Below are 72,089 nucleotides of genomic sequence, written 5' to 3'. Positions count from 1 at the left end.
CAAGGAATGTTTTAAAGTTAAAAGTGCATAAACCCTTTTGAATTGTCACCAAGGTGGGCTTTAAGGAATGTTTTAATGTCAAAACTGAATACATCCCCTTAAACCCATTTAAAGTGTCACTATAGTAGGCTTTTAAGGAATGTTTCAATGTTAAAATTGCATAAACCCCCTAAACCCATTTAAAGTGTCAAAAAAGTGGGCTTTAAGGAATGTTTTGAAATTGTTACTCATTATCTTTCCTTACGCCAAACATGATATGACTTTTATATAAAGTGATCATGATTAAAGAGTGTCATTGTGTCAAGTTACAATCGTCACAGTATATATATTTTGGGATTACGTACCGACATAAAACTAAAAGGTGGAAAATAACAAGCCAGAGAGAGAGAACACGAATATCTCTCGGTTATCCGAATCAAGTAAAAGTGTATAATATTCCCACGAGACACCTAAAGATACTCACTCTTGCACGGTAGAATAGATATTTCGTTAGGGTGATTGCGACATGTTAGGTCTTTCATTTATGCAAAATCATACATAGACAAATTCACTATGTATGCTTTTTTTTTTTGCTGAAACACTTCACTTTGTATGTTGCAATGAAGTCTACTATTAATCCCTCTTTTCCCTTCAAATACTCAAAGAAAGCATTGCATGATGCCATGATTAGTTGTTGATTTCATGTAGTTGATAATTTCGTGCCAAATACCGTAACTTATTTTATAAATTATAAAATCTCCAGAGAGAGAGGAAAAAAAAACAGTATTGTACGAGTTGTTTGTTAATCGAATTCGATGTTTTCCAAATTCCTCGTACGGCAAAACGTAGAAATTAAATTGCTTTGGACCAGACTAAAACAAACAGAAACTAAAAGGGCCCTACGGTAATATGCAAACAAAAACAAAACTAGTGGTCCAAATTTGAAAAGAAATAAAAATATCGTCAAACCAGAAATATAATAATAGCTTTGTGGTTTCAGAGCTTCCATCGTCGTCTCGTCTTCATCCATCTTTCTCGTTTTCTCGCCTAACAGAATCTCTCTCTTTCTCTCTTCAAAATCTATTTTTATTTACTTTCATTCTTTCTCTCTCTTCTCTTGCTCGTGGTGATCAAAAGATTTCTCTCTCGCCGCGAAATCGAAGAACCACGCTTCTGGATTCAGGTAAATCTTCTTCTTCTAATTCCTTCTCTCAATTTCCTTAAAGCCCTTTCTATATTAAAGCTTCTTTCAATCAAAAGCTCGATCCTTTCGCTTCTGAATCAGCTCAATCTCCACATTTTAACTCCTATTTCTTCGGAAAGTTCAAGATTTTAGCATAAAGCATTCATCTTTGAATTAGATTTACATCTGTTTTGTTGAATTCGTCTATATTAGAGGACAATGGGTGGCGAGGCAGAGATCAAGCAACGTTTACAACCCAATGCGAAAGGGAAGAGACTCTGGCAGAAGGTGAAGTACCAACTCGTGGAGTATCACGCATTGCCTGCTTACCTCAGAGACAACGAGTACATCCTCGGCCACTACCGTTCCGAGTGGCCCATCAAACAGATCCTCCTCAGCATCTTCACTATCCACAACGAGACCTTGAACGTCTGGACGTAAGTATTGGATCAAAGCTTTCTTGTCTTTAAAACGTTGAGAATCTTGAAATTTTTGGGGGATCTTTTGCAGGCACTTGATTGGGTTTTTCCTGTTTCTGGCGCTTACTATATACACAGCTACCAAAGTCCCCAGCGTTGTTGATCTTCACTCGCTTCAGCATCGTTTACCTGATGTCCCGAGGAAGACGGATCTTCACAAACTTCACTCTGATTTAATGTCTCGTCTTCCTTCTAGTCCTTCTAAGTGGCATGTCATGGAGCTGCTCTATAACTGTCTCCCTGAACGATTCTCTCATGGCAACAACACTGACATGTGTGTCCTGGTAATCAAAATAATTAAAAAAAAACACAATCTCTCTTGTTTATTGCAAATGATATCATCAGTGTTCTAAAATGTGGTGTAAGCGTCCGCTTAGCTGGTGTTTTCGTGTTATATAGTGTTTTATGTGAACTTATATAGTTCAGACACATAATAATGTTTTTAGGGTAGTTGACGGTACTGTTTTTTATGTTATATAATGTTTTATGCGAATTTATATAGTTTGGACTAGTGTTGAGTGAAACGATTTTTTAACTGTCTTTTAAAAAAAATCAGCGTAGATTCCTTGTTTAAACAATAATCCTCTATACGACAGCTAACCACGGCCTAGCGACTTTTAAAACATTGGTCCGTACGTATAATAATAGCGTTTAAACGAACATTATACTGATACGAATTTTAAATATTAGTATTCAAAAAGTTAAACTATTAATATCCTTTCTTTGTAAATTGCATTTGCAGCATTCTGTGAAGGAAGATCTTGCAAACATGATAGCTCCTTTGATCTTCAGGCCAATCACTCGCTGGCCCTTTTACGCTTTCCTAGGGGGTGCTATGTTCTGTCTATTAGCAAGCAGCACCTGCCACCTCCTCTCCTGTCACTCAGAGCGTGTCTCTTACATAATGCTAAGGCTTGACTACGCTGGAATCGCAGCTCTGATCTCCACTTCCTTCTACCCACCTGTCTACTACTCCTTCATGTGTGATCCATTCTTCTGCAACCTCTACTTAGGATTCATAACAATCTTAGGCATCTCCACGGTGCTCGTCTCGCTCTTACCAGTCTTCCAAAGCCCTGAGTTTCGCGTTGTGAGGGCCTCTCTTTTCTTTGGAATGGGATTCTCTGGAGCTGCTCCGATACTTCACAAGCTGATCATCTTTTGGGACCAGCCTGAGGCGCTTCACACAACGGGTTATGAGGTTTTGATGGGGTTGCTTTATGGGTTGGGAGCTTTGGTTTATGCGACTAGGATTCCTGAGAGGTGGATGCCTGGTAAGTTTGATATAGCTGGACATAGTCATCAGTTGTTTCATGTTTTGGTGGTTGCTGGTGCGTTTACACATTATAGAGCTGGGCTTGTGTATCTCAAGTGGAGAGACATTGAAGGATGTTGAAGATTTGATGATTTGAATCTTTCTTTTTGTAGCTTCACGAAAAAAAAGTTGGATTGTGTAAAGTCTATGTGTAACCAAATGCTTTTTTTTTTTTAATTTGCCCTTGATCCTAACCCCAACACAAAGGGTCGGGTCATGTTCAAAACCAGATGAAATTGCATAGACATAGTTCTCGAAATTTGTAAAAAGAAAAAATATTTATTGATATGTTACTAAATCATCTAGAACCATATGGTTCAGATAACTCTTACTAAATTGCATAGCCGTGCTAACACATAACTCTTAACACTAGATGGTTCACTTCAATGCTTTGCACCATATAGAACCTTAATGAATCGCAATAAGAAGAAATAGATTTAAGTCCATGAGGGAGGATCTTGGAGAGTTTTGAAGGGTCTGAAAAAATGTCTAAACAACACGGGGTTTTAATCGTGTTAGATTGGCGGGTTGTCGTGAGATATCGCTGGAAAGGCCCAAAATGTTAATGTGTTACGTGAGGTTAAAGCTAACCTTGGGTTTTATTTTGGGTCAAAGTTGCCAATATAAAGGCCCTATGCAATACAGGCCACACCATGAAGAACTCGAACATCACAGATTCACAGGTGGTGGTCTATTTCATTTTGTTTGTTCTCGGCCAATGATGGAACTACACATGAAAAAAAAATCTCAAACGATCTCACGAGAAACCGGCCGACCTTAAAGTTGCAAAGCAAAAAAAACAGTAGACACGTAACAATATGCATAAATAATATTTGACCATATGCATGCATGGACATACACGAAACACATTGTCCGTATAAAATAAACGAGCTATAATCAAGGAGAACCCTAATGACGTACCAAATGACGAGACGCGCAAAATCTCAACGAACAACCCACCACAGTCATAGAAAGCAAAAAGACATTTCTAAAAAGCCATAATTAGTGGATTCATTACGTTGCTTTGCATCCATTAACTCATACGTAAACACGCACACACATAAAATAAAAATATGTGTTCTGGATATAAAGCTGACGTTGGAAGGCGACAAAAACCTACAACATTAAAAACAGAAATAGTTGCTGTTACAACTTCTCATAGTAATGTAGAAACAATTTGTTGCAATAGAGCGACCCGTAAGATTGATTTAAGCAAAAATAAAATAAAAAAATTGATTGATATATATTTAAAATTTATAAACGTAATATATTTACAACTAACTTTTTTTTAGAAAGAATAGATGTTGTCAAATACTCCAATTTAAAGGGAAAGAGTGTTGCATGTTAACATCCATTTCCAAATATGACTTAGCGACACATCAAGTTTTGTACCAATTTACAAAGTTGTCGTTATATTGCTCATTTTCAGTAGTGGTGAATAACTTTCTATGCGTAAATTTTGATATAATTCTATAAAAGATAGATCTTACTTTAATAAGTGTTTGCCTGCCCCTCGACTTTAATAAAAGATTTAATTAAACTTTATATAAAATATGACCTAACCTGTATCCGTCGGCTTATAACATATATAGACAAGCGGTGTACGTATCCAGACTATATACGCATCGAAACTGATAAATCTTTTCCTCGAGCAAAAGAGAAGTTCGTTGATTAACGAAAGGGTAACGAATAATGTATTCTGAATGATTCGCAATATCGCATGTACATTATTTGAATTATATCCAAGAAACTACTTATAAAATTTTCCAGATGCCAATAATATATAAAGAAATATCGATGGGAGTATATAGTTTTCTAGTATTATTGTAGATGGGAGGTTTTAAGTTTAGAGGTTTGTATTAAATAACCCCATTTCTCAACATAATAGCCGACATATGTATATGTGCAATGTAATTAATGTTGATTCATACTATAAAAAATGAAATTGGGATATTGTTGAAAAAGCTAATCTCTAAAGCTTTATTATTTGAAAAAGCTAATATGTGAAAAATCAAATTGGGACATTAAAGTTTGATTTTACATGAGACCGAACTAAAGACTTATATAATGTACAGATTCACATAATCGTATATCGATATATATTTATATTTTTGCACTCGAACATCGATCTCGATATAAATTAAATTAAAAAAAAAATAAATTGGAATTATTAAAAAGCCATTATATGAAGCTCTTTTTACTGGACACTAAAGTTTGATTTCACATGAACCTAACATGAGACTGGCTAATTAGAAAAGTATATTTGTATTTGTTGTCTTTTATACTTTATTATATACGTATGAAATGCATGTGGCTGTTGCTCCACATATACTTTTGAATCCTAAATGAGCTAATTAAAGTTAGTCAGTTTTCTGATGTAATTATAATAAATGGTTATAGTTCAACAATTAAAAACATATGTTGATCATAAATTTGTAAATGATTTTTTTCTTAAATTTTTCTAAAAACTTATTGTGTGATCTAATAAGCACAAATTTCCATCCTCGTTAATTATTTTTGCCTTACAACAAACAACAGAAATTAGAACGTTCTTAAATAAAAGCTACTGCAATATATATAAATATATATACATGTGTGTGACATTATGAAATGATATGCAGCATTTTAACCATAAAACAATTCAGCGTTAAAATTATTGATTCTCTTTATGTATTATCTTGGTTTTCTTGGGTTCTCAATATTTCTATTGAATCAACTAAACCTAATAATCTAGCTCTAAATTTTCTATATACATTGGTAGATTGTTAACTTCTCACATTTCTCTGTTCTCAATATTTCTTCTGAATTACCAACTAAACTTAAAAATCTCGAAATTTCTATATACTTTGAATCGGCATATTGATGGTTTATCATTCAATGTTACCTTATAGCAAGCAACTATATACTTTTGTGTCGTAGGTTATATAGCCTTATAGGGTTCTTTACATAAAGTATTGGTCTCATATCTCATGCAAAGCACCATGTTGGGTTCAGTTTATGTGAAAGTGTTCCTTAGATTCTCTATTTCTTTTCGGTTAATTAATTTTACTCCACTCTTTGTCTACTTTTTTTCTTTCTTTTGTAGATTGAAATGATGATTCTAGTCCCTCTTCGGTGTCCATCCCGTGTAAAAAGAAATCTAGAAGATTTTTTTTTCTTTTTCTTTAAGAAAGATGACTAAACAAACAGGGAACACCAAAGAACCAACTCTATCGTGGCTGTCAGTATCATAACAAGTATACGTTCACAAAACAAATATAAGGGGGTTTCTGGATTTGAAGAAAGAAAAAAAGTTGATTGTGATAATATCTTGTATATAAATATTCCTTTTATGTTGAAGTAATTATAAACCCATGGATGCAGTGAAAAACTGTTCATTAGAGAGAGAAATCAAAATGAATTATGATCAAATAAATGGATTGAACTACTTGTGTAATGTTTTCATTAATGAATATATATTTTAAATTAAAGTGTTTGTTCAACATTTTTTCCTGCCGACCACTGGAGCCACAATAATCAATCCCAAATAAATTCAGACGAAGTATTCAATTTCAATTTGAAAGGTACACCTTTTCTAGAAATGAAACAAAGAATGTCATTTACAATTAGGTCTGTGTAGATATTAAAACGTGTAAAATGTGGATTGTTATCTTCATCACCAAGCTATTACATATATTTGGTTTATTTGAAAATTCAAAATTTCTATAAAACAAATAATTGCTATATGGACCTCAAACGAGCAATGGTGCCCCACAAAATATTTTATGCTTTTACAAAAGTTGGCTCCAAAAATTAAAATTGCAAGTTTTTAACCCCACCATAGTGCAAGATGACTCAAAAGCTGTTAATACGGTTGGTATACGGTCATATACAGTATTTGCATATGACTAAAATACCCTTCTTTGTTTGCCCATAAATATCAGCCTCCAACAATGCAATTCTTCCCTTTTCCCCCGCTAATCACTCATCTCTCTATTAGAAAAAAAATAAGCAATTATGTTGTCCACTGTACCGGCAATTTCCTTCCTGGAACCGGGTACGGTTAATCACTTTTCAGGTTTCCAAACCGGATTCACTCCTTGGGAGGGGGACTGCTTTGATCTCCTTTCCATGAACCAATTTTTGATTGAACCGGCCGTTCCCAGCCCTTGTTATGGTGAATCCGACTCTGGTCTCGTTAGAACTAATTCTGGTTTTGATGATATTAAAACCGGTTCTGACGAATCTTGTGCCGGTTTCATCAAACCCGGTTTTGAGGACACCGTCAGTTCACAGGGCCTACTGTGCACTCAAGGAGACAAACCGGACCCGGATGACCCAAAACAATGGACAGCCCTCGCGAATTTTGAACCGGGCGAGAAGAAGCATAACCGGAATAAGCTGATTCAACCGGAGATGACCGACGAGAGGAAAAGAAAGAGAATGGAGTCAAACCGGGAATCAGCGAGACGGTCAAGAATGCGTAGACAGAGTCACATTGATAACTTAAGGAACCAAGTAAATCAGCTCGATCTGGAAAACCGTGAGCTCGGGAACCGGCTCCGGTTAGTTATATACCACCTTCAACAAGTGAACACGGACAATAACAGGCTCGTGACGGAACAAGAGATGCTCCGGTTAAGATTCTCGGAGTTGAGGCGGATTCTGATTCTCAGACAACTTCAACAACAACAACAGTGGGAACTCAATAACAGGAGAATGATCATGTATGAACAAAACCCATCTACGATCATATGATTTAAGTAAATAAAAGCTTTGAACATCTAGAACATTAAGATCAAAGAAAAAAATATCTCTCTATGTATATGAAAGGTTAGGAAGAGAAAATGATATTTTTCGAATTTTCCTTTCTATTTTGCAACTCTGAGAGAAGAATGAAAAAAACTTTTTTTTCGTTGCACTATCATAGGAATATATAGTGGTCGTGGTATTGTAAATAACTCAAAGAGTTATCAAATTATTGCAATGATATAATATTATTCGTACTTAGTGGACATCTTTTGTGCGCACTAACATGACATCAATACCAATGAGGCTCACGATGTTAAAGTAATCATTTACTAGTATTTGTTTTATTAAGTTAAAGCGCTAAAGTATTGAACCAGCCAACATAAAAATATAAAAGGTTTTTTTTTGTCAACACTAGGGATTAACCCGGGCTACGCCCGGGATTTTTATTTTTGCTAATTTAAGTTGTTAAATTATTTATATTTAGGCTATGATATATATTTATATAAATGTTAAATGCATGTCATAATTAAAATTTATTTTTAAATTTTAACACGTTAAATTAACATATTTTTTACTATTTAAATATTTTTTTTGTAATTTTATTGGCTATCTAGTTATCATATTTAGCAAAACTATCTTTTGAGTGTTGGAATAAATGTTTTAGAGATTTTATTAAACTGCAGTGTATTTTCGGATCGACCACATGCTCAACATTCGATCGATCCGTAAAAAGATGGTCGATCTCCTTGGCCAGGTAAGTACAATTTTAGCAAAAATATCTTTTATTTTCAAATATTAAGTATATAACTATTCTTTTTAATATTTTTTTAATTGTATTTTTTGATTAAATTATTATATTATAATGGTTATGTAAATATTTTTTGTGATGTTTGAATTTGTGTTGTTCGTATACTTAACTTAGATGATATTGATGTTTAATAATTTATTGTTTTCTGGAAATAGAAAATAATGATATTTCAAAACGTATCTAATACTTGTTAAATGATAGTATAATGTAAATTACATCCATTATTTGAAAATAACCATTTGTTGTTTTTATTTTTATTTTAAATCAGAAATTATTTTTATTTAAAAACATTATTCATATATAATATAATAGTTTAAGTTTGGAAGATTAATATATATATATAAATTATGTATATTTAAAAAAAAAAATTTAAGATATTATATATTGAGTATCTAAATAAAAGCTGAATTTCTTATCTTGAAATCAGATATTTATATTTTTTGTCTTCATGTTATACTCACCAATCCATCATTGATATTTATAACTCAGTATGTTTTAAAAAAACTTAGTTTTAAGTAATAAACGAATTTAATAAATTAAATTCATCACCTATAATGTTCTGTAAACTATATTTGAAAACTCTCTAAAATTATATTTTAAGCATAATATTATTATTATTTAATTTAAGTTATTTTAAAGCATAATATATTTAATCTTAATGTAATTTCCCATTTTTAAAATTTAGTATTTACTTATATTATATATTTACTTATTATTTACTTTTCTTTATATTGTGTATTTCTATTTCTTATACTTTCTATTTGCTAATAATTTTATATTTTAAGATTTATTTACATTTTAAGATAGATGTTTAAATACTAATGTACTTTTTCCATTTTTTTTAAATTGAGTATTTCCTTTTCTTATACTTTCTATTTACTTAATATCTATATTTTACATTTTAAGATAGATGTTTAATATTTAATGTACTATTTCCATTTCTTAAAAATTGTGCATTTACTTATTATTGTATATATAATTCGTATATTTATATATTTATAATATTTACTTATTGTTTATTTTTCTATATATTTAGTATTTCTCTTTCTTATACTTTGTATTTAGTTAATGTCTATATTTTATATTTTAAGATATATGTTTAAATCTTTACATATTTTTCCATTTTTAATGTAAAACGGCAATGTTTAATAGAAGAACTTGGACAAATAGTCAAATAGTTATATTTATGTTTTTTTTTTTTTTTTTTTATAAAATGGTAATGTTACATTATGAAGATAACCCGTTTTTTTAGTGAACAATGGTAATCTTACATATGTTTAATGTAGTTTTTCCATTTTTATGTTGTATGTTTACATATTATTGTTATTTTTAAATGTAAAATGGTAATTTTGCATATGTTTAATGTAGTATTTCCATTTTTTATGTTGTATGTTTACATATTATTTATTATTTTAGAAATTATATATAATTTGTTTTTTACAAAATAGTAATGTTACATTATGGAGATAAACCGTCTTTTTTTTTAGTGAAAAATGGTAATCTTACATATGTTTAATGTAGTTTTTCCATTTTTTACTTTGTATGTTTACATATTATTTTCTTAAAATAAAAATGTAAAATGGTAATCTTACATATGTTTAATGTAGTATTTCTATATTTATGTTGTATGTTTTACATATATTTATTATTTTCGAAATTATATATAATGTTTTTTGTTTTTTTATAAAACGGTAATGTTACATTATGGAGATAAGCCGTTTTTTTTTTTTAAATTTAAAAATAGTAATCTTACATATGTTTAATGTAGTTTTTCCATTTTTTTATGCTGTATGTTTACATATTTTTTATAATTTTCGAAAATAATAAAATTAAAATATAAAACTATATTTTATGCCACGTGTCATCTTTCGAGATTATATTATATATTTACTTATTATTTATTTTTCTTTATATTGTGTATTTCTATTTCTTATACTTTCTATTTACTAATAATTTTATATTTTAACATTGATTTACATTTTAAGATAGATGTTTAAATATTAATGTACTTTTTCCATTTTTTTAAATTGTGTATTTCCTTTTCTTATACTTTCTATTTGCGTAATATCTATGTTTTACATTTTAAGATAGATGTTTAAATCTTAATATACTTTTTCCATTGTTTTTAAGTTGTGTATTTCTTTTTCTTATATTTTCTATTTATTTAATATCTATATTTTACATTTTAAGATAGATGTTTAATATTTAATGTACTCTTTCCATTTTTTAAAAATTGTGCATTTACTTATTATTGTATATATAATTCTTATATTTATATATTTAGAATATTTACTTATTATTTATTTTTTATATATTGAGTATTTCTCTTTCTTATACTTTATATTGAGTTAATGTCTATATTTTATATTTTAAGATAGATGTTTAAATCTTTACGTATTTTTCTATTTTTAATGTAAAACGGCAATGTTTAATAGAAAAACTTGGACAAATAGTCAAATAGTTATATTTATGTTTTTTTTTTTTTTATAAAATGGTAATGTTACATTATGAAGATAAACCGTTTTTTTAGTGAACAATGGTAATCTTACATATGTTTAATGTAGTTTTTCCATTTTTTTATATTGTATGTTTACATATTATTGTTATTTTTAAATGTAAAATGGTAATTTTACATATGTTTAATGTAGTATTTCCATTTTTTATGTTGCATGTTTACATATTATTTATTATTTTCGAAATTATATATAATTTGTTTTTTACAAAATAGTAATGTTACATTATGGAGATAAGCCGTCTTTTTTGTTTAGTGAAAAATTGTAATCTTACATATGTTTAATGTAGTGTTTCCATTTTTTTATGTTGTATGTTTACATATTATTTTCTTAAATTAAAAATGTAAAATGTTAATCTTACATATGTTTAATGTAGTATTTCCATTTTTATGTTGTATGTTTTACATATATTTATTATTTTCGAAATTATATATAATGTTTTTTTGTTTTTTTTATAAAACGGTAATGTTACATTATGGAGATAGGCCGTCTTTTTTTTTTGAAGTGAAAAATAGTAATCTTACATATGTTTAATGTAGTTTTTCCATTTTTTATGCTGTATGTTTACATATTTTTTATAATTTTCGAAAATAAGTAATATTAAAATGTAAAACTATATTTTATGTCACGTGTCATCTTTCGGGATTATATTATATATTTACTTATTATTTATTTTTCTTTATATTGTGTATTTCTATTTCTTATACTTTCTATTTACTAATAATTTTATATTTTAAGATTGATTTACATTTTAAGATAGATGTTTAAATACCAATGTACTTTTTCCATTTTTTAGTGAACAATGGTAATCTTACATATGTTTAATGTAAATTTTCCATTTTTTTATGTTGTATGTTTACATATTATTGTTATTTTTAAATGTAAAATAGTAATCTTACATATGTTCAATGTAGTATTTCCATTTTTATGTTGTATGTTTTACATATATTTATTATTTTCGAAATTATATATAATGTTTTTTGTTTTTTTTTTTATAAAACGGTAATGTTATATTTTGGAGATAAGCCGTCTTTTTTTTTATGTGAAAAATAGTAATCTTACATATGTTTTATGTAGTTTTTCCATTTTTTATGCTGTATGTTTACATATTTTTTACAATTTTCGAAAATAAGTAATATTAAAATGTAAAACTATATTTTATGCCACGTGTCATCTTTCGGGAGAAATTTTTTCCGCTGATGTGGACGCCCTATGGAGCCTCAAAAGTTCCCTTTTATTAGTAGAGATTTAAAAGTTAAAACAAGCCATCTCAAATTCCCAATGCTAATTAAATTTTATCACCACTAAATAGATATCAATCAATCTGCCAATAGTTCACTACTCATATCGGCCCAAAGACTGCTGGATCTGTAAGCTCGGCCCAAGCCAACTATTGGCACTCAGCCCTAACCATTCTTCTTCTAGGCTTTGGGCCTTTGCCTTTGAATGGTCTTGTTGGTTTCACTGGTTGTCACAATTACATAGCAAGAAAACCCTAGTATGGATCTGACCTAAAGAATCAAAGGTATTAACTTAAGAATCAAGACGGTTATTATATTAGGTTATCATGAAACTATTCAAGATTTAAGAAATCCAAAACGCAGTACAAAAAGAAGAGCAATGCACCAAGAAACAAATTAAAAAAAAAAAAAGGAAAAAAAGACAAAGCCCGCTCATGACCAGTTTCAGGTTGTGTAATGAAAGTAGTCAACATTGTTGTTTCTGTTGTTGTCCGCAACGGGGCTGGTTACAGAGCTGCTGTTAGAGAGTGAGCAGAACGTGGACTTTTGCAAAACACCTGTAGGAGAAGATCCCAACGTGGGACTACTCGTCGTGCTGTTTAGCACTTCCCCTAACGGACCTCCTAATGAGTTTCCCCATGAGATTGGTATCCACGTATTCACCTTTCTCACAGCCTCCAGCGTCTCCTGCTGGCTTTGGATCGGTAGGTCTAGCCTGAGAGGCGAGAGCGTGGTTTTGTCTTGAGCGGTGGAGGAAGGAGACGATGATGCTACTGGAATTGACATTGAAAGCTGCGTCCAATCCGATTTCAGCTCTTCAGGCTTGTTTTGGTTGCTGCTAAAGTCTAGGTACGACGATGTGAGCAATGAAGGAGAGGTTACGTGACCAAACCCAAAAGAGCTGTTGTTGTTGTTTCTCTGTTCCTTGGGTGGCAAGTTGACGGTGGATGGATATATCACATTCTGGACTCTGTTTTTGCAATAATAATATGTAAGCAAGCTATTAACAACATGCAAAAGCATTGAAAAGATATATATACCTGTTGTTAGGTATTTGAGATGCAGTGTTACGCGATGCAACCGCAGCCGCTTTGGACGCAGCGGTTTGGCCAGGTTGGACTTCCACAGGCTTTCTTGAACGGTGACGGCCTCTGTTGATGTGTCTTTCACAGTACTTCTGATCAGGAACAGCGTCTTTTGAGCACCGCCATTTCTTACCGTCTGTTCTACGGCATCTCCCTGGCTCAGGATCCATTTTACCTCCTGCGAAACCTAGATGGAATGTTCCCCATCCAACTGCACAACAGCCAGAGATAAAAAAACATTTTTTTAAACTCACTAACCAAAGTTTTAAAAGACTTTTCAACCAAAATGACATTAGAGAATGCATCCTAAGGGCAGTGTTATGAAAGACACAAGCATTGGCCAAAAATATTGAGAGGAGTAAAGAGCTTACAGGAACTGGGAGGAAATGATCTATAAGGGTAAAAGGACTTTTGGATAGAGATGAGCAAACTAGAAGGAACAGGGACATTGGCTGTGATATACTTATAGATCAAGGCCTGTTGCTCTAGCTCAGCCCATTGAGTCAATGTAAAAGGTCCTTTCCCTTGCATGCTCATCATCATTCCACCAGAACCATATCCTCCTGCCAGCATTCCACACAAATGTGATTTTTAAAGTAAAAAATCAAAACTCTTAACAATTTTACATAAACCCATTTCACCAAATCTAGTCTAAGCCTAATCCCATGTTTTTGTTTTCCAAAAAAGTAATAATAATAACAATAATGATAATAATAATACCTCCTGGGGTTCTACAATAAGGAGGTGGAAGCTGGTGAAGAAACGGCGAGAGAGAGTTCTTGTTGTTATCCAAACCGACATATTTACTGAAGTCGAAAGCTTCTGGTTTATCTGAGAAGCTAAGCATGTGTTCTTGCCGGCGAGAGTCAGAGGAGAGAAGAGAAGCAGATCTTGCAAGAGGAATGCCTTGATGAAACGACATTGGTCTGCTATAAGCAGCTGCGTAAGAGGAAGGCAAGTGTTTGTCTTCTGCTATTGTTCTAGCTAGCTTCGAGCTTTGTTGCAAGCAATCCTCACCGTCGAATCCGGATCTGTCTTGTTTGGATTCTCTAAGCTCTTTTAGACTTGGTGACCCGTTAACATTGCCAGTTACCGACCCAAGATCCATTTAAAAAGCTATAAGAACTAATAAAAAAGAAGCTAGATAATGACTTGAGAGGGACTTGCCATAGGAAGTTGAGCAAAGCTCAAGAAGATGAGAGATGGGGAGAAGAACGAGGCGGAAGTGTAACGTTTGTGTATACTATTAGAGATTTTTTAATGTGAAAGAGATATTATTATTTTTTATAAATGAAAAAAAATTATAATACTTAAAGATAATTGGTTGAGGGAGATGAAGCTTTGGGAGGAGACAAGAATGGTGTACCTAAAAACACATTCCGGATCTCGGACATGTTACAACATATATATCCATGCTTTTTATTATTAACCTTGCTTTATACTATTCTTCTTCTTTGTTTAGTTATTTTGCTTTAAGGGTACAAAAAACTTTAGCTTATAATTTCCTCCGTTGGGACTGGGAGTATTATTACAAGTAATTTATATGGAGTATATATATCGAAGTTGGTTAAATATTTAATATCCGAGTTGAAGTCTTAAGTTTTGTACAACATGGTCCCAAATCTCATCATTTAAGTATGGTCGTAGTTTCTCTGTTAGAACGTAAGATGTTCAACAATGTAGGCTATTTGAAGTATTGGGACATTTTTCCCAATTTGTATGCGAATTATTAATTGGGTTTTTATTTTGTTTTTTACTTAATTTTCTTCACTTGTGATCTATCTATATGCATGCTAGCTGTAACGGTGTTGAAAAAAGGAAAAAGTAACTGTAACCTGTGAATTTATTAGATAGTTTTGGTAACATTCTTAGGAAGTTATTTATGATTTATAAAATAAAGTAACATTGTCTATGTGATGTATACTTAGAGTGTTGTAATTCTTTTTTTTTTTTTGGTAAAAGAGTGTTGTAAGTCTGAACGTAAATTTGTAACGGAGCTTCACTAGAATTTGCAGAAGGAAACAAAGGGTATACTTTGAGTGAGATTTACTGATTTACAATACATATGTATAATGTGTATCTAATACACTTTAAGAGAGATTTTTTGCCATCTGTGAGATTTTTTAATCTATGAAAACAAATAATAGAATTGTCCTATTCAAGTAATGAATAATAGAATTGAGTGGAGTACCAAATATTTACCAAGAATCACGTGGTTCCAATGATATTTTTGGACCATCTTTGTCTTCGCCTTGATGATTTTGGTTATATGGAGTGGGCCACTTTATTCTTGATACAATGTATTGAGTGATTTTAAACATCAACTGTGACTGACTACTACGTGTTCGGACATTTATGTGTAATTAAGCAAAAAAGTATAACCTTGTTTGATTAATGTGGCTAGTACGATAACGTTACAAATTATCGAAGTTTACGTATAGCTAAAATAATTTATTTACTACTTTAGCAATATAATATTACGAGACGTTGTGTCCAAGCTTTGCATAAGCAATTTGAACAGCATACTTCTTTAACTTATATCTCGTTAACACGAATACAAGTGCTATCTACGTATACTTTTATTTTTGATCAATGCTATTGTAATCGTATGTTTGCTGAAGTAATGATTATTTACATCATCGATGCATGCGCACCACTCGTGACTTTATTGTGAGGAGTTAGTTTCCTTTTAGGACATTCAAGCAAAGCGTTAACTAACAGTCTAACATCGTTAAGCTTAACGATAAAAGGTGCAATCCCAGCTTTATTGTGACATCGTTAAGCTTTAACTAAAATCTCTAATCGAGTTTATGTTAACCATAAAATTCTGCGACATCGTTATTTGCATTAGTCCATTTTCATACTCCTATTTAATTTGTAAGATTAACGATAAAAGGTGCAATCCCAGCTTTCTAATACTTACGTTGCAGATTTCACAAATATTAAACAAATATTTAATTTTAATTAGAAATATAATATTTTCAGGATTAGCTATTTCCCAAAATTTTAATCGAATCAAAATTTAATAGACACAATTAAATTTCTTTAAAATTTATAATTTATCATTATTATTTAATTAAATTAAATTACATTTGAAATGTAAACAAGTATATCAGGGTTTAATAATTTTACGGTTCCGTATCAAATTACGGTTACATTAATTTTTTGCGGGCTACCTTTTTGTACGTTTCTTAGCCTCCTCCGCTTGGGTTTCGACCTATATCCTCTGCTTCCAAAACCAAGATAATAAACAAAACAAAAGATGATAAAGCCAATTCTTTATGCAACCAAGGCATTTTGGGAGAATGGATGCAGACTTTTAAAATCATAAAATACCCTAATAGCTACACTTCTTGATAGTCTACAAAGGCAACAGATGTTTCAAATAACGACACGAAATTGAGCAAAAAAAAAGAAGGAAAATAGTTTAAAATACAATTTCACACACACACACACACACATATATATATATAGATATTTGTGCGAATTTTACATTGATCAAGTATGTTCTTATGGATGTGCTTCTTTTTTTTGTTCACAGGATGTGCTTCTTTTAAATCGATCTTCAAACTGCAATTAATATTCAGTCTTTACTGTTATATAAATTAATTCTATAAACACTAACTAAACCTCTTAAAGTTATCTCAATTCTCAACTAAAGTATATGCGCTGACGATATGGATGTGTTACGTTTTCAGTGACAACAATACAGTATTTTATTGGGTAACTAGATTTTGATCCGCACTTTAAAGGGCGGGTATAATTTTTATTTTATTTTTTGAAAATTTTAATTTTTATATTTATATTATTTTTTTTAAAAAAATTGATTTTTATATTTATTTTATTTTTTGTAATCATATTTACGTTTAATATTTATTTAATTTAATATAGTTTTGGTAACTATATTAAATATGTCAAGTTGTATAACTTTTCACTTATGCCATATGTATTTCAGAAATTATTTTTAAAATTTATTCCTAAAGTTTGTAACATATTATATTTTTGTAATAGTTACCTAACACAATTAGCCAAGAATATTCGTATCCAGAAAAACCCAATTCGAAATCGACCCGAGAATCAAAGTCGATTACTCTATTAGGTCTGGCCTATATACTCTAACGGTTCTTAGAGTGTTATATCCGAAACCAAGATCAAATTTAACCCGCATCGAAAACCAAACAAGTTTTTTGAAAAAATATTGAATTTTTTTTTTAATATATTATGTTATATATTTGTAAATTGGGTTAATATGATCTTCACTAACTTTAAGTAAAATCACATTGAATAATTTTTTTTAATCAAATAACCTATTTAAAACCCATTAAACTAAAATCCATAGAATATATTAAAATAAATAATACTTCCATAATAATATCAGATACACATTAAAACTATATTCAGAATTTAAATTAGATATTAGCCATATAATTAGGTATCAAATAGAAGCTGGTTAACATTATATATTTAAATGCTATATCTTCTAGGGAATTTAGATGCAATTTTAAAATATGTTGATTGAAGTAATAATCAACTAACGATTTTGATGCTATCATGCACTTTTCTCATCTTTATTTAATTTCAGTTTTTGTTTGATTAAATAAGATTTATAGATGTAAACAGAAAAAGTGGATCCCGATTATTATGTTCAAGTGGTGATTACATCCACAATATATAATTAGATGCAGTTAGTACTTTTTTAAGTATAGATTGTTGAAAATAATTAGTTGGACTAAACATATATCAATAGGTCATGTTCCTAATTTAATAGTATCGATTAATTAAAATCGGAGAGATAATAATAAGCAGGAGGAGCGTGATGTTGTCAGTAGTATTTATATTTGTGGAATAAATGTTAAAAGAAAAACCCTAACTAAGGAAAACAAAACGTTTAACCGTATATACATATATAAATATGCATGCGAATATTATGAATTTTTAGCGCTAAAATACTCCACAAACAACAACGATTAAAACATTAGCGCTAAAACCATATATAAATTTTAGCAAAAAAAATAAAATAAAACCATATATAAATTGAATAAGTTTTTTTTTCTTAACTGTATTTCGACAAGAAAAGTTTTCATCCGAGAAACAGAAGTTGGTTTAGAGTTTTGACGTCTCAATTATTGATTTCAGAATGATAATATATTTTATTTCCCCAAAAAAGCAATTGACAAATTAATAATTAGCCAAAAAAGAAACAAAACATTGGGAACAAGGAAAAAATAGTGGTTAAAAAGGTAAATTTGGGTAAGATGTGGTGAATAAATGAAGTCGAGCATTGATTATCGTGTAGGAGAAGAGGGACCCATTGAGAGTGTCGACGTGATAGGTGAGACATATGATAGGCTCTCTAGTCTTCTTAGGGGTTAGACTTTTAGATTAGTAGACAGCTAAGTGGTTTTGTCGTCAAATCTGTTTTAAAGACTTTGGTTTTTGGTTTTGTTTATAGTCAAAGCCTAAAAGGCAAAAGCTCATGCGCTACTCTACTAGTACTATGCATGTGCATTTTACGCCTAGAGATTATACTCGTATCTCTTGTTATTCTTTGATTTCAAATAATTTCATATACATATGTGGCTAAAAACATTTGAGATTTTAGATCTGATGCGAGATTAGATTTAATCAGCTATAGGATATCCATATTTGTTTTTCATATACCATTATCTACAAATGCTTTACTCTGTATGTAATTTGCATCTGTTGTACTAAAGATATGAATATGTCGTAATAACTAAAAAAGTCTGGTCTAATGGTATATGCATTTGTAGTATACGAGTAATTATTTGGGTGGTAAGGTGAATCAATATGGTTTGTGTTTGTTGTTAGGAAGCATAGTCGTATAAACATGCATGGGTCCAAATCGTATCTTCAAACAAGTTTTTTTCGCTAAAGAAACAAATTTTATTAACGAGAGACCAAAATGAACGTATGCTTTACATTAAAATGGAAGGTTCGTAGAGATAAGGCGGAGGGAGACATGGGCACAAATAAGACATCAAAGCATGGGCTCCATTCTATAATATTTTCATATGCCCCTTCTCTTTATTGTTATTCTTAATAATTATTCCATATAAATCGTATAATTATGGGTCTCCATTTCAATTTCATCCATTGTGTCCAGATTACACTCATTCAACGTACATGTCGCTCTTTCCCGTTCTCTCTTCTTTTTCTATGTTTCCATACTCGTGGTGATTTTTGTTCATGCATATACTAGAAAAGTATCCTTTATCCGCGACAAAAGAACAAGATAAATATACTAAGATATTACGAAAGATCTATAGTAACATTATATTGTCAATTGTGCATTATGGTTCTGGCTAGACTTTTCATTTTGCAAACTATAAAGTAAGAGTGGACCACTAAAGACCATTTAAATCAAGTACCAATACATATTCTAATAAATTAAGTTTAATTTTAAAGGGCTTTTAAGCATTCTTCTCGATATAAAATAAACAACAGGTTGTAAGAAAAGTAAGCGCCAAAGCATTAATGGGCTCAATTGATCAAAGTAAATAACTAAATAGAGGCCCATTTGCAAAATGGGTCCAAAATGATTTACTACTATTTCTGAATATAATTTTTTGACGCTGAAACAAAATTTTATAAACGAAACTGCAATCGATCCGTAAATATTCCTTTTTTTTTCCAACAACAATTTTATTTATATAAAATGTAAGATTACACATAAGTAATAAACATACAACCAAATGTAAATCTAAAATAAAAGATAAAATCACAATAAGTTTTCTTCTGAATCTTCTTAGTGCAATCTTCATGGTTGGATCCGTAAATATCCCTTATGTAATCTATAACAATAATACGTAGATCTCGACAAAAAAAAACAATAATACGTAGATATAAAAAATAGTTTTCCTTGGTATCTTACTCTAATTTTAGTTTGTAAATTTAAAATTAACAAAGAAGTTCATCTCTGTAATTAATTTATTTAACCTCACACGCAAAAAAAAAACCTGCTATATAAATGAACCAAAAACATGGATCCAGAATTTGAAGACCAGGTCTGTTTGTGGATATAATTTAACAAATGATTCAACCTGTCCACCATAAATTAAAATAACAATTGACAAAATTTAAAAATTTAATAAACGAGAGTGGAAGAAAATTAATGGCTGTCATATTCAATACATTCCAATTCTAACTATTGGGTATTTTTAATTTGTTTTGTTATAAACTAAATATATATAAAGGGTAAAACCAGGCACAAAGCCCTCTCTTTGGTCTCATTCTTATTGCTTTTCTCATGAAAAGCCAAAGCCAATAAACAGTGTAAAGAAAAAATATTAGGAAGACAATTCAAAAGGGATCTTGCAGAACTCGTGAGAGGCATGTATCAGTAAAAGAGGCACCTTCCTAAATTATTAGTTTTCTTGGAGTTTTCTTTGTTATACAAATTTTCTTCTGGATGACTTTTGTGACTATAATCAGAAGCATGATATATGAAAGGAAATTCAAAATTCGCATACTTTGATATGTGATAATCAAAGCTTCTTCTAAAATTTTGGAGTAAGATTCATAACAACTTGGACGTAGACTTTTTATTAACATAAACGGTTGATCCGGTCGTTCCGGAAAAGAATACATTTAATGCTATAGAGTGGATTAGCTGAAAGTATACCATACTACTACTTGACTCGAGTTTGGAATACCTTTCGACTAATGTCAAGGGTGGACTGATCATCTGTTACGGTCCACCATATAAATCACTTGGGCCGAAACTCAAGTCCACATTGGCCAAGTAACAATAAACATTTTGCAATCCAACTTATTACAAGTTTAATCTTATAGACTTCTGTCCTTGCAAGTTTGAGGAAGCATTATATATTCTCTATTTGATTTACGTATTATTAATAACCAGTGCATACAATAAATATGTATAGATGACCCTGAATCAATGGTAAATTATTTGAATCATGAATCTAGAAAAAAGATACTAAAATTAATAAAAAAAAATGGAAGATCATGGATTGCTCCTATTCTACTATGCATGGTTTTTATTCCATTAGGATTGAACAAAAAAAAATTCCATTAGTTTTTTTTTCTTTGCAAATCAAATCACAATTTTGTTACCCTTTAGACAAAGGAGACGGACTTCGCCAACTTTACATATCTCCAGTGGCTTTTTGTCAATTTTTGCGAAAGAATATCTAACTAATAAACAACATTTTAACAAAACAAGAATCTTTGATTACAGAGTTTATTTTCAACGGAGTGGAATAGCTATGACCTTTTTACATGTATAGAATACGTAGGTGTACTTCTTACAGAAAATACACCATTCCTTTATTCATTAATAATAAATGTGAATGAATCTAATAACTAATAGGAATAGTTTTTTTTGTATACCAGACGCGATGACGCCAAAGGATGGATCCAATCCATGGGTAATGGATATGCAGAATAAAGAGAGAATGACATAAGGATTCAGATGTGACATGACATATTGGCCTCGATTACTTGGACTATGACATTTCAGACCTACCGATTTTTGCAGTTCTTAAATAGTCGGATAACATTTTTGTCATTAAAATACTTACAATGTTAAAAGAGATCATTACAATTTTGTTTTATAAATAACCCTGTCCATTTTTGTTTACTTTACAGTATCCTACCTGTTTTTTGTTGCATTAATATAGTTAGATTTGTGTAATTCTATATAGTGATGAATTTTCACGATTAGCCGTTAGAAACAAGGTTCTAAAACGCAGCCGAGTTATCCGATTAAGCGGTGCCGGAGCACTTGGCTGAGGTCCACCGTGGCGATTTCATCATAGGCAGCCCAGAAATCGGATTCATCAAAAAGTTCATCCTTTAGAAGTTTCAAATGTTTTAAATTTCATGTTGGATGACAGATCCATGAATTTTATGCATAAACAACAAAAAAAGCTTATAAAATTTGTTGATTTTGATAAAAATATACATTGAAGGCGAAAAACAAGTTGCAGAAACCCTTAGCAAAACGCGTAGAAGAAGATGATAAAATTATAATTATGCCATTTATTTAAGAAGCATACAAAAATAATAAAAAACGTCATTTGGATTTCGAACTTGACATGGAATGAGAAAATTCAAGCTTATTTACCACCAGACAACATTAAAAACTAAAAAACAACATTAAAAACTAAAAAAAATAATTAAAATTACTCTTCGTTAAATTCCCATTTATTCTCCGAGTTATTGATAAATTGCTAGGCGTAAACCGATCTACCAAGCTTGCAGGTTTTGGGATTAGTGTTGTGCCAAAAAGCTAAGTAAAAAAATGTTGCTAGTGGCTTAAAGCTATAATATAATTAAAATCTTGATTAGACAGGAAAAAGAAAGAAAGAGTTAAATTAATAGTATCAGTCCTTTCGGGAACATCTGATTAAAATCAATAGTACTGTTTTGTGATAAGTAATTAAATACATATGAAAAAGGCCTCCAATGGAGTTTATTTTATTTTATTTTCAAGCATGCGAATCGTAATAAAACTCAGAAAAAAAGAAAAAATAAAAGTAGAAGACATGCTCTGTTAAGTGGTCGCTGTCTTCACTCTCTAATCTTCTCTGTGTATTTGGCAGTTGAATTTCTCTGCATGCAAAATCTAATTTTAGATTTCGTGTTGGATTCTCAATACCTTCACAAACCCCCAATCTACCCCTGGCATCAAACGTCAACGTTGATATCTCTCTTACATTTCCCTTATTTATTTATATATTTAAATATAATGTACGATAGAGTGTTCCTTGCCTATTATTACTTTCTACTCTGCTATAGAGTGTTCCTTGCCATTGTTATCTTATCCTTCTCTGTGTGGTAATTTCCATCCAACTATTGATTTCCTTACGATAGTTGAGCCCATCCTCTACTCTGCTATAGAGTGTTCCTTGCCTATTATTACTTTCTACTCTGCTATAGAGTGTCCGTTGCCTATTACTTCCTGGTTTCAGATCTGTTTAACTTCCTCTAGAATGGAATACTCAATGTTAAATTGCAGATTTATAGCTTGGTTGTGGTTTCAGATCTTGTTTATCAACACTCTTTTGAAACCAACTTCAACCTTCCTATTACCATGGTTTTTGTATCGTTGCTGCTCATGTGTTGCAAGGTCAACCTTTGGTTTGGAAGATTGCTCTACAGATGATTTGTTCTCTGTACTGTTCAAAGGCTCAGCATTTTGGTGTTACACCGCCTCTGCTATTGTAGCCAGCGTTAAGATTGTTATTCCTGCACTAATTGCAGAACCAATCACAAGCATTAGATCACTGATTGTGTTCTTTGTTTCCCACGGCTTCATTCCACTGCTTAAGCCTAGTGTTGGCGAGATACGAGGACGTCTCTGCAATGTTAGTTGTTTATGTATAATGATTGCTTCTATCTTTGTGTTTTTGCTTGCCTTTTGTTGCAGCAAAATTGTTAGCCAGTATGGCTTTGTTATCATCTTTGTAAACAATTTCTCCTCTAATGGAGACTAGTTATCTATAAAATCTTGTTTGACCAAAAAAAAAAAAAAAAAATATAATGTACGATATAATTTAATTTTCTCGCGATTTTAATGATTTGTCTATAATTGTGTTTCTCCTTTCTCTGTCACCATACATGCAAAATCTCCTGCATTCTGTCTCGTTCGGGTAATTATGTAAATAATAGTGGTCCTAATAAACATCTTAAAATTTGATCCGTTTGAGTAAAAAAAGTTTTTTTTTATGTACGTGTGTTTAATTTCAGTAACTATCCACATGTGAGATATATATTTTTTGTTTCAAAAAAAAAGAAAAAAAAGAGACATATATTTTTATATTGGAAGTATTCAATTAAATGAGTTTGGCATTAATGTTTATACGCTGACATTACCAACCAAATGTTTCTGCTTTTATGGATAGTTCTATATGTTGCACTTGATTATAGATACTATATAAAACTGGGCTTATTATAATCTGTACCCTGAAAAGTTGGACCAGAATGATATTCGTGGATTTGTTTTGCTTTCTTTAACCAACTAATGTGATTATGAGGGAGTAAACCTGTTTATTGGTGTTTTATACACGTGTATTGACCTAGTACAATTCTACAAATCTCAGTGAAACTCTAAAACTCAATATATGGAAGAATCTATTGAAAAGCACAGTTAGATATATCTTCTTTCTTTACCGCTAGGATTAGATAGCTTGATAAAATAAATTGAAAGTAGTTTTCATAATCAACCCAATAAATACGCACACTTCAAGGGTATAATGGGCATTGCATAGTCAGCATGAAACCAAAGAGTCATCTCTGTCCTAAAGAACCTACAGCTCATTCGCTCGTGAACGTAGAGAAAATTGAATAATGCGATATATCACTATGCGTTTACCGTTAGCGTTTTCTATCTAATTTTTGGAGGTTGTTAACATTTTGTGCTATGTCGTCGTTTGATAAATGCTTTGAGAGAGAAAAAATAATCAAGAAAACTGTTGGAGAGAAGACAAAAACAAAAAAATAATTGGATACACAAATGGTACTATTTAAATTTGATATTTGGTGGAAAATTGTTGATCATTACCAAAATCAAAGGAAGGGACCAAGGACCTCTTCGTGCATATGATTTCCCTCCAAAACAACTGCTCCCACTATCCTTTTTTTATCTTTCCAACAAAATCATTCGCACTAGAAAATCTGTCTCTTGATCACTCTCATGCAAAATAATTTAACTCTCTTAGGTTATTTCTTTCGTAATCTCATAATATTGCTGTTTCCGGTTTATTATGTGACGATACTGTATCTGGATAAACACCTTCGTTCATATATATCTATTCATTTTTGTTTAAGGATATTAATATTCATAATTGATCGTTAGAGCCGTGCTCACCTTATCAATTTTGGGGCATTGGTCCGAAGCCTCCTCTCACATTAATACATTTTAGGGTCTCCATATTCATCATAATTATCCCTTAATACATTTCAATAATATGACCATTTCTGCTTAGTTGTTGTGAATATTAATTTCATTGTATATTTTTTATTTTGAATGTCAAAAACATTTTTCTACATATAATTTAAGTTTGTATATACAATTTTCAGTTGTAACCAAAATATAACTTTTGCCATTAATTTTCATAAGATTAATTTTTCTTAAAAAAAAATTTAAAATATAAGATAAGAAAACAATTTATTTTCTGGTTCGTATTAAAAAAAATTAATACGCATATTTGATATAAAATAAATTATTTTACCCTAGGTCCCTAATAGCCTTCGCACGGCACTGTTGATCGTATGTGATATCAAGTACTCATTCCGTTCCTAAAAGATCATTGTTTTAGAATTTTAACACTTTTTAATAAAACATATTAAAACTTAGCTATAAATGCATAGTTTTTTGTAATTTTATATTTCTTATATATTTAAACCAATAAGATTTTAAAAAATGCAATTAATGTTTTTGAACTTCATAATTTCTCATTATTAGTTGACAAAAGTTATATTGTAAATATAAAATCTGTATCTTTTTAAAACAAAAGCTTTTTCTAGAATATGAATCTTTTAGGAACGGATGGAGTATCAATTAAGAGCATCTCCAAAAGAAACTCTATAACTCCAAATATAGAGTTTTTTGCTCTCCAAAAAGAAACTTCGAAACTTCAAATTTGAAGTTTTGAAGAGTGAAACTCCAAATATAGAGTTTCACTTTTTAAAACTTCAAATTTGAAGTTTCATATTTTTATTTGCATTTTGGTCCTTACAATTATAGATCATATTTATAATTCTTAAATATTTTTTTGTTTATTGTTTTAATCCTTAAAACTTTTATATCTCATAAATATTTTAAATTTGTTTTATAAATTTAAGTTTTTTACATGAAATTAAATAAAATTTTAAAACAAGATTTGTAATATTTTAAAACTAGAATTAAACAACAAGAATATTACAAAAAATCATAATAAAAACTTATTAAAAAGACACATGAAGACATAATTATTACTCAAATTTAAATATTATAACAACACTAATAGTCTGGTAAATTTGCTCCAAAACCTCCCAAATCTTTAAAATATTGCCCAAACAAATTTTGTGTAACCGAAGATGATTGTTATTGTTGCTCTTGACGCCTTTTTCGTACGATTTTTTCTTGTTCAGATCGAATGTATTCACGAATATTAACATCATCGATAGAAGCTAAGTTTTTTAGAAATATTTTATTTTCCTCTTTTACTTCTTTAAAAGCTAATTTTTTTTGCTTCATTTTGCAGTCGTAATTCAATCATCTCATGATCTTTTTCCCTGCTTGTTGTACTTTCTTTTTAAAGATCAATGATTTTTTCGTTTGATGATATCAAACTATCAGCGGATATATTATGAGGAGCATTACGAAAATAATTTTATGGAATAATGTAGTATTTGCTTGCAGTTTAATATTTAATTATGTACTTTTATTTATAATTTTATATTTTAGTGTAAGATTTTTTTAATTAATATTTCTGTAATATTTATATATATGTACTAGTTATTTATAGAAGTTTTATGAATTTACATCAACTAAGATAAATATAAAGACTATAGTGTAAAATATAAATAATTTTGAAGTTAGGTTTGAAGTTTTGTTTTTGGAGAAGAATACATTGAAACTTCAAATATAGAGTTTTGAAAACTTTAAAATAGAGTTCCTTTTTGGAGATGCTCTAAAGTATAGTTGTCTCTTGAACAATTAATTACTTTGTTTTAATGCTACTTTTTTGTCACCGAAAATTATGAGTGGCAACCCAAACGAACAAGTAACAAAGAGAAAAACTTATATAAGCTGTTAGAATGTCGAGTTTTTGATTAATTTGGTAACGAAAGTAAAAATGTATTGAGAAAAGAAAATATAGAACGGCCGGGATATAGAGTCGTCGAGGCCTTCTAGTCGAAGGAAAATTTTGATATGAAATCCCTCGTCCGAAAACAAGCCTCGTATGCTGCTCATTAAAGGATAATCCAATTTAATGCTTTGATCATTAAAATAAAAGTTTTCGCTTTTAAAGGCTAACGACCGTTTAATCCATCATTAGGAGAATATTAACTTTGATTAAAATTCTTTATCCAAAAGTAACCCTTTTTACACAGAATGAAATTTGAGCATTATTAAATAAATTTACGGCTTCCGATAATTATATGTTCAGCGTAACTTATAGGAAAATATTAACTTTTTAATTCTTATTTAAATCCAGAAATAATATTAATTTGATTCTTATTTAAATTTCCTCTGCTGCATACTGCAGGTATTTGACCAACGACTATACATTAAAAGCAAATCATCCAGCAGAAAAAACGTTTTCATGTGGTCAGAATCATATAAGTCTTAAATTTTTTTTTTGCAGGGAAAACTCTTAAGAAAGTTTGATAAAATAATGTAAAAACTTAAAATCACAAGTTTTTTTTGTTTGAGCAACAATCACAAGGTTTAAACTAAGATATAATCAACGGCTCGGACGATTTTATACATAAGTTTATGTTTTATTTAGCTACTGCTTTATTATTCACAATAATGCAACACGAATATTGATTTAAGTATTGACTAAACTATTTCCATTATAAAATTGGAAAAGAGTGATAATTAAGTCAAAGTGATTAAAGATGGATGGGTAGTCCTTCCGCAAAACGGCGCCGTAGAGGTGTCTTATCCCACAGTACAGCTGGTTGTGGCAGACATCATAGGGCCTACGTATATTTGAGCTTTACTGTACGTATAGTTAGTTCTCACTGTTCACAAAAGTTTAGTTCGTAACGTATATAATTAATATATGCATGTAACAGTTTTAGTTTAAACCACTTTATTTGTTTCATGCATCGGGATCTAGTTCGTCTTTTTCCAAAAAAAATATCTCCTTAATCCAACCTGTTAAACTCTTGAATACAATGTGTTGCTGGGGGTACAAACATGTCACAAATATAGAGACAGTATTGTGTAGACGTATTATTGTTTGATGTATTGCGAAATCAAATACTATAAATACAAGTAGCGACCACTCGGTTTAAAATCTTGGAAGGTTACAAAATAAGAAGATGAATTCAAAGGATGCAGAGCTATATATGTCGGGTCATTTAGAGCCGTGACCCAAAGGTTCGTCGTAATTTCGACGGTCGATCATGAGGAATTTTGGAGTTTTCTTCACCCTTTTGTGGACTTCTGTATAGTTTTTGTCGGTTTATAGGTTTGTATTCGTATCCACTTTGTTTTTTGTTCCTGTAACGATACGTACTCTAACGATTAGAATAACGTTTCAATTCCAATTTTATGATTATTTTTCCATTTAAAAAGTGATTTGTGCTACACAAGAAATACTATAAAAACAAAAAGAACAAAAATAAATAAGTAGAATCATTTTACTACGATTTTTCAGGAGTTAATCTTTTTGTAAGAGATATTTGTTATTATAATATATTTGAGACAAAAATATCCTCTCTAATATTTTGTTAGAAGAATCTTGTTATCCGTAGCAAAGAGTGTTTTAGTCAGTACGTAGTTGTTCATTTACGCATCTCATAGCCATAACCATAACAGTGTAGTATTAACTTTGAAATGTTACCAAAGACTTTAGCAAAACATTATATAATGATAAGGTGGAAGATGAGGAATATGTAGGGCTAAAAGCGAAAAAATGAAACTAAAAGCAAAGAAACGTCTTTCTCAATAAGAACACAGATCCCAACGGATTCAAATAACAAATCTTTGAGCGTTGCTCTTCGCTCCATATAATAATAACCTCTCATAAACCCTTATCTTAAATCCTAAAGCCCCTTCCTTCCTTTCACTTCTCCTCCGAAACAAATAGAGAATAAAGATTGTGTGTTCGTTCTTTAGTCAATGATTGCGATTTAGCTTACCACTTCAAGAGATTTAAAAAAAAAAGTGTGAGAGAGGGCATAGATATATATTGAAGAAAGAAAAGAAATGAAGTCTTTCTGTGATAATGATGATAGTAATACGACTAATTTGCTAGGGTTCTCGTTGTCTTCAAATATGTTGAAAATGGGTGGTGGAGAAGCTCTTTACTCATCTTCGTCGTCTTCAGTTGCAACTTCTTCTGTTCCACCACAGCTTGTTGTTGGCGACAACAGTAGCAACTATGGAGTTTGCTACGGTTCTAACTTAGCAGCTAGGGAAATGTATTCTCAAATGTCTGTGATGCCCCTCAGATCTGACGGTTCTCTTTGCTTAATGGAAGCTCTCAACAGATCTTCTCACTCGAATAATCATCACCATAGTCAAGGTTAGTAATAGTAATGTCTTTTTTTTTCTTGTGTCATGTTTGATGGGAACAAGTTACAAAAAACCTAATTGATGGGAACATATTTGGTTCTAAGGATTTATGTTTTTTTTTTACATTTAAACGTTTTTTGGTTTATTTTTAGTTTCATCTCCAAAGATGGAAGATTTCTTTGGGACCCATCATCACAACACAAGTCACAAAGAAGCCATGGATCTTAGCTTAGATAGTTTATTCTACAATACCACTCATGCGCCAAACAACAACACCAACTTTCAAGAGTTCTTTAGCTTCCCTCAAACTAGAAACCACCATGAGGAAGAAACAAGAAACTACGAGAATGACCCTGGTTTGACACATGGAGGAGGGTCTTTTAATGTAGGGGTATATGGGGAATTTCAACAGTCACTGAGCTTGTCCATGAGCCCTGGGTCACAATCTAGCTGCATCACTGCCTCTCATCACCACCAAAACCAAACTCAAAACCACCAGCAGATCTCTGAAGCTTTGGTCGAGACAAGTGCTGGATTTGAGACAACAACAATGGCGGCTGCTGCTGCAAAGAAGAAGAGAGGACAAGAAGTTGTCGTTGGACAGAAACAGATTGTTCATAGAAAATCTATTGATACTTTTGGACAACGAACTTCGCAATACCGAGGCGTTACAAGGTTCTATTTTCTAATTATAACTTTTTTTCTTAAAATATTTGACTTTTGTTAATAAATTTCTTGTATTTAATAAGGGGTTAAATCATGTGAAACAGACATAGATGGACTGGTAGGTATGAAGCTCATCTATGGGACAATAGTTTCAAGAAGGAAGGTCATAGCAGAAAAGGAAGACAAGGTATATTATTTTACATATTTTTATTTTTTTCTTGAAGCTTAATATATAACTTTTTTATTGGACATGTTACTGACACTGAGTTCTTATTTTCTCTATGTGTGATTATGATTTGATGATCCTCTTCACAGTTTATCTGGGTAAGTACACACTTCAATCTTCATGGATTCATGATTCCCCCTAAATTTTCTAGGGAAAATAATGATGGATTTTGACTGCTTTTTGTTTGATTAAATCTTTTTTAGGGGGTTATGATATGGAGGAGAAAGCTGCTCGAGCATATGATCTTGCTGCACTCAAGTACTGGGGTCCCTCTACTCACACTAATTTCTCTGTAAACCATTTTCTCTTTCTTTTTAATTTTTATTTATTTCCAACTGTATATCTCTTTGACTTTAATGTTTTTATATTAACGCTAATGGAGCTTTTTTGGGCGGGTTTAAAAAAGGTGGAGAATTATCAGAAAGAGATTGATGACATGAAGAACATGACTCGACAAGAATATGTTGCTCACTTGAGAAGAAAAAGCAGTGGTTTCTCTAGGGGTGCTTCCATCTATAGAGGAGTCACCAGGTACCTTAAAGTTCATTAAAATAACTTTTTAGTATATAGTTTTTGTTATTTATTTCATATTGACTTCGTGTTTCTGTTAAAATAGACATCACCAGCATGGAAGGTGGCAAGCTCGGATCGGTAGAGTCGCTGGAAACAAAGATCTCTACCTTGGAACTTTCGGTAATTTTCACCCATGAATGTATCGTCAGTAAAATTCCTTTTCACTTCCTTGTATCTCACGGAATATTTTTTTTATTTTGTTAGGAACTCAAGAAGAAGCGGCGGAAGCCTATGATGTAGCAGCTATCAAGTTCCGTGGCACAAACGCGGTGACTAACTTTGACATAACAAGGTACGATGTTGATCGCATAATGGCTAGTAACACTCTCTTGTCTGGAGAGATGGCTCGAAGGAACAGCAACAGCATCGTGGTCCGCAACATTAGCGACGAGGAAGCCGCTTTAACCGCTGTCGTGAACGGTGGTTCCAATAAGGAAGTGGGTAGCCCGGAGAGGGTTTTGAGTTTTCCGACGATATTTGCGTTGCCTCAAGTTGGTCCGAAGATGTTCGGAGCAAATGTGGTCGGAAATATGAGTTCTTGGACTACGAACCCTAATGCTGATCTCAAGACCGTTTCTCTTACTCTGCCGCAGATGCCGGTTTTCGCTGCGTGGGCTGATTCTTAATCCAATCTAATGGCTAACTCTGGTTTTCTTGGTTTAGGGTCCAAGTGTTTAAGTTTATCTCCGGGTTTATCCGGTTTGAATTACTATTCGGTTTAGTTTATCGGTATAAATAGTACGTTTAGAAGCGGTATATGTTTCTTTTGAGTTGTATTCATGTGAAACAGAATGAATCTCTCTATAACATATGTTATCAATGCATTTCTTTTTACAAACCTTGCATCTTAGTTACATACATATAAATTATCAAATGAGTACGTAAATTTATATTGATAATTTTGATATTGTAGTCATCTGAACATGGAAAAGATCTTGGTGAAATCATGGAAAATGATATAGACCAACTCAAACAACACCACATTAGTAGCATGTATGTTTTGATACTCAATTTACTTAGATAGTTATTTTTTGAAAACGTGAACATTTAGAGACTGATTTGATGGCATTGACGGTTTTGGTAATCGATTAGAATGTTAATATCGTATAAAGATAAGGCAAAAATATGAAAAGAGAATGTGCATGGAGATGAAATGACCCATATGTAATAATTAGGTTTCTAGTCACTTCAATATATTTTCCTCATACATTGTTCTTTCTAGTACGTCGAAACAAGAAGATGAAAGTGAGTTGAATATGTAATGTGTCTCCAATAATGCGATTTGCTTTATTGACCATATCGTCCCACAACAATCCAACATACCTCACCACCTCATTTCTATATTCACTCCTTTTGTCTCTTTTTCACACCCCACCCCAGTATCAGCTTTTACCTAAAGTTTCACCAAAATTTTAAAATATTCCCTCCTCCATGATTTTTAGGGAACTTTTCAATAAATAAAAAATTTTAATTAGTAATTTTAGAAAAAGAAAAAACTAGAGATAATTTATTGATGCCACGTACTATGAAATAATGACGCCTGACGTAATATCACTGTAGCCCCATACGTGGGATAAATGAATGTGTTGGTTCAGTTGTTGAACTTGAAAGATGAATGTTGAAACCATTGATTTTCTTTTTACATACGTAATAATGTCCTTTGCACATGTTGTTCCACACGTGTGCATGAATTGGCCCAAACTCGGTCGTATGATGTGGAGGAGTTGGTTTTAAACCCGTAGACTTGCGTATTATATCGGCCCATGGCCCATTATTAATTCCAGCTTAGGCCCAAACGTTTGACTCGTTAAACAATTCAACTTTGTGTTGTGGTGGTTGATTGGTAGGAATAAGACTGTAGGGTCCGAAATATTTAAGTCCACATAAAGTCATATCACATATGTTTTGGGCTTAGATATTCTGTCCCAGTCGTATTTAATTGCACTTTAATTGTGTCGAAAATGTAACGTTTGTTTGTTATAGGAGATATGAAGGCAATATCATCCCACGTAGGGCTGTTCAATATGGTAAAACCGAACCGTACCGAACCGAACCGTACCGAACCGAACCGAACCGAAATAGACAATATGGTTTGGTTTTGGTATATACCATATAAACCGAATGGATATAATTTTATAAAAACCGTAAGATTTGGATATGGTTTGGTATATAACCGATTAAACCGAATAAACCGAACAAAACCGATTAAAAGTAGAAACACGTAAATATGTATCTATTTTATAACAATACACGAAAATCTATTTGTTACATAAGTTAAATTTGTGTTAATAACTATTACTATAAGTTTATAGTAATAAAGAGCCTTAATTTGTAAAACACTTGAACTATAATTAAATAACAATACATCGCAATTCAGACATCTTATTTTCAAAGTCTTCTTTTGATCTTTTTGCTTTATTTTAGTCTTCACTAAATTAATATGAAGATTATAAATTTGATGGACAATAATTAATGGAAAATCTTTACAACTTTTTTCTTATCTGTAAACAAACAGAGTTTCATGTTCAATTGAAAAAGCATGATTTTAATGAACAATAAATAGGGAAGAGTGAAAAAACTTTTCTTTCATATTTCTTTTTTGTTTCATATTTTTATTTTCAAAATTTCAAGCTTTGATTTTAGTTATAGATTTGATTATTTTATTTGATGGTAGAAGCATTTTTACTTTTTTGTTCATTTATTTGAACATGTAATATATTTTTAATAAATGACTATGTTGACAATATGACTCTAAAATTCATATAATATGATCTCAAACTAAATAATTATGTTTTTTGGTATAAAACCGAATAAACCGAAAACCAACGGTATATAAACCGAACCGAACCGAAGTAAATATGGATTTAGAATGGTAGTTATATTTTACTAACCGAAATACCGAAAACCGAAAAAAACCGAACCGAAACCGAACCGATATCCGGATTGAACACCCCTAATCCCACGTGTCTTCTTCTTCTGATAATTTTCGTTGTCACTTGTGGGAAGGTAATCGTGATCGACAGGTTTGGGTTATATTGGTATAAACAACAAATTAAAAAACCATACCGTAAGAATAATTATAATTAGCATTTCACTACAAAAGTTAAGGTTAAAAGAACTTGAAACACACAAGACATGTCATTCACCCATGTGTTTAAGGTTTGGTTATATTGGTACAAGAAAACAAATTAAACCATCACTGTTAGATAGTATATGATAATTAGCATTTCATTACAAAAATTAAGGTTAAAAAGAAGTTGAAACACGCGGATATCTCACTGGCTAATGTGTTTAGGTTGATTCTGTAATTACTAAAAATATTTTTAATAACTATGTTAACAGGTATTTATTGTAGGTTACGGCTTACCTATATTTTAATTTTTTATTTTCGTCCTTGTAAACTTATGAAATTAAGAAGAAGCCACGAGTTCGATTCACAACCACATCCTCTTCATCCTTGACATAATAATACCAACAAGATTGTTTTCCTTACACAACAAAAACTACGCGTCGTTTCGTAACAACCCTCCTCGCATCACCGGCATTGATTGGCCCTCTAGCGCGCGGCGGAGATAAATGGCCGTCGATCACTTAATCCTGACAACGTTCGTCGCCTCCCTATTTGCGTCTCTTCTTCTCTACCTCTTGTGTCGACGTTGGAGCAAGAAGATTGTGAGCAAAATCAACGAACCCTTAACGGTGAAACCTGGAAACGATGACGTTGATATCATCATTGTCGGTGCTGGTGTTGCCGGCGCTGCCCTTGCTCATACACTTGGCAAGGTAATCAAGAATTGTTTATTATTGTTATTTATTGGTATATGTTTGTGTTTGAATCTTATTGAATTGTTTATTTAATTATTATTATTCATCGTCTCTTAGCTTCACAGGATTCTTGCAACACAAGCTATGTTAGGTTTACTTGACAATCGTGTGCTCTAACATATGAAACATGGGTTTTGCTTGTTGCTGATTTTATGGTTTCTCGCTGACGTCACGGAACCAAAGTTTAAGTTCTTTTTTGGCTGTTGTAGGAAGGGAGAAGAGTTCACGTTATTGAAAGAGACTTAACCGAACCTGACCGGATTGTTGGTGAGTTGCTTCAACCAGGTGGATACTTGAAGTTAATCGAACTCGGGCTTGAAGGTAAATTAACATCAACCAATAGAGATTATCTCATTTGTCTAGTTTCTTGTGTGTATTGATTTGTTACTACTGCTTGATTGTAGATTGTGTGAAGGAGATAGATGCGCAGAGAGTTCTTGGTTATGCACTCTTCAAAGATGGGAAACACACCAAACTCTCTTACCCTTTGGATCAGTTTGATTCTGATGTTGCTGGTCGTAGCTTTCACAATGGTAGATTCGTGCAGAGGATGCGAGAGAAAGCTTCTACACTTCCCAAGTAAGAAGTACACCTTTTTAAAAAAAATTAAAGAAGTATCTCAGACCTATTGAAGGACCCGGATTAGAGGAGAGGTGCAGCTCATGAATAAACTTTCTGTCCGGATAATCAAATGAAGCTTAATTAAAATTAAATATGACCTTATATTCAGCAGCCATAAGATGAAATGTCAGTGGACATTCGAATCCGGATTGCTTAGTTTTCCAAAGTTTGCATGCCTCTACACCACCACTTTGTGGTTTATGCATCTTTTTAGGTCTCTTATTACTATAGAATCTGACTTGAGTTTTTTTTTGTTTCAGTGTCCGAATGGAGCAAGGAACAGTGACATCATTAGTAGAAGAAAACGGAGTAATCAAAGGCGTCCAATACAAAACAAAAGAAGGACAAGAACTTAAATCATATGCTCCACTCACAATCGTATGCGATGGTTGTTTCTCCAACTTACGTCGCTCTCTATGCAAACCCAAAGTAGAAGTACCATCAAACTTCGTCGGTCTCGTCTTAGAGAACTGCGAGCTTCCCTTTCCAAACCACGGCCACGTTGTCCTCGGCGACCCTTCACCCATTCTCTTCTACCCCATAAGCAGCTCTGAGGTCCGTTGCTTAGTGGACGTACCTGGCTCAAAACTCCCTTCACTCGCAAGCGGCGACATGGCTAAGCATCTCAAAACAACCGTTGCACCACAAGTACCGGTCGAGATCCGAGAGGCCTTTCTCTCAGCTGTTGAGAAAGGTAACATAAGAACAATGCCGAACCGTAGCATGCCTGCTGATCCCATCCCTACACCAGGAGCTCTCCTTCTTGGTGACGCGTTTAACATGCGTCATCCTTTAACCGGAGGTGGTATGACCGTGGCATTGTCTGATATAGTCATCCTACGTGATCTTTTAAACCCTCTCGTCGACTTAACCGATAAAGAGTCGTTGTCCAAGTACATCGAGTCTTTCTACACGTTGAGGAAACCGGTTGCGTCGACTATTAATACACTCGCGGGGGCTTTGTATAAAGTGTTTTTGGCGTCTCCTGACGATGCGAGAAGCGAGATGCGTCGGGCTTGCTTTGATTATCTTAGCCTTGGAGGGGTTTGCTCGTCGGGACCCGTGGCTTTGCTGTCGGGTTTGAACCCGAGACCTATGAGTCTTGTTCTTCATTTCTTCGCTGTGGCTATATTCGGTGTTGGTCGTTTGCTTGTGCCTCTTCCTTCAGTTAAGCGGTTGTGGCTTGGTGCTAGACTCATCTCGGTACGTTGCTTTTTTTCTGAAATAGTAAACTTTGATTAGTGTAAAGGTTTTAACGTTGAATCTTTTTTTTTCCATTGTTGTGAAACAGAGTGCTTCGGGGATTATATTTCCAATAATAAAAGCAGAAGGTGTGAGGCAAATGTTCTTCCCTCGAACCATTCCTGCCATCTACAGAGCTCCTCCTGCTCATTCTTCTCCTCAATGATGACGTCATAAACATTGCTTTCCAAGACTTTTCATGTATAAGAATATAGCTACGTCGTGGTCTGTTTTGATTTGGTTTGAAAAATGTGTCACGTTCATTGAAAAGAAAATAAGATTTTATCATGTAAAAGTGTATCTCTCTCTGTTAATTGTTAGAAACTTGCGTGTATGCACTATGAAGGTTTGTTTTAAATCTTTATTTATCTTAGTCTCCTTTTTTCATATTTTATAAACTTCGTTGATTTGCAAATACAATAGCAAAAGCATAAACACCAAAACTATTTATCTAGGGAAATTTGGTTCTATAGCCATTAAAAAGAAACTAAAATCAAAAAAAAAAACTAACAATCCTTCTCCTTTTCTCTAACTCATTGTTAGGCCATGTCCAACGCATGTTTCTTAACAAGTTTTTCCCCATAAAAATATTGAAAAAATGAAATTGAGAGAGAATGTCAGATGAGATAAGTTGCAAAAACTTTATTTTTAGAACTTTTGGGTATTGATTCTACACTATTTAGTGGACTCCACAATTACATACACATATACAATATATACATACACACATATTCATATTTAGAACTCCAATGGATAGAACCCGCAGTGGAGATGCTCTTAAATTTTAATTTTAGTTTTTTGTTTGATTATTTTACCAATTCTCCCATTTTTCTATCTAACAAGAGAGCATGCGCAAGTACTTATTTTTTTCCTACTTACGCACGAGTTTGGGGCTATAAGCTGAGTACTCACACTTAATGGGCTATATACTACATGCAGTATTATTTACCTGTGATATGGGTTTGGATTGGCATGTTATTAGGCTCTTACCAGGATATTCAGTTGTTTTTTATATGATTCATTATTACTATGTTGGCTTTCTGTTTTTAAGTTACCGGAAGAATCTAGGGTCCAAGTCTATAAAAACTTGCAGTCGTTATGTGAATTCTGCAGTGACGTAGAAAATCTTTTATATCAGTTTAAACATTTGATATATCTTTTATTATAAGGAAAATTGTGAAAACTGTTTACCGAAAACTTCAGAATATCCAAATGATTAATAGAATGTCAATCACCTTCAACTTAAAAACAAGAGGGAATGGGCGATGGATGATATGAAAACTATTGAGAGGGGTCAAAAATGGTTTGGAGCTATATTCATTAAGGAGTGGAGCCCATTAGTAGTCCATTAAACCTACCATTCATCATTATGATGTTGAGTCTCTTTATTATCATCATGGATGGCATCACCATATTTCAACCTTCCTAGGGGCGGAGTTAGATTGTTATCTTTAGGTTAACGTTTTTAATAATTTTAATGTTTAAACTAGTTATAAAAGCGAGAGAAAATTATGTGGACTGAGCTAATAAAAAATTATATGTAAACCAATTGTAACTATTCTTTTACCAAATTTTTGTAACTAATTCCTTTCAATCCAAAATAAGTGTCGGTTAGGTTTCACATTTTTAATATAAATTAAAAACATGTCGAATGGTTTCATTTTGACTTGAAAAGTTAAATTAGATCTCATCTATTAAATTTATATATTTAGATTTTAAAACAGGAAAAATACTATAACGAGAATTAATTTGAAGTGAAAATAATAGTAGATTAAAAAATAATATGCCTACAACGATTTTAACCTATCACTCCCATACACAAACATGCCCTACGCAACGCTCCTACATAATGTGACTTACGTCTCCCATAAATTAAACTCCCCTTCTAACAAAACATTTCCTCACACATTGCTGTAAACCATTAATATCTCTGTTGACGTTTTCAAATTTTTATTGTTCAGTCAAATAAATACTTATCTGTCTTAATTTGATATACTCTCTCTGTTTTTTTTTATCGTAAATAGTTTAATTAAAATTTGTTTTTTTCAAAATATAAATAGTTTTCATAATTTTAAATAATTTTTAATTTTATTGGGTATATTGTTACCGATCAAACAATATATTCTTTATTTATGATTGGTCTAAGTACACTTAATCTATATTTCAAATGCTATTTTTGAAAAAATTAATAACTTTCTTAATATTTGTACATTCATCTAAAACTACTTACAATAAAAAAAAGAAGGAAATATACATCATCCACGATAAAGATAAAGTTTCCAATGTTTTTAAACATATATCATAGCTGAGAATATTTTTCTATAAAAATACTCATTTTTCTATCTAAAATTTTACTCGTTACTAAAAGCTAACGGTGCGCCAAGATTTTTTTTTTTTGGTTAATGGCGATAAGAATGTTTTTAGAATTTTAGTTGTAAAAGACGACGCACGCTGCTAGAGACAACGATACTTAACAATGCTGTGATAAGAGTTAGCGATTCCATTACAATTATGAATATTTGATTATAGTTAACTGTTTCAAGCATAATATGAGTAATTTGTCTCAGACTTTATGGATAATAAGGATTTAGTTTACATAGTATGCGTAATTTTCGTTGACTTGGACAATGTAGGTACATATCGATCACGTCTGCAACTTGTTAACGACACCCACAAGGGACACATGATCAACGCCGAAACACTACACAAATATGTAAGCTTCCAAGTAATTCGCGTTTTGTTATTGGAATCATCCCGTCTAGTGTTGCGTGTTTTTATTGACTCCAACTTGTACGGACATTAATTAAGTCCACTCCAACTTGTCGCATATTTTTAACAAAAACTAATCCATATACACGTTCAACATAATGAAATTCATTGACCTAAATAACCACCATAAGTAAGACTTATATGTACAAAGTAATACGCCACAAATACTGTTTGCTTATGCATATCGAATATATTTGTAATACTTGTTTTTTATAAGATGATACGCATATGAAAATATTTTCAATATTTTATTTTTAGGATTAGCAACTAAATTTTCAAGCCATGTCAGGGGAATATGGTTGTGGGCATGTCACTTCAATATTCTTTAAATCATGGGACTAGGTTTTTATACGGTTATGCTAAGCCAATTTTGGATTAGTCCCTAAGATTCTTATCTTTCATGTTTACAGCGGACAAAATAAACCGTATATAGAAGTCAATTTTTTACTTCAACCAAAGCAAGGATCAATTTCATTCAACAGTACCGGATAGTATTGTCGTTTTTGGATCGCTTACCAAACACTATTGTCATCCGAGTCAAAAGTACGACATATAAAATTGGATAACATTTGAAAATGTTGTTAAAACTACAAATCTCGAGCTGTTTTGTTTTTATTTAGAAGGGAAGGGAGACAAAGGAAGTAATGTAAAATTGAAGTGGAGGGGTTGAAGAAGGGTCCTACGTTATGGAGGAGGTGAAGCAAATTGGTCCATATAGTGTCTCTCCTAGGACATTCTTGAGGATCGGAGCAACGTGAACGTCACGTTAGTTGGCACTCAATTTGAATATAGGACCCAAATTATTTATCAGAAAACAACAAAATTAACTATTTATACATTGGCAATACTATAAAACCCACTCCATGGAAATTCACATCGTGGCTATTGATTTTATATACATATACTTTGCATACACATAATATATGACATTGTCACTGTGGGACATATATGCGTTTGGGCATTCACGTGCTCACTCTTCTCTTACATCCCTAGTCATTTATTTCTTAAAATTTGGATCATTCGCGCCACACTATATTATTTCATGAAACAAGTGCATTTTTATTTTTTAATCAAATTACTAAAGTTAAACCAGTAAACCCTAATTTGAATAGTATGCCATGTATCAATCTCCATAAATATACTAATTTACCGTCATACCAATGCTTTTAAAATCTTCATAACTAGAGACCCAGTTCAACTGTATATTGCTTGTTTGTTTTCCCTTCCCCTCAAAACATTATAAATATTTTCAGTAAAAAAACATTATATATAATCTTAATCCAATATTTAATTTGTGGAAATCATGTTTCAGTGCTGATTTATCTCATTTGTCAACTTTAAAATTAATTATACGTACTAAAAACATAATGCTAACCATAGTAGTTTTATGCTTTGGGATTTGCACCCCTTTTGGAATTATACAGCATCTTGTCTTCACTTCTTGTTGTTCGGCTTAAAGGTCACAAAGCGCATCAAAGAATCAGATCAAAGCAAGGTCTTGTCGGAAGATATACATATGGACCCATTTTTGTTGCATCTCAAGATCATATAAGGACCCTATATAATCCCTCTTTGTTCCTTGTTAGTGTTTTTTTTAAAGGATTTTTTTTTGGAACGACATTTTCCCCTCATTGTTAGTTATGGTCGATTTTTAGTAGTCACTTGATTAGTTTTTTAAATGTTCTAAAAATCGCTAGGCTAACTAGGCGCTTTATAGAGGACTAGCGACTAGGCGGATTATTCAGGGCCTAGGCGAAGCTTAGACGTTAGTAAATTATTGTTTTATTTTATATATTTTATACATTTATATGACATATTTTAATTTTAAAGTTTAATTATAAAATTATTGTGATGAATTATAGAAATTAGATATACAAAACAGAAGAAAATAGATAAATTTGTAGATTTGTAATAATATTATTGCTTAATTTAACATTTATAGACAATTTTATATCGATTTTAACCAATTTAAACCGATTTTGAACAGTTTAAACTAATTTGAATCATATAAATCGGTATAAATCAGATTTTAAGAAAATCATTTCGGATATGATCGAGTTGCCGCCTAAACCGATTTTTAGAACCAACTTTTTCTTCTTGTTATTTTATTAGTTTTTTCCAGTTAAAAACATTGCACCGAATTGTAATCTACTGTTGTGTTAGTGTTACAAAACAATGATACTAACACAACAATAGATTTAATGTGATAATCTAATCATTTCTTGAATGGTAAACAAATATAATATAACATAGAAACTTATAAAAGTTATCATAGCACCGCTACGTGCAACGTGCACGCGTGATAAAACCTTTCAAATTTGATTAGTATGTACAATTTTATTTATGTTAATAGTAGTGTAGTATACTTGTCTATTGTGATTTCCATCATATTTTATAGATTTTAGTCTCCTAAAATTGTGAAATATATACATTGAACCAACTATAACTTCTTAGAGGTCAAAGTACTAACTTTGAAGTCAGCCGATATTTGAAATGTAGTGAAGAAACAAGAATATCAATATTACATCAATGTAGTTTGACAAATGATACATATGCGTGCCTCCAGCCGAAGAAAATTCTTGGCAAGCTATTAAATGTTTTGATTCGGACCAAAGTTTGACTAAATTGACATATAATCAATGAATTATCAAACTTAACAAACATATATTTGGAAATTCCGGTCACTCCAGAAGGCAAATCGTACAATAACACTTTTCAAAGAGTCAAAAACTTGTCGCGAAATACTTCTTTTTATAATTTACAAACTCTGAACGTCAAAAAGTGAGAAATGAAGCATCGTATGAAGATGCGAATGAACACCCGAGTATTAAAATATTGAAAAAATATACACAGAGGACTTCAAGAAATCGAATATTAATCGACCTCTTGTTAACATTCTGTTCTAGAATCAAATATATATCACATATTACTCTTAGTTTAAAATACAGTACTAAGTACTAACTAATTACTTTCCTAATGCAGTTATGAAATGTCAATATTTTCTAATTTAGAAATTTTGTTATAATAAGGTATTTGTAAACATGAAATATTATATGGGTCAGGAACATTCGAGTTACTTTCAAACTATATCATATATCAGTAATTTAAACCGCATCGTTCCTTTTTTTTTACAAAGAAAATATTTTATTCTGTGGATTTCTAATCAAACCGCATGAAAAATCTTTTTTTGTCTGTATTGGTTTTTAATCTTTTTTTTTTTTGTCGTCAACCTCTGTATTGGTTTTTAATCAATGAAAAGAAAATATAGTTTTTCTGTAAATCTTTGATATATTCGCTAAGAAAAAAAATAAAACCCGATAGGGGATCCCATCATGTTACATTTCGCCTTTGATATTTTTCCAAGGACAAAGCAAACTATTATCATGTTTTTCATGCAACATTTATCACACGTTGAAGAGTTCATTTTTACTAATACCGTTAACGACTTGACGTGTTGATTAGAAAAAAGTTTGTTGAATGAGCTGTAGCGAACAAAAGATCATATAAATGTTGCACAAAACATTTAATTATGAGAAAATAAAGAAAATATGGAGATAAGGAGGTGTAATAAGAATTTCATGAAACATAACATTTCATAATAAATAAGTTTTATTATGTTCTTCTTTTAATGGAAATTAAAAACTGTAATAACACCATAAGTTTTGTAGGAGAGATTCTTTAAGTTTATGGACTCTCTATACAATTGTTCTTAATCATCTTTATGGAATGACAGAAAGGTAATCATTTGAAAACTTAAAAATAAAAGTGCGTAATGTATTGAACTGGTTTCATAATTAAGGTGTGGTAATCACAATATGCTTACAATGGGACACTGATTCTTAATCAGGGAGCTACAAACTAATGGCGCGTTTACTGAACATTTAACTAGGTTTTTTAACATGTAACTAAGTTGTTGAACAATACTAGTTTTAATTTAATATTCATTATTGTTTTTAGCATGTTACCAGCTGAAACAATATAAAAACAATTATAATTCATAAATTATAAAGTAAAACAAAAGTAACAAAAAATGAAAAGAGAATATCTTTTATCAAAAAAAAAAATGAAAAATGAAAAGAAGAAGCAAACGCAATATAGCCGACATGTGTTTAAACTTTAAACTGAAAAACATGTTGCTAGTTAATGTGATTCGGCATCACAAGAAGGACCAATTTTCCAATAACGGGAAATACAAGATGAGAATGAGATATGAAATTAGAAAGACGAGTATAATTTTCACACCTTAAAATAGTTAATTAATTACTGGTCGGATATCCAACTATATATCTTTTTGCCAAAAATAGGTACTTATGCCATTTATTAGTAATGGAATTTACATGCTTAAGTTGGGCTTAGTATGTTCCGACACGTTTCCGGCGAGAAAACTAACTATATCAGTCGTTCAAAGATTTCATGTTCTTCTTGTTCCCATTGGTTTCAAAACGTTTTAATTTTGTTTGTACACGTCATCATGCATAATTGCATAGTATTTTTATTTGGTTAGTGAACATGTTTACTACATTTCCTTAAACTCGATGTAACATTATACATCATTCCAATACTTTTTAGCTTCGAATTGTAGTATTGTCAAATTTTATAGAGAGAAATATTTGAAACATATAAATTAGTTTTACATAAATAAATACTCTTTTAAGATATATAAATAGACTATTAGTTGAGCGCGAAATACAAATACAGCCGACACACGTCACAACATGTGTGGATCATGGAGCAGCGTGGACCAACATTACAATAACACGGTCCAAAGGGTTCCTAAATGCAGCAATGACAATTTCACATGTTCCCCTTTTTGACCAACTCACATTCCCAGTTCTTATTATTTTTATCTGTTGCCAATATATGTTTTCTTTCTCCATAGGTCGTCGCCTTATATCTCATTTAACAAGTTGAATTCTTTTTTTCTTTGATAAATCACAAGTTGAATTCTTGTTACATCACATTACTGTTTTTCTCTTCAATCTACATAACTATTTTCATCCGACAAAAAAAACATACTAACAGTTTTCATTAATTAACCAAATTAAATAATTTTAATCTAACAGTAATATAAGTCAGTAACTTTAAACTCACACAAGCAAAAACAACTTTAGAAGAGAGGCGTAAACCGCTGTGGTAAGCGTAATAATAACTCTTGAAGTTGAGCTCGTTTCAGTGAGCAGGGACGGTGGATGGAAACGCGTGAATTGATTATTATTCTTTTAATTCTCTTAATTAATTAAATACAAAAGAATCGACATGCGTAATTTAATTCATATGCTAGGCACACAATTTCTGTCGTGGCCTTGCATGAAAACTATATATAAACATCCACACATGCCTAGTGACTTCTCGATCATAGCTACCTACAACACTCACAATCCAATCAAAACACCAACTTTTTTTCTCTCTCTCAAATCTTCGTTTCCATATCTACTTTCCCTCTCTCCATTTTATTCTCTTACACTCTCGCTCTCTAGAGCTAAACAATGGGTCTATTGTCAAGAAAAGTTACTTGCAACGCTCATGGCCAAGATTCTTCGTACTTTTTGGGTTGGGAGGAATACGAGAAGAACCCTTACGACAACATCAAGAACCCAGACGGCATTATCCAGATGGGTCTCGCAGAAAATCAGGTAATTTAATCACGTACACTAATGACTAATCACTAAAAGTTTAAAACGCCACGTATCGTAAATATATATACTCAACAATGCATAGCAGAAACTATAAAGTTTTTGAGAAAGAACTTTATGTATATCTTACGATCTTGCTTACCATCTTGCAGTTATCTTTCGATCTTATCGAAGCATGGCTTGTCAAGAACCCCGAAGCGGCAAACTTCGAAAGAGAAGGCCAATCTATTTTCCGGGAACTAGCTCTTTTCCAAGACTATCATGGCCTGCCTTCCTTCAAGAAGGTAAGATTATATATATATCGAAGTATTTTAAAATGATCGGACAAAATTACAATAGTTTAGTAAACATGTTTATTTATTCTTGTCATAACTATTTTTCAGGCCATGGCGGATTTCATGTCGGAAAATAGAGGAAACCGAGTTTCTTTTGATCCGAGAAAGCTTGTCCTAACCGCGGGTGCTACTTCGGCTAATGAAACTCTGATGTTCTGTCTCGCTGATCCTGGAGACGCTTTCTTGCTGCCTACTCCATATTATCCAGGGTTAGTTAACCTTTTATTTTTTTGTCAAACAGTTGCTTCATTCACAAGTAACATGAAACTTACGCTAACTAGAACACTTTTCTTTTACATTTTAAAATTACAGATTTGATAGGGATTTGAAATGGAGAACCGGAGCTGAGATCGTACCGATCCAGTGCACAAGTGCAAACGGATTCCGCATCACTAAATCCGCACTCGAAGAAGCCTACGAGCAAGCTCAAAAGCTTAACCTAAAAGTTAAAGGAGTCCTTATAACCAACCCATCTAACCCGTTGGGTACTACGACAACACGAACCGAACTAAACCATCTCTTAGACTTCGTGTCACGTAAGAATATACATTTGATAAGCGACGAGATCTACTCGGGTACCGTTTTCACTTCTCCTGGATTCATCAGCGTCATGGAAGTCCTCAAAGAGAAAAAGCTCGAAAACACCGATGTTTCTAAACGTGTCCACATCGTTTACAGTTTGTCTAAGGATCTAGGCCTGCCTGGTTTTCGCGTTGGAGTTATTTACTCTAACGATGATATTGTTGTCGACGCAGCGACAAAAATGTCCAGTTTCGGTCTAATCTCTTCTCAAACGCAATACCTCTTATCAGCATTGTTATCCGACAAAAACTTCACCAAGAACTACCTCAAAGAGAACCAAATCCGACTCAAAAAGCGTCACATGAAGCTCGTGTCGGGTCTAGAGGCTGCGGGCATCAAGTGTCTCAAGAGCAACGCCGGACTCTTTTGTTGGGTCGACATGAGACACCTGCTGAGTTCTAACACGTTTGAAGCCGAGATTGAGCTATGGAAAAAGATCGTATACGAGGTTAAGCTTAACATCTCTCCCGGTTCTTCATGCCATTGCAACGAGCCGGGTTGGTTTAGGGTTTGTTTCGCGAATATGAGCGAGGAAACACTAAAGGTTGCGATGAATAGATTGAAGATGTTCGTTGATGGACCGTCATCTAGTACAAGAAGTCAAAGTGAACATCAAAGACTGAAGAGTTTAAGGAAGATGAAAGTCTCTAACTGGGTTTTCCGGCTATCGTTTCAGGATCGAGAGCCCGAGGAACGATAGTCTGGTTTTTTCATTTAATCAAAGTGTAATAAATATGATTTTTAGGTCACTATTTATATGTGATTGTCCGTCATATGTATTTTTATCATAATTTTATATTTTGGTATAGTTTTAGAGAGAAAGTTCACTCTGTCCGAACGTGAAACCGGATATTGCAGTGTGGCTTTTTGTATAATATTTTTCACATCTTAATGATAATATTTGAAAAGAAAAAATTGTCAAAAAATTGCTTCAATTTTACGTTAAAACGTGCCACGTATTAAACATTTGCCGGCGAAATTTCTGGTTGAGAAGCCGTAATTTGAGTCCGGGCAATAAATCCGTTCATTAATTATTATGTAATTAATTAAAATCTACTTCTTAGTACTATGATGTTCACATTTGTTAATTTTTTGAATAACAAGGAGGATTCCTTTATTACTCTAGTTGACAATAGACATAAGTTGGTGCATTCAATATTAAATTCTCTAATCGCTTTAACTGGTTTTGAAGTGATCGATTTCGTTTAAATGACTTGTCAGTCAACGAAAAATAACATTGAAAGTCAAAAGATATACCCATTTTATAATGGGAAAATTAGAAAAATGGGACACTTTGAACTTTTATTTGTCACAATAGGATTTCTGATATTTTGGACAATTCTAGACATATTTTACCTTTTTTTTATGGAAAAAATAATAAACTGAATTTTAAAAATGTTAAAAAATATCAAAACTATTGGAAACATAAATATGACAATATATATGTTTAAATTATTTTTTTTTTTAAATGAATCATATTTATTTCATCTTCTAGCTACAGTTACAATACTCATTCTGGTCATCTACTTAGTCTAGAAATCGGCTACTAATGTTTATACATAGATATATCTTTGGTATACAACGTAACCTATCTTTTCTTATATATGCTAACCAAAGCTAGGTTACGTTACGTTATAATCAAGAAAGATGTCTTTCTTATACCTTGAGCTTGATAACGACATATAGCCACAATGCGTTGATATACCATATCTATATTTGGAGCCATGATATGGTCTGTCTTTTACCTTATGTGGCGCTTAAGAAAGAATATGTTTCACATCTACTCTACTGTGTTCTAACTTACATAGGTTATACATTCTACAGGAAATCCGAAAAATATGGAAACTTCCATAATCGGTTAAAGATGTTTCCTAAATCTAAACTAAATCTTCCCTAAATATCTCCAAGAATATTTTCTCCCACGTTTTTCTCCTTCTCCCATGATCTTTTGTCGTCGTTCTTTGTGTTTCTCTTTTCTTCATCGACATAATCATCTCTCTTTTCTCTATCAATACAACATGGTTCTAATCTATGTCAAATCGGGTGAATGGATGTGTAGTCGCGGTGATGACTGGAGTTTCGTGGTAGACAAAGAAAGGCGTGGTCGAATGGTAACATTAGCAACTACTACTACGTTGAAGCAGCTCAAGATAATGGTGTGTGAGGATTATGCGGTGGATCATAATGCCATTAATTTTTTTTTTTTTTAAATTTTTATAGATTTTAATTTTAACATTAAAATCTATTACGAAAATTATTATAAATTATAATTTAAATTCAACATAATTAGTAAATTAAGGGTATTTTGGTATTTTACAAGATCTAAAATCCTATTTTCCTAAAATATCTTCTAGAAATCCTAATGTGACAAATCTAAGTTCAAAGTGTCCTATTTATCTAATTTTCCCTTTTATATACTCACAGCCATGTGTACATTCGCAGACCTGACAATCTATACAATTTTGCCACTATATAATTAAAATTAATTACTAATTCATTAGCTGATAATCTGATTAATTTATAAGTGAGTAAATGGTGCGAGTACATTAAATGTTTGGTAGCAGAATAAGACCAATCTCAACTACTACAATCTATTCATAAGCTAAAGTGGGAAAAAATAGTGAAATTGCATCAAATATACACAATTTTTTTTAATTAAGTTAATATCTTAAATTCTACATCATGGTGTTTTTGTTGATAGACACAAAACTTATCACATCATAGGTAGTTTGCTAATTTCACTTAAAAATATATTGATACGTATTGAGTAAAAAAAAACTAAAAGGATTCATGGATTATAATATGTAATCAACATGGGAATTTAAAAGATATATTGATCTTGTTACAGTACATGATTGTTCTGGAACGTCCGTCGAAACCCAAATATTGGTTAAACATTTGTATATCATCCGGTATTTTAAAATTACTAATCCTTCAAGATTATTCTATCAGAATAACGACCACAAACTCTTTTCAAGAACAGTAACACTCCAAAATTTATATTCATTAAATATGAGAGTATATGAAAAACCTAAAAACACTGTTATCACAGTTTCTTAATCTCGTATCTCCAAACACACATTTATTATACATTGTATGAAAAATAATTTATACTAAATATTAATTACTTTAGTAGATTTATATAATCGTGATGGAGTAACCGGTAAATAAATGCACAGATGCGAAATGGATGTCTTTGGGATAGTTGTCAAATGTCAATGTGTCATGTGGGATTCACATGGCAAAAGAAAACAGAGAACATCTGCTAACGTTTTCTGATTGGTTACTTCGCAAATATATTCTACCATTTTCGACCAACCTTGTATTTGTATATTTGTCATTGGTCGATATGTTATGTTTGCGTAGACCGACGCATCCGGGGCCACATGACCATGGTGCACGGGCCTCCGTTGCTTCCATGTCCGAACTATTAATATTTTTTGTTTGGTTATATATTAATATTTATTCGTAATGGTTTTTTTGCAGTATGACCATGGTTTTTTATTCGTAATGGTTGCAATTGAATTTTTATAATATGCTTTAGTTGTTATGTATGTCAGTCTATTGCAGCATATATATATATATTGAGAAAGGGCTTTTATAACCGGCATATATTTGCTACAGCTCTTTTACCATGTTAGTATTATAAAATAGGGCCCTATAAAATACAATCATCATAGATATACGACTGGAAAGTAATAATAGTAAAAATATATCAGTAACTTTCACATTCAAAAAGTAGATATAAATGAAGACATCATCTGCTTTTCGTTCACTCGTATTCTTACTAAGGTTTTTTAGGTTGAATCTTATACCTACAACTACAACCGAAAGCTAAACACCTCTTTGTAGTAAAGAACACTAGGCAGACAAAGATCCATAGTCACATTTTTGTGTTGGAGACTAATGGCATTGCTTTCTTCGTGGAATAGTATATGTCTTGATGTTTGAAACTTTGAGGACATGACGTTACGTTTTTCAAAGAGCTTTAAGCTCTTCTCTATTATTTCAGTATTATAAGTAATTTTGTATTCGATGAAATAATAAAGTTAAGTTTGAAATTCGATTTATGTTAGTAACGCCGTGATATGTATCTAAGTTTTTTTTCACTACGTTGTATGTGCCAAATCAAATTAATCTTGCATCTATTATTCAAAGTTCAACTCGAAATCATTAAGTTGCAAGAAAAAACTCGAAATCATTCAATAAGAAAAGGTCTCGCTCTGACTCTCATCCACAAAATGTCGCCATGGAATGAGGAGTCGAAGTTGGATTTTTTTCAACTTTCAAAGTTGTATATAATTCAAAGACAAAAGGCCGAAAGCTATTCTTGTCTCTGCAGAAGCTTTCTCCAACACAAAAGTTTACCTTTATAATCGTTTTATCAAGTAAAGAGATTCTAATGTTCAATAAATAAAAGAAGAAGTAAACAAATTATTTCTTTCTTTTTGTTAGTCATGAATAATTAATTATATAGAAAGTTCACGTATTTTCCTTTTTTCAATTTCACTTATAAAACATTTGATATACTGCCATTTGTGACAACAAGTCTTTTATCAAAAATAATAAAAAAATGTGTATGCAATAGCACTATGGTTGCAAACTACATTTCAATTAAATTAATTAACGTAGTTTCGGTGTAGTTTTGAGCATAGTGAACGGCTCGTATTGCTGGTAGTCCGCCTGTCATTTTTAGAATATGTCTTAGTATGTGCCGTAACATGGAAGAATTTGCTTCCTTTCAGATATTGTTCCGAGTAACATAGTTCACTCTCAGCAGTACATACTAGTGGAATTTTTTTCTAGCGAAGCAAGTCGGCCTGGTGTGATTAACTTTCTAGCAGGGTTTTTAAAGCTATGAATTGAAGAGTGAGATAGACGGCCTGATACAGACAAGTTCAATGGTTATAGCCGGGTAAGGTAAACCTAGTCCCTTTAGTGGCTCAGTTAGTAAAAAAAATAAATGTAATTAGAAATAATAAAAATTGACTCTATAACCTAAAGATAGTGAGAAAAAAATAAAATTTCTCTATAACCTAAAGAACACACCCAACAAGTACGCAAATGAAAAATGCAAACCCAAATACATAATATGATTAGTCAGTTGGGTCGAGATTTCTTGTGGGTTTGGGTTGGATTAGGTTTGTTGTTTGTGTTTTGGGTCGACTTTTCTTACTTGTTTAGAATAAATTTTATACTTTTTGGGGTGTTAGAATCATATATTTTCTTTGGATTAAAGTAGGGTTTCGTAATATCATATTAACGTAAAATGAAATTACGGCCCAGAAGCCCATGCATTAGAAGTCTTGTCCAGAACATAGAAACACAAAAAATGGGAATCTAAACTGATATACTTTTGGTTTTGGGCTTGACCCATTATAAGCTTTTATTGATAAGTATAGAAACTGTGGGCAACCACTTTTTTTTTCTTTTACATTTTTATTATGAGCCAATCATTACCTTTTTACCATTATAAAAAAATACAGCCAATTTATTTTTTTAAAGATAATAACAAAATATAAGCTTTTAAGTCAAAACTTACAACCTAAATTCTAAAATGAAAACTAAAGCTACAACCTCATCTATTCAAACCCTAAGTACCGATTAAAAATTATGGGATGCATAATTTCCTTTACCCTGTACCGAGTCGATCCACAAGTTGAACCTTAAACCAGGAACATGTGATATTTTTGTCTTTTAATGTGACAAGAAAATTGGTGGCAAAATTGTAGTTGATTTGTTTGGTATATGTCCATTTCAAACATTGCATCACCGCTGTTCACACAATCACTCATCATGCACCTATATTACATGTATACTTCGTGGGAATTTATTTGTACTTTTATAACAAAATATTATCTCTTATTTCCTTAATCAAAATTTAACAAATAATGTAAAGTGATAATGACTTACAAAAGAAACATTTAACAAATAATTCAAAATGATAATGATTTTGACTTTAATTACAATATGACGACCTATGTTAGTGTTCATATGAAATGCTTAAAATTTATACATTCATCTTTAGAAGTATCCAACGAAATCCAAATAAAGTTGATAACAATGTCTTGACTTTTGGGGATACTCACTACTGAGTCAGAAACAGATTTATCAAAGTCTCCCTAGTTTATTTTATGGTCAACAGCTTTTTGATCTTTATGGTGTTGATGAATGGTTCCCTCCTACCTGCTCAATAACTACATACGCCAGATTTTATTAAGTGAACACTAAAAGATATACTGACGGATACAAAACCGGCATAAATCAGAGAAAGCCCAAAATAAAAGAAGCATACAAACATATCATTTGTGTGAACTGTAGAAATATCAAGTTCTAGGATTCCCATTATTTCAGCATCTACCTGAATTTTTTTTTCACGACTCACGAGAGCACAAAAGTAGCTTTTCGCATTAATAAATAAACAGTGACAACAATAGAATAAAATTATTTCATTTATTCAAACTGCAAAAAGGCAAACAAAAAATGTGTTACACACACTAGGGTTTTATTGTTCCATACCTTCAACATCTTAAAAGATAACACGTAAACAAATAAGATATATAATATTCAGTATCTAATTAATCATTAATCAATCATCTACTAATTATCTTTTAGAGGACAATCAACGAAGGAGTTGATTTCATGACCCAAGCAGTTATTGTTCAGCGTCTCCGTTCCACGAAACTCGAATTCTGTCGTGATGTTATTGATTATCTCATCGAATAGCTCGTCTTGAAGATTCTCAAACCCGGCCATGAAGAACATCTCTTGATCACCCTGATTATTGTCATTTATGGTGTAGTGAGACATTTGTAGAGGTGAATTAGTACCAATGCTACTACTACTACTAGTCATGGAGTTAAAGTGTGGGGATGCGTGATGATGATAAGAAGACGAAGCTGCATCATGATCAATATCAAGCCAAACCTTGTTTTGTTCCCAAGAATATGATTCCAATACCGGAACCATTCTTTTTTCTTCCATGGCGAAGGATGTTATTGATGGATCCACCATTTTGCTGTGTATGGTTTGGTTCAACGGCGGTTTCGCGTTCTCATCATGAAACATTAGGATCTGGTTTTGACCAAATGATGATCTTTTCGATGTTGTTTCCGGCTCGAGTCTGAGACTAAGTTGTTGATGAATTGCCTTCCCTTGCTTGCTTAATAGCTTCTTTTTAAGCCTTGTGTTCCAATAGTTTTTGATATCGTTGTCTGTTCTTCCTGGTAATTGTGAGGCAATGATAGACCACCTTCAACAACAAAATCTAATTAATATACACCAGTTTTAAATGCCGCGTTGTGTATGAAATTTCACGAATCATGGATATATATATATATATATATATATAAAATAAAGAAAGATGTATATATTATAAGAATAAGAAATATAAATAATAAACCTGCTTCCAATTGTAATGTATAGGCTGCAAATGATGTAATCTTCTTCATCAGTGAAGCCTCCATGCTTTAAGTTAGGCCTCAAGTAATTAAGCCATCTCAAACGACAACTCTTCCCACATCTCTTGATCCCTTTTATCAAAATGTAAAATTGTTAACACTATAATGTGACAAACTAAATTGTGTATGAAACGTAAAACAACTTAAAGTGGTTTTATATAAATACCGATTTTGTGAGGGAGGGCAATCCAATTGTTGCCGGTGCCGTGTTTTTCAATGTAGGATTTAAGCATGGCGTCTTCCTCCGGCGACCATGGCCCTTTCTTCACCACCGTTTTATCACAGCACGGTGCTCTTCCCATCTTTAAAAAAAAAATATATTTTTTTTTCTCTTCTTCTCAATGGGGTTTGTTGCTGTCTAGGTACCTATATTTCGTAGTGCCTATCAATATGTATATATATCAGGAAACTTAACAAAGAATGATGACAAGTGGATTTCTGTTTGTACGTATACATATAGTGTGCAGGTGAGGAAAAAAGTATCAGAAGAATCGGTCTCCTAATATTCAAACAAATGTAAAAAAATTTAAGATTATGGGTACTTTAAGATTATTTCAAACAAGGAAAACTTTATCAAAGTAATGGTATAATAAATGTTAATAAGTATTTCTAGGAAGAAAGTGAAGAAAATATATTACGTAAACAAAGAGATAATGAAGGATTAAAAAGTGACAACAAATGGCCTTGTTATTCCCGCATGTATGTTATCTCAGCATCTATGTGTGGTAGCAGATACTTTTTTATTAATGGTTGTGTTATAGTCCATCATATATATCCTCCGCTAATCTCTTTCGTTTGATTCAATAAACAAAATTCATTCACCAAAAAGAATACATAATCCAAATAGGAATTCACCTTCCCGAGAACTAGGTGAATGAATTTGCTTATTAATTTATTTATTAGCGGCTTATCTATATTTTGGATTGTGTTTTGAACCATCATAATCTTCTAGATGAAAAAGCAAATGGCTGACTTGACCTGAGACGGAAAGATTAATGACAATAAAAATACAAAGAACATTTCATTCTTTGTATATTCCAGTTTACAAAAAAAACAAGTGGTTGCAAGAAAAAGTGGAGAAAACCACAAACAAAATTTTAACTAAAATATCTTTTTCAACACGCTATTGAAGAATCGGTCTTCTCGACAAGTACAAATATCTTGACGGAGTCAAGTGATGTCAGTGTAAATTATATAATCAGTTAAATTTAAACTCTTAGACACTCTCATACATGATACGTCTAAAACCAGATTCGTGCAATGGAAATTAAGATGTAAACGATTACTGATTTTCATAACAGTGAAAATTTGAACTGATCCTTTCTATTTCACGATTAAAAAAACGTAAATATCGTATGGTTGATCATGATATAGTGCCGACATATGTAAATGAGTAAGACAAATTAAGCAGGTACGACTTTTGAGTTATTGACTCAAGTATTTCAAACTTATTTTTACTAATCCACGAGACAATTCTTGGATTAGGTCTTTTGGGCCAACAATTCACTTTTATTTACAGAACTAAAGATTGATCGTGATCTTTGTCATTTTGGTTCTCAAAGTAAATCGAAACTTAATGATTGAATCGATATGAATATATTCCTCGCGTTAAACAAAAGTCACTGGTTAGAGAAAATCTGAAGTATCTGAACTTCTCTCTTAAATAGGAAATTGTAGCCAAAGTGGTGGTAGCCTAATGGCAATCTCTTGGGATTTGGTGTGCATTCACATGGGTTCGATTTTCTTTGGAAACTAAATTATCATCATTTAGCCAGTTTGGGTTTGAGCTTCGGTCCAAGTGGTTTACACGGTGGATCGTAATAGATGATCTATTCACCTCTTGGCATTAACCGGAATGTATTCCAAACTTGGATCAGACAGTGTGGTAGCTAGTCCACTATGTAGCACTAAGTGCGTTACGGGATCAGCCATAGGGTTTAATTATCAAAAGAAAAGAGGAATAGTTCTGCTAAACTTTAGAACAAACAAGTGAGATTTCACAAGATTAATGACTTGAGAATTGTTTTATTATTATAGTTTGTGTTAGTGTGTGTGGTGTTGTTTCGTAGATTTCGTTTCTCCCTCATCTCATCTCTTAATATCTTTTTGTAAGGGCATCTCCAATAGAACACTATTTTTTTCTTTTTATTTTATATTAAATAGAATTGAATTTGCTCTAATGGTTCACTATATAATAGAATTACACTATAATAGAGTGAAATATAGAGGAATGTTGTTTTTTACTCTATATTATCTAACTCTATAATAAAGTTACTTTATTTTAGTGTAAAATATAAAAAAAAAAATAATGTTTCATTGGAGATGGTCTAAACGACGTGGATTAAATATTTGGAATGAAGTAATTAAAAACATTTATTAATCGTATATATTGGAACTATCACTTGCAATTTCGAATATGTGAACTGTGAAGGCTCAATAGAATCTGGGTCATATATATGGGTTTTAAATTATACAGTAAGAGGCCTAATTCCAACAGCTTGAAAGATTGTGAGCTATTATGGTTTGAACGGGAGCCTTTTTGATTTTATTAATTGTGGACCAAAATTTTACTTCCGAAACTTTTTGCCACCTAATGTCCAAATTCTCTAATGGGTTCAAATTTAATTTATATTACATTTGGGCTATGTTTATATAGTTCGGCTTCATAATGCGGCCTTTTTCAAAGTAAAACTAAAGCAAAGACCTAAAGTTGTAGGCAAAGGCAAGAGATCAAGTAAAATGATAATACTAATAATAATAACCGATAGTGACGGCTAATGTAGAAGAAGATGTGTACCAATTATCAAAAGACAATCAATGTGAAAATCACCATCAGGAGTGAGGACCCAGATATCTTTCAAGATCTTTTGGTTGCGAAAAATAACAAAATTGCACTGTGTTTCTTACGAAATGGAAACTTTTTCATTTTCATCTTTCTCCTGCTGTTACGTGGGATCCATAATACCAGTCCATATAATATATTATTTTACTTATTACACAACCAACATACGTACAAACTTACCTAATTGTAACCACGTATCAAACAGGAAAAAGTTTAAAATAACACGACGTGTATGAGTATCAAACAGGAAAAAGTTTAAAATAACACGACGTGTATGAGTATCTGTTTAACAAATCATATCAAAATGACTCCAAATGATAAAAGCCCTTTTAGCATATTAAAGTTATCAAAAACGATGAAGGTGAAATTTATTTGTCTAGGTAAGTAAATCACTCAAATATATTTTAAGAAATAATTTTATTCACCATGTAAACAATATAATAAGTATAAGGGGGTTCGTTTAAAACGTCAGTTTCATAAGGAGTCGAAAAAGATCGTTTAATCATATACAAGGTGACCTAAACTAGTAGTATATTACAAGACTTGACAAAAGAAAATGTTGATACCTAACAATGATGATAATAGACTATTTCGAAGGACGAAGACACGGAGAGACGCACCGACTTTATTAGGCCGAATCAAAAGCGAGAAGAAAGGTCATCGTTTCACTTTCTTCTCTTTTTAACTTGCTTTTCACAACCACAGACACATATACTGATATACACACATACGTGTAAAACTATATCAATATATATGGTAGACAAAGCTTGCATCATTGCTGCTTGTATTCACAAGTCTTTTTATAGACACGAGAGTCCATCGTCACTAATCCACTACAGTGACTCACTATTTTCCCTAAATGTATATGTATATTACACCCCAACAATTTCAAACTCGTATATGCTTAATTGATTTGACATAACTTTTAGTAGTGAGGAATATTATATATTTTTATAATCAGTGTAGTGTAAAATATCAATACAGGGAAGAAATATGAAACATTTGTGCATTATCATAATTATTTGAGTTATTTTATTACTTAAATCATTTTTAGCACAGAATTTTAACGAAAAGCCGAGAAGCTCTATATTAATTATGCACGCAAATTCTTTAGGTATTCTCTTATATATATATATATATATATATTAGTATTTCATAATAGTAAATGATATATATTCCTAGAGTAGACTAGTGCTGTCAAAGGCTCAATGATTCGTCTCTTTACAAAGTCAAGATCTCGACGTGATTGACAGAATATTTACTTATATTCCTAATAATCATGCAGTTTTATGATCCTATGAATTATTGCGATTATTCATTTAAATAAACAATCATTCCCTTTCTCTATTCTCCAATATGGTTCAACTATTCGCGCGCGTTTACATTTGAGGGTAATATTCGCTACAAGCTTTTGAACTTTAGAACATAGGAATAGTTGGAAATTTTTTGTTTGAATGCTAATAGTTGATAATTCTTCACAAAACCGAAAAAAAAAAATCTGTTCGTAGATGCTCTTTGTTAACAAAAAAGAAGAGGGGTTTGTATGTTTTTTTTTTTTGTCATTATAGAGTTTTGAAAAAACATAGCACCATCAAAGAATGGGAGGAGGATCAATGTAGCTAATCAAAATAGATAAAACCAAAAAACAACACTCCAGTAGCCTTGATAAAGAGGAGGGGTTTGTATGTTTATAAAGTTCATTAAGCGTGCAAACTATGATAGCCTTTAATAAGCACACGCTTAAGACATGATATATAGTTAGAATAAGTTTCGTCCGACAATAATCTTCTATATATGTATAATATGTACGATAACATCATAATATTCCTTTTGACATTCGGCAAAAAAAAATCATTGAAAACAGAAAATCAAATCCTGAGTGCCAATACTTTTGCATTTAATTCAAAGTATATATTCTGATTAACGTAGATAAAACTACACCGTCAATTTTGGTGGCTTTGTTACAATCTAAACTTAAGATGGATAGATCTTTTGTGTCATTATTGTTACCCAAAACTGAGTGGATATTTGAAATGGGATTATAACAAATAAAGAAGCATCATCCTTAATGTGACTGATGCATAGTTATAAAAAGGAAAAATAAATAAATTGAAAGATAACGAAATAAAGACATGAAAAGCAACATGTCTGGTTGGCCGTAGAGCCGGGAAGGTGACAAAAAAAGGACCAGACAATGCTTCTATCATTCATCCAGCTGAGTTCTTCCTTTACTATACAAAATTATTGTCCAGAAACTAAAAATAAACTCCTTTCTCAAAAAAAAACTGCATAATAATAAATTTCCACTACGTATTCTATCTGATTAACCAACTCCGAAACTTAGGACATGTTTTCCACGCTTTTAAACAAAGTTATACGTTATTTTCGATATTTGTTATATGTCTGTCGTTGATTTTTTTCTTTTGTATATTGGCCATGTGTTCCTTTAACAAATAGTTATTTCTTAGTTTAAATATTTCATTTTACACATAACGCAAAAGTACATTTTTCTCAATTATTATCGAATTTTAAATATTAGGTCCCTATCATTATAAAATTAGATAATTAAATTTTAAAATAAAATTATGAAGATTGTATCTTATCTTATTTATACATTAATCGTTTTTCTCAATTAACCCGGACCAGACAAACTGTCTTGAAATATCTATTTTTCATGTAGTTACAAACTTCAAAACAGAAGTAAACCAATTGAACCAAACCCAAATCAAATATAAAAGTAAAATAAAAAGGGAAAAGTAGCATCAAATCTTTTACGTATAAACCAAATAAATTCGGTATAAACCGATTACAAAACTGATCCTCCTTTTACAGATGTTTTACTCTCACCTTTAACAAATTAGTTGAAGAAAATATTTAAACGCCTTAATGTGGGCGCTGAATCGGAATTAGATACTCTATCATACCAAATCATTGAAGGGACCTACATGTCTGAAACTGACACGTGTCGAACTTGACATACAATTATACTGTTTGCGAGTTTCGTAATTGGTTGGTATCTCTTTTTATCTCTCATGTCGTGTGGATAAGTCTGCGAGGGATCGCATGATAGATAGATGGTGCCCAAGTGTTGATGACATGAGAACCACCACTTTAACTTCTCTCCTTTTATCTATTTTCTCTCCTAATATTTCCCACTTTTGTTCCAATTTTCTTATTATACATTTTTTGATCAACAAACGTATATCATGCATTTTTGTTGGTTTATGTTGTAGTTGTGGCTGAGGTTTGTTTTGCTTTTCTCGTTGAGGGTTGATTAGTCCAAAGTCCAAACATATTTTAAAAATAATCTTCCAATCATCTAAACCCCATCCGAAAGGTATTAAAAATTGGGGTCACACCGTTATTATATAATTTTTTGTATGTACCATTACTTTTCTTATAATATGACATCTTTTACACTTTTGTCTTTATTCTCCCCTTCTTTTCCACATTCTTCTTATTGGTTTAATTTCCGCCACCTTTTCAGAAGTCAAATCTAAATATTTTCCTACCAAATTTTGATTAAAATCATGTATTTTCCTACACAATGCCAAAAGTTCTTCATTTAAAATGAAGGTACATACATATACATATACACTAATATTTCTTTCATGGTGTTGCACATCCAGATAACCTATAAATGTTTATCTATATAAGAAATTTATAAATATATGTTGTGTTGATCAAAAATTCGTCATTTATATTATTTGGTATTCTATTTAAAAATATTAAGTAGGATATTAAAAAGCTTAAAAAATTAATAATTTGGTCGAAAACACCTCATTTGTTTCACAAAAATTTATACTCCTAAAGGGGCCAATTGGCTTTTCACCTAAGTTATTTAAATCATAGTTTAAAGTCATTTCATTATATATAAATAGTTTATTCATTAAAGATTTATTAAATATGTTAACCATACTATAACATATATAGAAAGTTAATCTGGATGAAAAAATAAAACAAGTCGTTATAAGATTAAATTTTTTTTTAACCAGGATGTTCAAGGTTGGAAGGCCCATAATTATCCCAGGTTCAGAATCAGCCTACGCTAATACTTTTAAGTAGCTTAAAACACTATGTGGCCACGCTGTGACATTCGATATGGCCGATATTCATACATGTGTCCCCCTTGAATGATGGACTTTGCAGGACGGTCGTTACCACTCGGCCACTAACGGTGGTTAAAGGTTAAATATATTCCTAAATATTTAAAATGTAAGATTGAACGATTCTTTTGCATTTATATATCACACAGCTTATTCATCAACTTTACCTTTCATACTAATAAAATAAAAATTGATAAATCTGGTTTTTGAATCTGATCTTTTTCATGTTTTATCTTTTGTCGTATAATGTACGATTATTTTGATATGTTCTAGAAAAACAAAGTGGGATAACATTTTAAATTTAGAAAAATAAGATGAATAGTCTTATCGGGAGATTGCCACTAGATTAGATTATCGGCCAATTCAATTACTAGTTCGTCGTCCTTACTTTGGAAATTTTAGATATTTTGTCTCGTCTCTGTTGAGAAAATAAATATTGGATCTTTAAATCATGTCATGATTTTTTCCACTGTTGACACCCGAGTCTTAAATAACAGCATGTGGTATCATACTAAGACTAATTTCTCGTTAAATAATGTCATGTAGCTGCGGACGTGTTAATGAGTTTGCCAAACATTTTCCTTGCCATCTTTAATGGTTGACTATATTTTTTAGAATATAATAATTTTATAATAAAATTTAGATATATTTTAATTGTATTATATTTTAAAAGAAAAAATAAAAAATAAACAAAAAATAAAAAAATTATTTGATTTACAAAGTTGCCCATTTTTACTTTATTATAAAGTAAAATAAAATAATATTGAAATACTTTTGTTCTAGACTCTATTTTAGAAAGGAAAATAAAATAGAGTTGAAGATGTTCTCAAGAGATTAGTCGGACCGATTATGAAAACCAAACCTATAATATTTCATCTATTTTATAAAAAATATTATTTAGATGTTTTTCAGACATATTAAGAAACTGATTGAAATGCATTTATGTTTTCATTAATATCATCTATTTATCAATAGCATTTTAGATAAAAAAATTTATTTATAAGATTAATACTTTTTACAATTAATATTGAGATAGATAAGTATTTATTCACGGACACACCAACGCCAATGAAACGTTCCACGTCGCCTTTCTTAGTTAAGTCCTTCAACACTTTATTAATTCTGTTTGGCGAACCGTATTCATTTTTATTTCCAATTATTTCCCTTAATTACATCCATTTTCTACTTATTCATTCATCTATGAACTGACGAGGCGTCTTGAACTATAAATGACGAGGTATGAAATTATTGAATTACGTAGGTAATCGACAAAATATACAGTGAAAATAAAAGCAAGTAGAAATCACAGTGGATAATTAAGCACCCAACACATCTGGCCAGATCAAGAGAACCGAACCTAAAATGAGAAAGTGGAGATCGGAATCTAAATTCTAAGCAAAATAAATAATAAAAGAAATTATAAGAAAATAAAGGGCCAATGTGTAGTATGAGGACTGAGGAGGTTGGAGATTGGTAGGCAAGCTGACATGTTACCCATATCTGCCTTGTTCAAGCAAAGCATGGAGTGGGAGACAATTCATGTGGTCTCTTAGTTAAGAAGTCTCCCCGTCTCTCTCATATACTATGTTTTTCATGCATCTCCACCCCATGTATAATGTTTTATACTAACTTTGTTTCGCAAACAAATATATATATATATATATATATTAACAAATATTTCTTATATTTTTTCTTGTAACACATTCTTCATTCATATTTTAAATCATTACATGGATAAGGACAACATCAAATATATGATGTACAATCTTTTTTAAAAACACAAGTGCAAAGCAATAAAAAGATAGAGACACAAACTTAGATAAGTTCGATAAAGAGTCCAAATTGATTTCAAAAGTGTCACACGCCAGTTGACTCATGGAGTAAGTATTGCGCTCTTCAAAATTTTTAGACTCAGAAATAGTATCGTGGAGCTAACAAATATTTCTTATATAAAAATTTTAAATAATAATTAAAATCCGGTTCAACCTTATACCTAATAAACATCTAATGACTTGTGAATAAATAAAAAAGAAGGATGAAATAAGCAGGAGTTTCGAGTAAAATTAGCATTTCAGCTCCAAGATATTTTACAAGATTAAAAACATTAAAAAAAAAAAATTTGTCGGCAAACATAAAAGTTAGGTAAAAAACTAGTAAATTACATGTTTAAATTGTTTCTAATGTTTTCTCCTGCTTTATAAGATAAACCGCAATTAATATTTTTATTTGTTATGTTTGATATGGTAATATTCTGTCAAAACATTTTTTTTAACAACTTTTAGTCTGCTTCAGAACTAACTTTAAGGTTTATCAAATATTTTTGATTTTTTTCAATCATTTGGATGAATCCAGACTGCTTTGCTACGTTCAATACCTTCCACAATAGTACTCCCTCCGTTCTTTAAAAATACATATTCTAGAGAAAAATTTTGTTTTTAAAAGATTCATTTTTTACATTTTCAATGCATGTTTTATTAACTAATTTCAAATTTCAAAAATCTTAATTGCACTAATTGATATTTTATTGGCTTAAAATTGTGGAAAGAAAATAAACACAAAATATTATACAAATTTAATGTGTTTTATTAAAATATGTAAAAAAATTAGAATATAGATCTTGTAGGAACAGAGGGAGTAATATTTTTCCACTCCTTGTAAACCCACAATTTAATTAAACATTTAGTAAATTTCAATTTGTAAGCAAGGTTTTGCATGCCATGGTGATGTATATACATTTTAAAATGCAGGTGACTTATTATATCCAACTGAAAATATAAAGTAATATTTTATAGAAATTACAATATTAAATATTAAATAATAAAATAAATCAGATGTCTTGGTGGTATATATTATAAGAATATACGTAGTCAAATAAATAATTTGTACTATTATTTGCGAAGTGATATTTTGCAATCGAGCTCTCACGTTGAAAGTTAGAGCGTCTAAAGTCAATGATACTCTTACTGAATAATTATATTTGTTAATACATGATCATCGTTATCTAAAAACAGTTTATATTATGTTTATCTAAAAAAATATTTTACTTCATAATTCTTTTTAAAAAATTAAAAGAAACATAAAGCCTTGTCAATATAGTTAACCATAAATTTAAAACAAATTTCAGTAATTTTATAATTATAATTATCTAAAAATTGTTTATATTGTGTTATCCAAAAAAATATTTTACATCATAATTTTTTTTTTTAAAAAGAAAGCTAAATCCCTATATAAATTGTATATAATTAATAATTTCTTAGAATGAAAAACTTTGTCAAATTTGATATTTAATTTATTAAATATTTAAACGCATGAGTGTTTTCAAATTTATTTTACATAATAAAAATATTTATCTTGTGATGAAAAACTCTGTTATGTATACAGATTTATTTTTAATTATTATAGAATATTTTAAGACATGAATATTAACTTCTTTTAATGATTTCTGATTTGATAATGCATCTATTTATAAATATTTTTAAAATAATTATGCCTGCACAAAACACCTAGTTCAATATATAGTTAGGAAAACTAACATTATTAGATGTCACTCAAATTTCATATATATATTTTTTAAATTACACTTTTTAGGATTGAAAATAAATTATGCAATTCACATTACAGCTATAAGTGTGATGTAATGCATGTTTTGTCTAAATATTCTCGGTTGAAATAATTTTTGTTTTTCAAACCACGTATATAAGAAAATATGGCAAAATATCTAAAAGTATATAATTTTGATACGATAAAAGCTTATATACGAATTTATAGAATTGGAATAATAGTTGCAAGTGGGAATGCTCATTGGTCAACCTTTGTAAGTGAGAAAATAAAAAGGTAAGAGAACTGTGACATCATAAGTTCCCACATTTATTTTTTTCAAAAATACAGAAAATAACCTAAGCAAAATGAATACATTCCTTTGATCAATTATAGAGTTAATTATAATTATTAGCCACCCACCCATAAAAATATTAAAACAAAAAACCAAAAAAACCCCTCTCGTCTCCTTCTTAAAGGAGAAGCCTCTTCGTTTCATTTCCTTCCAATTATCTTCCAAACTTCACCAAAAGAATTTCTTGACAAACAAATTAAAAAGAAGCTTTGGTTATAAGAAGAGAAAGTTCGAAGATCATTTTATCTCCTTCAGATGGGTCTTGATGATTCTTGCAACACTGGTCTTGTTCTTGGTTTAGGCCTCTCACCAACACCTAATAACTACAATCATACTATCAAAAAATCTTTCACCACCGTTGAGCACCACTTTGATCCGTCCTTGACCCTAAGCCTCTCAGGTGAGAGCTACAAGACCAAGGCGGTTGAGATGACCGATGCCGGCGCCGGAGACCAGATTTTTCGGCAGACTTCTTCTCACAGCGGAGTCTCATCTTTCTCCAGCGGAAGGGTAAAGAGAGAGAGAGAAGTTTTCAGCGGTGACGGCGAAGAAGAGGCGGAGGAGACGACGGAGAGAGTGGTGTCTTCGAGATTAAGTGATGATCATGAAGACGAAGAAGGTGCTAGTGCTCGTAAAAAGCTTAGGCTCACTAAACAACAATCCGCTCTTCTTGAAGATAGCTTCAAAGTTCATAGCACTCTTAATCCCGTATGATATATTTAATTATTTACCTTTAATTAATCTAATCAATTTCTTCTTATTTACGTTGATCATTTCTTGATGAAGTTTTCTATAAAATAACAGAAGCAGAAACAAGTTCTTGCAAGACAGCTGAATCTAAGGCCTAGGCAAGTTGAAGTGTGGTTCCAGAACAGGAGAGCTAGGTAAATAAAATTTACTAAAATTGAAGAAATTTATTGTCCAGTTATTATTTTTTTGTTCTTCATTTTTTTTATCAATTTAAACTGGGCAGGACAAAACTAAAGCAAACAGAAGTGGATTGTGAGTTTTTGAAGAAATGTTGTGAGACTTTAACGGATGAGAATAGAAGGCTTCAAAAAGAGCTTCAAGATCTTAAGGCTTTAAAAATGTCTCAGCCTTTTTACATGCATATTCCGCCGGCGACTTTGACGATGTGCCCTTCTTGTGAGAGACTAAGCGGTGGTGGTGCTGGAGGAGGCGGAGGAGGTACGGTGGCGGTTGATGGAGAAACGGGGAAGGGAGCTTTCTCCATCGTCACAAAGCCTCGCTTTTACAGCCATTTCACTAATCCTTCTGCAGCTTGTTAATTACTTACTATTAATTTGTTTTTGTTTTTTTCTTTATATATATCCATTTAGAAATTAGTTAGTAGGTAATTCCCAGGGGAAAAGTCATATGTTAAAAATTGGGGAAAATGGGTAGTCTTTATAGATAAGACTCTTCAACGATCCTACTTTATTTTTCGGTGGGATTGTTGGTTGATGAAGAAAAAAATAGTTTGTAATTATAGTTTGCAATTTGTAGAGAAAAGGAAGAATATTAGTAGTACTTACTAATCCATCTTCTTTGGTTCTTTTCTTTAAATGTATTATTAGTTACGATGTAATTTTGCTTGTAGTAAACATGAATATTATATTTATTAATCTTTTACAACTTTGCAATGATTTATTACGTCTTCCTTAACAATTGATTGTTTGCTCATGCGAGTATAATGTTGATTTATTATATTTTCTATCATAAGCTTGGATAGTTCCGGATTAGAATTTAGGTTCACACTTACAACGACTTTACTATTAAACAGATCGCTTTGCTCTTTTTAAAAGAGTTTTTAAAGACTATTTCTAATTATGTTGGCTTTATTTTCACTCTAAAATACAATAATCCTATAATAAAATTGAGTTATACATTAATAATATTTTATTTTAAAGTGTAAAAATAGATTGATAAACAAAAATATATAGAGAGAACAATCCCATTTTTTACTTTGTTATAAAGTAAAAATAGAATATTATTATAATATTTTTATTTTAAATTATATTTTAAACTGAAAAATAAAGTGGGTTGGAAATGAGTTTTTAGATTTATTCTATTAACACGATGATCGTGTATATAGTTGTAAAAGTTTCCACTGAGATTAATAATTACAAAGTTTCCGATGGTCCATTGTTCTTTACTGGTCATTCATCTAACTGAGACACTGGTGCCAACTTGGTTTTGTTTTCAACCGTAGAACCCAAAAATGGATATATAATTGATTGAAATAAATTTCCCACCAAGAAATAAAACACTTATAAGTAAAAAGAATAAAAGATTGAGAATGTCAAAATTTAGAGAAGGTTAAAGGTGGTGATTAAGATGAAAAGAGAATGTAAATGTAGTAGTAAAAAAGGCCAAACAATCCCCCCCCCCCCCCCCCCCCCCCCCCCCCCCCCATTGAATCAGAACATTACTATGTTGATAACATAAATCGAAATATTATTTTAAACTAAACATTTTCAAATTACACATTTATATGGCTCCAGAAAATGATTTCATTTTTAGAATATCCAAAAGCAACATTTTTAATTATCATTTGATGGGTGTGAATGATTATAAGTGAGGGAGATAAAAGGTGTGGGGTTAGGAGGTTAGCTCACGTGTAATGAAATGATACATCTCCATAAACTTAACACTATTTATTCAACCAACAATAACAATAATAAATTATATACTTTCTTTCTCTCTATTTTATTTTAATTATCGTTTTAAGTTTATACATACAAATTAAAAAAAACAATTAATTTTATATATTTTTTATATAAAAACATAATTATATTTACATTTAACCATATTTTAACTAATAAAATTAATAAATTACTGAATAAAATTAATAAATTTTATATTGAAAGTAAACAATACTTATTTTGTAATGTAATTTTCTTTTACAACGATAATTAATACGAAACGAATAGAGTATAAAGTTTAAACGGTAACATAGACAAACTAGAGGAGCCATATGTAGTCAAATATTATCCATAAATTAAAAAAAAATATCAAACTCGAATAGAAAATTTTAATACCAAATATAAGAATTATACATCGACTTGTATTACCATCCCGTGCTTAGCACGGGTCAAGTTTTGTTTGCATTAAAAAAGTCATGCTTAATCTATTCACTTTTATTTTTATTGTTTTAATGACTGTTCTGATAAGATTAATATAATAAAAAATATTATTAATCATGTACGTAAATATACAATTTTTTTCTAAAAATTCCTAAGATAGTCGAAAATGCTCTGTTCATAACAAATAGATTAGTGAAATTGTCAAACCATAACAAACAAATTTGTAAAAACTATATTTGCATTATCATAGTTGTAGATAGTTGATACCTGTTTTCCTTCGGTTGAGTGTTATTTTTTTTTGGTTGTTGCTGCTGTTGTTTTCCACATCTTTAAATTTGAAAATGCTTAACCACCTTCGAGGCTACAAAAACATAATATAGAATTTTAAAGAGTAAGAGAGAATTATTTAGAAAAGAAGTAAGGATACAATTGTTTTCAGAGAATGCTCCTTCGTTTTGTCTGTAATTTGAGTTTATCTTTTGCTTGATTGTATCTTGGCCTGATATACTTCTTTCTTGTTAAAGCTTATTTTTTTTTTCTTCCCCCTACATTTCTGATTTTATTGGATTAAAGCAAGGCAAATAGTTTCCTAAAATAGGCAATAGAAAAAACAGATTTATAAATACTAATTTTATAAATAAAAGAGTTAGAGATACTTATTGTTACCTGACAACGCTTTAAAACAGGAGTAGACTTCAGATGCCATTTTCAAGCTGAAACAAATAATAAAAGAATATGACTTGTATGGATTTTCTTGCATCTGGCGAATATCTGAAAGAGAAAAAAGAAAAATAAGAAGCAATGCAGAAGAAGAGAGATGAAGAAGGTATAGAGGCAGTTTTAAATCGGATCATATTTTTGAACGTGGTGTTTATAATGGGAATTTTTTTAGGAATGTAGGTATTTGGAGTCACTGAAAACTCGGGACTTGAATGTGATTTTTAGAAAGATAATTTTGTATCAATATTTATTTTTAAATGTTTTTGCCACATGTCATATTCTGATTAGTTAGGTGACTTGTGCTTTAGTATATAAAGGATACGTTTTAGGGGGGAAAGGAAAACTAGAAATAAGTAGGGAAAGTGAATAATTTAAAATATTGTTGACAAAAAAAGAATTATTTAAAATATTGTTCTTGAAGATTTGAAGTGGTGAGATGCTCTGTCTTTAAGGGGTAAGGTGGGGCATGCTTCACGTGATTTTCTCTTCGTTTTTTCCTCTCGCGACCATGTTATTAAATACATTGCGGATTAATTATATGATTTTTCATACTTCATGGTACCTATATTTATTATACACGTATATTCCTTTTTATTTACTTAAAACATGAAAACGAGATGTATTTATTACCATATCTATGAAGACGAAATGTATTTATTAATATATCTACGTAAACGACTGCGAGAAATATTCAGAAAGTAATTACTCGATTCGTGAACACATGATGTAAGCTGCCAAAAAAAAAAAAAGAACACATGATGTATCATATTAATGAATCTTAACCAGTGTTCAAGCGTAAATGTATAACACTAGCGTGGATGCAGTTTATCTAAGCATAATAAATATGGAGTATTTTAAAACTGTTTTAATGCAAAATCTAAGCATAGTTTTTTTTTGCTGGAACACAGTAGGTAAATTATAGACTTATACTCTCTCTTTCTTGTCATAGACTTATACCCTCTTTATATACAAAAGATTGATGTTTTAGTTTCTTTTATATATAAATGATTGATATATCAGTTTCAAAAAAATAAATGATTGATATTTTACATTTAATTAATGTATTCTATTTTATATCTAAAACATAAATAAAATCTATAAATGTGATTAACTTTATTCAGAATCAATAAAATTAACAAAAACTAATAAATTAAAATATGTATTTATTTTATTAACATGTATGTAAATCCTAAAATATCAATATTTAAAATCTAGATGGAGTAATTAATAATATCATTGCAACGAACCGTTTAATTCTCAGATGTCATATGTGGTGCAAGATGTGCCGTATACCTAATAAAACTGATTTTGAATTTTTGATAACGATTAACATCTAATAAAATTATTTAATATACATAGACTGTGTGTAAAAGGACACCCCAAATCAAAATGGATATGCGGTTGAGATCGATCCACAAGTAATATGGATGTATGTTCTCAGGAGTACTATTTAATAGAATAATATTTATTTGGTTACAAGATAAATATTATTAAACAATTTTAAGAGAAAGATAATTGATTTTATCCGTGACTAATTTAATTTATAAAATTACTTGTATTATTAAAACATTTTACTATTAATTTATAGCTATTATAATTATGAATTAGACATAATATAATTATTATAGATTGTAATTTATTTTTATAATGCATATGTGATGACGAGCGTGTACCCAAGAACATAATAAGATTGGTGACCCTGAAATTGAACATAATAAGATTGGTGACCCTGAAATTATGGTGGTGGACCATTTAGTGATGAGATAACTTTCCGGAAAATCGGTGACTTTCTCGGAAACTCAATCTATTTTCACAGATTGATTCCCTTTTGGTGTCATGTTTTCTTATTTTATATTTTTCCTTTAGGGTATGATTAACCGTGGTCTTTTAACCGAAATTCTTAATTTATGATTTGATATTTTTTTTTATATTTTTCGGTTAAAATATGTCTCTTATATCTCTTATTTAAAAAACGGTTTTTAGCTAACTAAAAAAAGCTAAGAACATCCCTTATCTGAAACTAAGAACTTCAGTTAAGAGACTTGAGTTAATCAGGGTCTTAGGTTTGTTAGTATTATTACTTTATAAGAAAATTTAATCCAAATTCTAGTTTAACTCTATGATGCTTAATCCGTATTTCAGTGGTAGTTTTTTTAGTTTCCAGGTTTAGAATAATAATAACCGAGAAAACGCTACCCAAAATATAATTTATTTTCTTTTTTGATTGAAGTAAATATAAGTTTTTGCTTGTCTTTTTTTTTAATAAGGGCATCTTTGCTTATCCTTTTTTTTATCAACAAAAAAAAATGTGAACTATCTGTCAAATAGATTGTGAACTATCTGTTCTGTTGAAAACCACTTATCTACCGTTAGTCTTAAGTTTTTTTTTTTTTGCTTAAACCGTTGTTCTTAAATTGTTTTATATTTTTCTATAACTGTTAATTTTATGACAAAAATGAGTTCAAAAAAAAAAAAATTAGCACAGAATATTGGTTATAAACCAAACTTATCTTCTATGTAATTTATGTTCTATGTAATCTGTTACTATTTGAAATCAATAAAGCGAAGATGCTATAAAAAAATCTAACTTATCTATGAAAGCCATTTTACAAAAAAAAAGCCCCAATTTATCTGATTAGTGATTTTCTATAGATGATTTATTTTATCCCTTTTAGGCGTCAATTTTATCATATATTTAAGAGTGCCAAAATTTTTCAAAACTGTCTCTAGTACAGTGGCAAAAAATGTTTACAATATACTTATGAACCGGAGTATGAACCTGGCTTACGCATCTATAAAGTAATTATTTTTTCTTTGCTTTAGGCATGATATGATATGATGCTAGGCCACCACTGTCTGCATGCATATAGTTGAATCAGCAGAAACTATTGTATATTTTACTATAAGCATTTGACGACTTCAGACTTGGAAGATTATTAATCACTTTTCAAATATACGTGGTCACTGGTCATTGAGGGCATGTATTTTATTATGATACGAGTGTGTACTAAGATTAGTATCATATGTTATTAATTACTATACTTATGCAGGTGACTCGTTGTTCCTTTTAATGATTGGTAGATTTGCCTTACGTGTGCATGAACGTTATCAGTGTATTAGGAATTAGCAAAGACACGTGTCTATTGCTGGTTAAATTGTCGGTTTGTCGAATTCTTGTTCCGACTTTTCAATTGTAAGTATGAATTTGGTAGAAGACTCCAAAATAATAGTATTTTTAATTTCATGAATGTCAATTAGTTTGCTAAATTTGATATTTTGAAAAGCAAATTAGGAACTTAGGATAACAACTATCGTGTCATAGCTTTATACGCGTTATCTTTACCAAATATCAATATGATAGTATATATATATATATATATATACTTTTGCTTTATTTTGTAATAATTTAACCAATTATTTAGTTTGATTTTAAGTAGTAACTAATGGTGGCTATAGGAAATTCTTCATTTATTTTCTTTGTCCCAAAACCCATAGTCCTGACTCCTATATAATATCCAACTAGATTTTGATCTGCACTTAAAAAACGCTGATTTATTTTTAAATTAAATAAATTCTTCTAATATAATTTATATATAAGATAATATATAGGTTTGAGTATATTTATCCGGATACACTGAAACGTACCAAACTGAAAAAAACAAAATTAAGCTGAATCTCATAAATAACCGAGTATATCCTATATCTTTAGAACCAAAAAATAGAAACTGAAATGAGAACCAAATGAGTACTTAAAATTTTAAAATACAAATTATATACCTATAAATATTTAATTTCTAAATAACTAAATATCCTAAAAATACTATTTATAAACCAAATTATGCAAAAAATAATAATGACTCAAATATTTTTATTGAAATAATTAATAGTTAATCATTTATCCTATATTTTTTTCAAACAACCTAAACTATCCGATTTAAAGCGTAAGATATTTTACATT

General features: G+C 31.1%; 8 protein-coding genes across 9 annotated transcripts; 6 read left to right on the top strand and 2 right to left on the bottom strand.

Annotated features, from left to right (window-relative positions):
• The first annotated feature begins 931 nt into the window (after positions 1-931).
• Positions 932-3,185, top strand: LOC106384397 (heptahelical transmembrane protein 4). Its single transcript, XM_013824598.3, has 4 exons — positions 932-1,162; positions 1,376-1,599; positions 1,673-1,925; positions 2,384-3,185. The coding sequence occupies exons 2-4, from the start codon at positions 1,382-1,384 to the stop codon at positions 3,035-3,037; spliced, it is 1,125 nt and encodes a 374-aa protein (XP_013680052.2). The 5' UTR covers positions 932-1,162; positions 1,376-1,381; the 3' UTR covers positions 3,038-3,185.
• A 2,793-nt stretch (positions 3,186-5,978) lies between these two features.
• Positions 5,979-7,876, top strand: LOC106369643 (light-inducible protein CPRF2). Its single transcript, XM_013809771.3, has one exon. The coding sequence runs from the start codon at positions 6,953-6,955 to the stop codon at positions 7,691-7,693; it is 741 nt and encodes a 246-aa protein (XP_013665225.2). The 5' UTR covers positions 5,979-6,952; the 3' UTR covers positions 7,694-7,876.
• A 4,817-nt stretch (positions 7,877-12,693) lies between these two features.
• LOC106383561 (growth-regulating factor 2-like) lies at positions 12,694-14,442 on the bottom strand. The gene is given in 4 exon segments (NM_001316174.1): positions 12,694-13,219; positions 13,290-13,545; positions 13,706-13,897; positions 14,055-14,442. Coding segments are annotated over 4 exon segments (1,362 nt in total).
• A 14,497-nt stretch (positions 14,443-28,939) lies between these two features.
• LOC106432465 (AP2-like ethylene-responsive transcription factor ANT) lies at positions 28,940-31,856 on the top strand. The gene is made up of 8 exons (XM_013873305.3): positions 28,940-29,563; positions 29,706-30,228; positions 30,324-30,406; positions 30,535-30,543; positions 30,649-30,737; positions 30,852-30,976; positions 31,062-31,138; positions 31,223-31,856. Exons 1-8 carry the CDS (start codon positions 29,245-29,247, stop codon positions 31,642-31,644), a joined length of 1,647 nt encoding a protein of 548 aa, XP_013728759.1. The 5' UTR covers positions 28,940-29,244; the 3' UTR covers positions 31,645-31,856.
• Positions 31,857-34,430: 2,574 nt separating this feature from the next.
• Positions 34,431-37,079, top strand: LOC106432517 (squalene epoxidase 3). The gene is made up of 5 exons (XM_013873360.3): positions 34,431-34,801; positions 35,053-35,164; positions 35,248-35,422; positions 35,725-36,667; positions 36,756-37,079. The coding sequence occupies exons 1-5, from the start codon at positions 34,595-34,597 to the stop codon at positions 36,870-36,872; spliced, it is 1,554 nt and encodes a 517-aa protein (XP_013728814.1). The 5' UTR covers positions 34,431-34,594; the 3' UTR covers positions 36,873-37,079.
• A 7,734-nt stretch (positions 37,080-44,813) lies between these two features.
• Positions 44,814-46,847, top strand: LOC111214175 (1-aminocyclopropane-1-carboxylate synthase 8). Its single transcript, XM_022716544.2, has 4 exons — positions 44,814-45,108; positions 45,261-45,392; positions 45,492-45,652; positions 45,756-46,847. Exons 1-4 carry the CDS (start codon positions 44,962-44,964, stop codon positions 46,723-46,725), a joined length of 1,410 nt encoding a protein of 469 aa, XP_022572265.1. The 5' UTR covers positions 44,814-44,961; the 3' UTR covers positions 46,726-46,847.
• Positions 46,848-52,459: 5,612 nt separating this feature from the next.
• Positions 52,460-54,169, bottom strand: LOC111211763 (transcription factor MYB87-like). Of its 2 annotated transcripts, XM_022713034.2 has the most exons (4): positions 53,652-54,165; positions 53,428-53,557; positions 52,953-53,277; positions 52,460-52,802 (listed from the first exon to the last, which is right to left on the bottom strand). In XM_022713034.2, exons 1-4 carry the CDS (start codon positions 53,785-53,787, stop codon positions 52,626-52,628), a joined length of 768 nt encoding a protein of 255 aa, XP_022568755.1. In that variant the 5' UTR covers positions 53,788-54,165; the 3' UTR covers positions 52,460-52,625. The 2 variants fall into 2 exon arrangements, with proteins under 2 accessions (XP_022568755.1, XP_022568754.1); XM_022713033.2 differs by having other exon boundaries at positions 52,460-53,277; positions 53,652-54,169.
• A 10,206-nt stretch (positions 54,170-64,375) lies between these two features.
• On the top strand, positions 64,376-65,954 carry LOC106432527 (homeobox-leucine zipper protein HAT22). Its single transcript, XM_013873374.3, has 3 exons — positions 64,376-65,033; positions 65,130-65,209; positions 65,299-65,954. Exons 1-3 carry the CDS (start codon positions 64,581-64,583, stop codon positions 65,612-65,614), a joined length of 849 nt encoding a protein of 282 aa, XP_013728828.1. The 5' UTR covers positions 64,376-64,580; the 3' UTR covers positions 65,615-65,954.
• Positions 65,955-72,089: the final 6,135 nt, after the last annotated feature.

This window comes from Brassica napus, chromosome A1, assembly GCF_020379485.1.
Source record: "Brassica napus cultivar Da-Ae chromosome A1, Da-Ae, whole genome shotgun sequence".
Taxonomy (NCBI): domain Eukaryota; kingdom Viridiplantae; phylum Streptophyta; class Magnoliopsida; order Brassicales; family Brassicaceae; genus Brassica; species Brassica napus.
This window is presented reverse-complemented; position numbering and strand designations above follow the sequence as displayed.

Bases quoted from the DNA above. Each gene is read 5' to 3' on its own strand.
- LOC111211763 (XM_022713033.2), bottom strand. From the start codon at position 53,787: ATGGGAAGAGCACCGTGCTGTGATAAAACGGTGGTGAAGAAAGGGCCA. The intron at 53,558-53,651 runs GTATTTATATAA...TTTTGATAAAAG, and splicing joins TGCCCTCCCTCACAAAATCG to GGATCAAGAGATGTGGGAAG. The intron at 53,278-53,427 runs GTTTATTATTTA...TTGTTGTTGAAG, and splicing joins TACATTACAATTGGAAGCAG to GTGGTCTATCATTGCCTCAC.
- LOC106369643 (XM_013809771.3), top strand. From the start codon at position 6,953: ATGTTGTCCACTGTACCGGCAATTTCCTTCCTGGAACCGGGTACGGTT.
- LOC106432465 (XM_013873305.3), top strand. From the start codon at position 29,245: ATGAAGTCTTTCTGTGATAATGATGATAGTAATACGACTAATTTGCTA. The intron at 30,229-30,323 runs GTTCTATTTTCT...CATGTGAAACAG, and splicing joins CAATACCGAGGCGTTACAAG to ACATAGATGGACTGGTAGGT. The intron at 30,738-30,851 runs GTAAACCATTTT...GGTTTAAAAAAG, and splicing joins CTACTCACACTAATTTCTCT to GTGGAGAATTATCAGAAAGA.
- LOC106432517 (XM_013873360.3), top strand. From the start codon at position 34,595: ATGGCCGTCGATCACTTAATCCTGACAACGTTCGTCGCCTCCCTATTT. The intron at 35,165-35,247 runs GTAAATTAACAT...GCTTGATTGTAG, and splicing joins AATCGAACTCGGGCTTGAAG to ATTGTGTGAAGGAGATAGAT. The intron at 36,668-36,755 runs GTACGTTGCTTT...GTTGTGAAACAG, and splicing joins TTGGTGCTAGACTCATCTCG to AGTGCTTCGGGGATTATATT.
- LOC106384397 (XM_013824598.3), top strand. From the start codon at position 1,382: ATGGGTGGCGAGGCAGAGATCAAGCAACGTTTACAACCCAATGCGAAA. The intron at 1,600-1,672 runs GTAAGTATTGGA...GATCTTTTGCAG, and splicing joins GAGACCTTGAACGTCTGGAC to GCACTTGATTGGGTTTTTCC. The intron at 1,926-2,383 runs GTAATCAAAATA...TTGCATTTGCAG, and splicing joins ACACTGACATGTGTGTCCTG to CATTCTGTGAAGGAAGATCT.
- LOC106432527 (XM_013873374.3), top strand. From the start codon at position 64,581: ATGGGTCTTGATGATTCTTGCAACACTGGTCTTGTTCTTGGTTTAGGC. The intron at 65,034-65,129 runs GTATGATATATT...ATAAAATAACAG, and splicing joins TTCATAGCACTCTTAATCCC to AAGCAGAAACAAGTTCTTGC. The intron at 65,210-65,298 runs GTAAATAAAATT...TAAACTGGGCAG, and splicing joins TTCCAGAACAGGAGAGCTAG to GACAAAACTAAAGCAAACAG.
- LOC111214175 (XM_022716544.2), top strand. From the start codon at position 44,962: ATGGGTCTATTGTCAAGAAAAGTTACTTGCAACGCTCATGGCCAAGAT. The intron at 45,393-45,491 runs GTAAGATTATAT...ACTATTTTTCAG, and splicing joins GCCTGCCTTCCTTCAAGAAG to GCCATGGCGGATTTCATGTC. The intron at 45,653-45,755 runs GTTAGTTAACCT...TTAAAATTACAG, and splicing joins CCTACTCCATATTATCCAGG to ATTTGATAGGGATTTGAAAT.